Below are 72,089 nucleotides of genomic sequence, written 5' to 3'. Positions count from 1 at the left end.
ATTCCGATCTTGTATTCGTATTTTGAATCTCATTAAGTGATTATCAGTAGGGAGGACAGATGTTACGGAGCGATCTGTAAGATTTCATGGCTATTGCAATAATATAGCCATATTAGTCTCTTAAAGATAATGTAGTTATTAAGAGTAAGAATTTCTTGACTACACAACTGCCCTGTCTGTATCATATATGCTTCTTAGTTGTATAGATGTTTATGTTATTTTCTCTATAAAAAAGGTAACTTTGCGTAGCAAAACCGAAATTACATTTAATTTTCTACACATAGATATCATAATGGATACAAAAGATGAAGAAAGCACAGAAATACATACCGGAAAGAGAGAAAAAGGTCAAAGAGAACAATGGGATAGAAAGTTGGATTACATATTGACAATGCTCGGTTATTTGGTGGGATTCGGAAGTATGTGGAGGTTCCCATACGTATGCATGAAAAATGGCGGTGGTAAGTTTTTATATATATATATATCTACTTTGGAACTATAGAGAACAAAAGAGGTTTGAAAATAATAAATTTGTACTTAAGATATTTGAAATCCGATAGTTGTGACCATTGATTACATAAAAAGTTTTTAATATATTTAATATTGTACAATATGTTCGTTTTGGTTTGTTATTTTCAATAAACACTCACTTATGTTAACTTCTGCATAATCATTAGTTATCATTGGGATTAATTTTCGTTGAATCCAAGGGTAATCTAAATCCATGAATTTACAGGTCCATGAAAAGTTGTTATATGTAAAGAACCAGAGGATTTCGTGAGCAAGAAATTAAGTGCCAACAAAAAATATATATAGGGAATATCCTCTCAAAATTCAATACCCACAACAATATGTGATTTTACAGTAACATATTCGAAGAAGAAAATCACCCCCAAACAAACGGTATACGTTTTAATATATGAACCGATTGTACCTTTTATGTCCATTGGGTGTATGCTACAATGGCGTGTCTGACCCTTACATGTTAAAATCTCTATGTCGCCATTATAAAAGATCTGATTATGTTGAAAGTCAATTACCTAGTTTTCTGTTAATCTGGAGTTTTGCATATTGTAAAAACAAAACATATATGTTTATGCAACAAATGTCAAGTATTGTTTGTTGCTTTATTGCAAAAACATGTTATCATGTGATAGGTTGATCATCAAATGTTTATGTTTATCTTGCATTCGTCCCTAAAATTATAACAAGTAGTTGAGTGAAAATAATTAATAAATAGTAAATATAAACATTGTTCTGTTTATAATATATAACCGGACAGACTAGAATCAGGATTAAAAGTGAATATATTTCTTTTGTTTTCTTCTTCGTTCCTGCTTTTAAATATTAATGCTTCACCAGAATCTCAAGCTGACATTTAAAACATTCATTTGTATCATCATAGGGGCGTTCCTGATACCGTATGTTCTGACACTCTTCCTCCTGGTAATACCGGTATACTTTCTGGAAACGTCACTCGGACAATTCTCCGGGAAATCTTTTAAAGATGTTTGGAGCTATTGTCCACTTATCAAAGGTGATGTTATCATTCTTTCCCAATAAAGACTGGGTAGATCTATTTTGGTAGACATTTTCATATTTTTTAACCTTTAATAATCATTATTTCGTGTCGAGGAAATCAGTCTGCGTCAGACTCCATACTTTACCTTATATCAATAAAATAATTGGAAAAGTTAAGAATAATGTATAATTGGTGTCTCCTGCCTTCTACAGGGCTTGGTTTAAGTCTACAGCTTATGTTGGTACCTGGAGTGTGCTATTACATCATGTTGATGACATGGGTAATACACTACATATATTACACATTCCATGATCCATTACCTTGGAGTACGTGCGGAAACGCCTGGAACACGCCATACTGTTTCAGTTTCAAGGACAGCATCCCTCTTAAATCAATGACAACTATATCTACCTTATATGGTCAAAATGTCACAGACAAAGATCAGTACATGCACAATGTAAACACGAGTGTGGCGAATTCCATATTTCGTGAGATTAAAGGCCATAGCGCGGAGGAGGAATTCTGGCAGTGAGTATTGTCTGTAAAATACATAACGTAGATTTTTAAAGGTATTTAAAATATGAATATGTATTTAAGTTAAAAACACCACATTAATTATAATCTTATATTCATCTTAATAAAACATTTTCCGTCCTCTCTCTCTCTCTTTCTCTCTCTCTTTCTCTCTCTCTCTCATGCACGCACGCACGCACACAAACACACACACAAACACACACACAAAACACATGTAGATATATATAAGCAACCATGTCATCTTATCCATACAAAATTGTAAAAAAAATTTATTGGGAAAGGGCTAAATATAAGTTTGAAAACTGGTGCCGAACATGTATTACTGTTACAAATAAAATATGTTTAAATCAAATACACTAGTGAATGAGAACATTATATTTTGACCGATATAAACTAAAATACCGGTACGCGAGATTTATGGTATTATAATCAAGAACTAAGTATACGTAATGTAAATATATATTTAAGTTCCTAACTCTTCATTGTAAATTATGCTCGAAAATAAGAATCAATTTAGCGGTGAATCCGGCGTTACTATCTTATATCTAGTAAAGCTAATAAAGAATCACGGTAACGGCTCCCATTATAGTGTATTCAGATATCATATTTACAACAATCGTGCATTTCACGTCAGCATATTGATAAATTCATGGGGAAGTCGAAAACGCAAGTTATTGTGCGGAAACAAACTTTCTATTTACAGTTCAACAGTCTTCACATTTTATCTTTCATTTTAAAAGGAAATTCCAAGCAAGCCATATTAATAAGGAAGAATTATGTGAAGTTTATTCCGTTTAAAAGCACACGAGTAAACTGTTAAAACCGTATACTGTATAATGTGGGTGTTTGTTGGTATCCAAGCACTGACGTGAATGTATGTTAGTACCTGTACGTACGCGAATGTGGTTTTGAGGGAACATGAATGAATGAATGAATGAATGAATGAATGTACAATTGGAAGACTAAAATATTTAAGATATGTGTGATGTTTGAAAGTGCTCCTGCGCAAGGAAAATAATATCAATCTAAAGTAAGGAGTTTGATCCCAAGGTCACAACCCTGACAATCATCAAACCAGTAGAAAAAAAGCAGTGTGTGAAATCTGAAACATTATATTATGATCGAAAATATAAGATCGGATAAGATAATCCAGAACTATTTGTGAGAATTAAAAATTTAAAAAGATGACGAAAATTGTTTATTTACATATATATATGATATATCGCAGTATCGTGTGACACTGAAACATTTACAACACGTTTAATGTAGGTACAACATACTAGATATATCAACTGGACTAGAAGACTTTGGTTCGCTCAATGGAAATCTGGTTTTGTGTTTGTTCTTGGCCTGGGTCGCTATCTACCTGTGTGTCATCAAGGGAATTAGATCTACAGGCAAGGTAAAAAAATCAAGAGTACCGAGACGATTGTTGGTCTCCTTGTCAACTTCCACACTAGGAACGGAATGCTTATAAAACATTGTTTAAAAATGGAAATAGTGCTATTGATGTGCACATAATCTTAATATATTTGTAACGATTAAAACTTCTTCAACACACGAGACTAATTCTGTTTGTCCTAAAATAACAGACACTACATGACTCAAATGTCAATTATTTTTATTATGAATACATTTATTTTGCTATGATTTAACGCAAAGGACATCCAGGGATTCCGTGAAGTAACTAAAGCATCATTCCAGTAATTACAGGAAATCCCTAAAGATTTTAGTGATTTCGTGAAATTACAAATTGATTTAGGGATTACACGAATTCACTGAAAGTTTCAGTCATTTCACGAAATCCTTGATTTCACAATCTTTACTGTAACATATATACCAGGTTGTGTATGTGACATCCATACTTCTTTACCTATTCCTTGTATATATACCAGGTTGTGTATGTGACCGCCACACTTCTTTACCTATTCCTTATATATATACCAGGTTGTGTATGTGACCGCCACTCTTCTTTATCTATTCCTTGTATATATACCAGGTTGTGTATGTGACCGCCACTCTTCTTTATCTATTCCTTGTATATATACCAGGTTGTGTATGTGACCGCCACTCTTCCTTACCTATTCCTTGTATATATACCAGGTTGTGTATGTGACCGCCACTCTTCCTTACCTATTCCTTGTATATATACCAGGTTGTGTATGTGACCGCCACTCTTCCTTACCTATTCCTTGTATATATACCAGGTTGTGTATGTGACCGCCACACTTCTTTACCTATTCCTTATATATATACCAGGTTGTATATGTGACCGCCACTCTTCTTTATCTATTCCTTGTATATATACCAGGTTGTGTATGTGACCGCCACTCTTCTTTATCTATTCCTTGTATATATACCAGGTTGTGTATGTGACCGCCACTCTTCCTTACCTAATCCTTGTATATATACCAGGTTGTGTATGTGACCGCCACTCTTCCTTACCTATTCCTTGTATATATACCAGGTTGTGTATGTGACCGCCACACTTCCTTACCTATTCCTTGTATATATACCAGGTTGTGTATGTGACATCCATACTTCTTTACCTATTCCTTGTATATATACCAGGTTGTGTATGTGACCGCCACACTTCTTTACCTATTCCTTATATATATACCAGGTTGTGTATGTGACCGCCACTCTTCTTTATCTATTCCTTGTATATATACCAGGTTGTGTATGTGACCGCCACTCTTCCTTACCTATTCCTTGTATATATACCAGGTTGTGTATGTGACCGCCACTCTTCCTTACCTATTCCTTGTATATATACCAGGTTGTGTATGTGACCGCCACACTTCCTTACCTATTCCTTGTATATATACCAGGTTGTGTATGTGACATCCATACTTCTTTACCTATTCCTTGTATATATACCAGGTTGTGTATGTGACCGCCACACTTCTTTACCTATTCCTTGTATATATACCAGGTTGTGTATGTGACCGCCACTCTTCTTTATCTATTCCTTGTATATATACCAGGTTGTGTATGTGACCGCCACTCTTCCTTACCTAATCCTTGTATATATACCAGGTTGTGTATGTGACCGCCACTCTTCCTTACCTATTCCTTGTATATATACCAGGTTGTGTATGTGACCGCCACACTTCCTTACCTATTCCTTGTATATATACCAGGTTGTGTATGTGACATCCATACTTCTTTACCTATTCCTTGTATATATACCAGGTTGTGTATGTGACCGCCACACTTCTTTACCTATTCCTTATATATATACCAGGTTGTGTATGTGACCGCCACTCTTCTTTATCTATTCCTTGTATATATACCAGGTTGTGTATGTGACCGCCACTCTTCCTTACCTATTCCTTGTATATATACCAGGTTGTGTATGTGACCGCCACTCTTCCTTACCTATTCCTTGTATATATACCAGGTTGTGTATGTGACCGCCACACTTCCTTACCTATTCCTTGTATATATACCAGGTTGTGTATGTGACATCCATACTTCTTTACCTATTCCTTGTATATATACCAGGTTGTGTATGTGACCGCCACACTTCTTTACCTATTCCTTATATATATACCAGGTTGTGTATGTGACCGCCACTCTTCTTTATCTATTCCTTGTATATATACCAGGTTGTGTATGTGACCGCCACTCTTCCTTACCTATTCCTTGTATATATACCAGGTTGTGTATGTGACCGCCACACTTCTTTACCTATTCCTTGTATATATACCAGGTTGTGTATGTGACCGCCACACTTCTTTACCTATTCCTTGTATATATACCAGGTTGTGTATGTGACCGCCACACTTCTATACCTATTCCTTGTATATATACCAGGTTGTGTATGTGACCGCCACACTTCTTTACCTATTCCTTATATATATACCAGGTTGTGTATGTGACCGCCACACTTCTTTACCTATTCCTTGTATATATACCAGGTTGTGTATGTGACCGCCACACTTCTTTACCTATTCCTTGTATATATACCAGGTTGTGTATGTGACCGCCACACTTCTTTACCTATTCCTTGTATATATACCAGGTTGTGTATGTGACCGCCACACTTCTTTACCTATTCCTTGTATATATACCAGGTTGTGTATGTAACCGCCACACTTCTTTACCTATTCCTTGTATATACCAGGTTGTGTATGTGACCGCCACTCTTCCTTACCTAATCCTCGTCATTCTGCTCGTCCACAATCTTACGTTACCGGGCTCTATTGATGGAGTTGAGTTTTTCATTAAACCAGATTTCAATACTCTTACAAACATCAAGGTAAGCTATGGATATGTTTATGTATTTAAGAATAGAGATGTTGAACTTAATTATAAAAGTATTCCAAAATAATTCAAACTTTTTACATGATACATAATGTGACTAACCTTTATCTAAACTTTCTATCGAAAACCATTGACCTTAAGGAAGAAATACTTCTGGAAAAACTGTAGATGTTCTGTATCAAAACAGAATACATTCCTATATTGACACGTTTGAATACTGAGTAATAATTCTTTTGACTTTATGTTTGGCTAATCTGTGTACATTTTTAATATTAGGTTTGGCTAGAAGCTGCAATACAGGTGTTTTATTCAGTATCGATCGGATGGGGTCTTCATATCACAATGGCCAGTTACAATACATTTAATAACAACTGTCTAAGGTAATACTTCCACGCACATTACAAAATTTATATATTTATCAAATGTGGTACGAAAAAGTTTGTGCATCCTACGTCGGCAATTTGAATGATATCATTAACTAACAAAGCTTATTGTACAATGCAAACAACAAGTGCTATATGTATATTACCAAAGTTACAATAATAGTTTTCATCGTCAAATGGAAATATCTGAATTCTCTAAAGTCACTCTCAGTCTAAGACACATTAAATCAAAACGTTTTATGAAGATAACAGCTAACAGTAATATATAAGTGATGAAGGCAAATATTGACAGGTACTACGGTTCTCATGTAGCTGTCTGTTGCTTTAGAAAGCTATTTGGACAAGCGTCGGTCGGTTTACTGGGAAAATGATAACTGAAAGAATAGATTGCAAAAAGATGATGATGTTTATTTATAATGTAAAACATAGGTTATATATGTATATACAAGACTTGCTCTCAAATACACACTCACTCCTTAACCAAGAAATAAAAATATTCATGTAGCTTCACGGTTCAACAATCACGGCGATGGCGAGCCAAAGAATCATATGAAGAACCACAAAATAGAGTTAAAACGACAGCCACTAACACGCGACCCATTTCAACCCTGAATACAAATATCATGCACCTTAATTAATCAACTATAATGTAACTATCTTATACAATTACTAAAATATGGTTTGAATACGTAATAATTATGTGCTACGTTCGACACTATGGCAATAAAACAGGGCTTCCATACATGTATATATTTGTTACGCGCACGATACGGATAACATTTACGGTAGTATAATACCAACTAGAATAGAAAAGAGAAAGAGTGAAAGTTGATGTGTCCTGAAGTAAGATAAGATTACAATGTGTTGCCGTTGCTGTGTCTTTAGACAAGATTTTATCAATTGCTTTTAGTATCAGCATTTATGCGATGGGTCTCTCACATCTTGCTCAGTTAGGTAGTAACGAGCTACTATAAGTAGACCTCGATTCAAAAAAATTTGAATTGGCAGAATAATAATAATTGTGTTCACCTTATTAGTAACCGATACCAAATGTGTCTTGTATTGAATTTTTTATTGAGTTCGTGAAATCAACAAATGGTACGAGAGAGTTGCACGTTTTGTGTTGGGGGTGGTTACGTGTCGCGGGTAGGCTTTGTACACAATACCTACTCCGATCAGCAGGAGTTGGTTTAACATTATGTATAATTATCACCTCTAACAAGAAGAAATTATTCTAACCGCGCCGACACCGCTGAACAATGCTAGATGTCTTTTTAGTCTGGTTTGAAATAGAATATTGTGCACACGTATTTTTTTACTTTCTGAAACTTCATTATGCATTCATTAAGTTGTATAGAACGGAATCGGATCAGTTACTTCATGTTTTATGCATGACCTCATGGCGTGGAGAAGTTCCAGTCTGTATCTGTATGCGAGCTATATATAAATATTTTCATATTAATTACATTCAATCGCAGAGACACATTCGTTATGGCTATCGCTGGAGAGGCTACAAGTGTGTTCGGTGGCCTTGTAATCTTTTCTGCACTCGGATTCATGGCCCATCAGGCGAACGTCCCTCTGACAGATGTTGCTAAATCTGGTAAGTTCCTTATCTGAATTAAAAAGTCTATAGCCCGTCTTTTCGGAATAACATCAACATAACAAAAGATTTTCAGTAGAAGGAAAGCTTTATAATTGCATGATATCAGACCTTGTACGAAACGTTTAGATATAATATCTCTAACAATCTCTATCACTATAAAAATCTACAACAAAATATTATAATATTTCTCTGTTGTTATCAGGCCCTGGATTAGGTTTTGTGGCTTATCCTATGGCTTTGGCACAGATGCCCCTCCCCAACCTCTGGGCGGTTTTATTCTTCATTGCCATGATTACACTGGGATTGGATACTCAAGTATGTGTTCTTGTGTTCGGTGATCTAAGGGATGCCGAGGTGGTATAAACTTGATATAGACGATAGGATTTTATTAATATATATTTCAAAATATGTCAATTTCCCGATGAAATATCTACATTCCTTCCACAGCAATTATTTGTTTTGGAATCGAAAAGAAATATCAAGGTAGTCAATAATGTCCTTAGCTTCTGTTGTGATTAGGAGAAAGAGAAGGACTAAGCATAGGGTAGGTATACCACCTACAAGAAAAACAAATACGAAGCTGAAAAAAATAAAGCTATTATTTATGCAATATTGTTTACTTTCCTAGGAGTGTTTTTTTCTGTAGCAGGATTATTTTCTTTTATGAAGAAATAAAATCTACCATCCATTTTCAGTTTACTTTGACGGAAATAACATACATCTATTTTGAGGACTGCTTTCCATGCATGAAGAAACGGCAAACGGTCTGCAGAGCATGTTTATCAATCTTCGGATTTGTGATTACTTTACCATTTTGTGCACAGGTAATGATGGAACGTAACACAATAGACTATATGAACATTTTGGAAAACACGTATATTTTTCCAGAACTTCTATTTCATTTTACAGTCATTTTTTTTTTTATATAGTATTATTTACTTTACTTATTATAGTTATCAGTATTATATAGTCAGTTCATGAAAAAGGTAGTATTAAATAGTGTTTTAAGAGCTAATATCATGTCATACTATTAAAAATATAATTAACAGAAATCACATCCAAAGCACCTTCTTTTCACATTAAATCTGACCTTTTCACCCAACAAATGTTTTATCATTGCATGATAATGAAAACTCGTGTAATTACAGTTACGTATTGATTGTTTACCTTTCAGGCAGGAGTATACCTGTATCAGATATTTGATTGGTATATCGCAGCTTTTGCACCGCTATGTATTTCACTTGTAGAGTGTATATCAATTGCTTGGCTGTATGGTATGTGCAACATTACAGTTTTGAAATTTATCGCCGATGTGGAAAAGTTTTTTTTGCAAATAAGCATAGATATATTTTTTCATTATTGGGGGAAATATTACCATTTTATATGTATATTCTGTGTTTAAGAATACTTCGTATGATAATACAACATCTTAATATTAAGATATATTATAAATTGACATTTTGTTAACTGTGCATTGATAAAGCTGTTGTACATTTCATTATATATATACAAAATTCTGACGGGTTTGACGATTGATAAAGTGGTTGTTGTGCGTGATAGAGGATCGCGATATTTAGAGAATACATGATCAGTGCCTTAAATTCAAGCTGTATTTGACGAGGGTAAAGAAAGAAAAAAGTGGCAAGCCTCTTTTATCATTTTCACGCGTGCCAGTTTGCAGCTGATACTTTAAGGCACATCTTCGATACTACAGGGTTACGAGCACTTTCGCTCACTGCACCCCTGGAACATGTCATGGCAAAACTGAATTTTCGATGTGCGACACCTTGTGTACATGATGAAAAGAATAGTTTGATCATCTGTTACAAATCAAACTAATCTCGGGGTCACATAACGGTATATTGTAATGGCTTTGAAGTTGGGTGCTGATCGTTTGTAATATTCAAAAGGAGCATATCAACCTCTGATGTGTCAGGGTGCAGCGAAAGTGAACGTAACCCCGGGAATATCGAGGATGTATAAGGAACTGACAGTGATAACAAATAAAATTGTTGTTTTCCGTTACTGTCATTTAATCCGACAATACATTTTGAAATAGCTTTTTTTTCTGTCAATCATTGTATTATTTTCCAATTGTGTTCTATTTTCCTATTATTAGACACTAAAGATATCAGACAGCTTAGACTATTAATGTGCTACTTGATAAGTATATGATTTCTGCTTCCTGAGCTCTGGTAAAGATTTGCTTGTCATGTCATCTGATTCACAAAGGTGCCGAGAGATTCTCGAAGGACGTGGAGATGATGATCGGGAGGGAAGTACCTCGCTACATCAAGTTCTGTTGGTGTTTCCTCTCGCCGTTTCTATTATTTGTACGTAAATAATCACATGCATTTCTAACACATAATATTAAACAGCAACAGGAGTTCAATACAACATTACAGCGATGTATCACTTCCAGCTGTAAGACATCTAGATAAACCAGATAGATTTCGTTAAATCAAACCATTTAGGGCATCGATTCTGATTGTATTTTTAGAGCAAAATTCACACTGAATGTTAAATATTCTTACCATATTAATTGACTTTACTCTCAAAGAACCATGGAAATCCTAGTTTGATATTGTAATTGATCGTTTTATCATATTTCAAATCAAGGTTATCATTCTGTATTCAGAAATTCATAAACCTCGCCATAAGTTATACTCAGAGAGCAGTTTATGTTCACAGTGTATCTACAAGTATGACATCAGATCACTTTTGTTCCAACTATTTAACGTAATTTTATTCGAAAATTGATATCAGTGGTAGTCAGCTATTTGAAATCAGTCACAGGAGTTATTGCAAACGGTGAGTATCTTACTAAAGGGACCGGATGATATACAAATAATTTTTCGTTAAAATTCCGCACAGTGCAGATTTTAAAGTAATCACTTGAACAAATGGTTCCATTAACAGTCGCATAAAAGGTTTTCAAACGAAGAACTGTTTTCTGATTTTCAAGATCGAAATTGTATATTTTTGGATGGAGCGAATTTCACAATAGCCCAATCTCAGGAATTATATACTGTATTATTTACTGTTTATATTCGTTTAGCAAGACAACTATAGCACGATTCTTATGACTGTGATAACGTCATATCTGACTTCATATATATATAAGAAAAATACCTGAAATATCAAGTTCTATACGAGTGTCTAGAATAATTACCAACACATATAGTATATGTCATATGGTAGGTTTTTTATATATTGCTTTAAACCCTTAGAGATAGCATCATTACCATATATTTACATTTTACATAATGGCCTCCCATTAACTCAATGTTATTTATCGAAGTCATTTTGTCGCCATGTTGACCGACGTTACTTCAAAGCTTTGCACATCGCCTCTGCTAACACACTTTCTAGCTTTATGTCAATCATTCAAGCTTTATCAGTACATATACTTACAAGGAGGATACCATTCTAAATTAAAAAGAAAAAGACAAGTTAATGTTTTAAATGATATCTGAAATGTAAATAAAACCATTGAACGTCGGTCATACTGTTTTTATTATTAATATATTATTATATTTCTCTGTTACCCGAATTACATTCATTTTGACTATAAGTACACTCTGACAGTTTTACTGTAATAAATTCCTTATACAGGTGTTAATGGTAATGAGTATTGTGTCATATACACCGCCTGCTTATGGGGATTATGAATATCCAAGTTGGGCCGCTATCGCTGGCTGGATGATCTCCGTACTGCCAATCATACCCTTACTCCTGATAGGGTTGATCGTTGTGTACCGTTCGCCTGGGGAAACAATATACCAGGTATATGATTAAATATGTTTTATCTCTTTGATCGAGCAGATACAGTATATATATAGAACAATAATAGATGTTTCATTGTAATGACTTCTAGTAGTAATTCGTAGATTTCATTATTCGTACTCGAAATCTATTTTAATCATATTCAGTTACCATTCTGATGGTATTCAGTAAAACATTTGCCTATAATATCTGATTGCTTATTCAAATTTTTTTTTTTTTGCTTTATTATAGAAACTCAGTCATTCTGTGAGACCATATGAAGAATGGCAGCCAGCAGTTAACAGCGTAGATTATTTACCTCTCTCTTGGGAAACCCATGGTACCATTACAGAGAGAGTTCTGGTTAACCTCGGCTTAAGAAAGCTATCGGGAAAGGAGTCATGTTTATAATTACAGTTACACGCCTATTGTTGAACGTTTATGACATCAATTTTGTGACAGGATTTGATGTTTATGTATAACTACTTCACAACCTTTTTTCAAGCATGTTTGCTCGTATTTATGCATGATTAAACAGGGATCTTAACATTAAGTCAACAACAACAAATACCAATATTGTTGACTTGATAATCATATCCTATATTACCTAATAAATGTCTTGCAATTATGAAAATTACTATTCAGAGATTAAAACATATTTTCAATTAATAACAAGATAGGAAGTACCGTCAATAGAAGACAAAATCTTATTATCTCCGATTTCATTATGAGCGACTCTTCGCCACAAAGCTTGGTCATTAATATTGCTCTGCTGCTCATAAGTGCATAAGAACTAGCAGCATTATTTATGTGAAATCAGTCAAGCGCATGTAATTACAGCATTTGGCACTTTTATTTAACCCTACGATTTAGAAACACATATATCACAACGCACTAAAATCTTCATGCAAAACACATTGCACACATAATACAGGTATTATGACACATCGGTATACATTGTACACATTGTATACATTGTGCACACATCGTGTATACATTGTGCACACATTGTGTATACATCGTGTATACAGTCACACATCGTGTAATTTATAATTTGTTTAATAAGAATGTAAAACCAATCGAGTTATATTATTGTTATGGGCTTCATTTACCTTATATTAATACACAACGCACTAAAATCTTCATGCAAATCGTGCACACATTGTGTATACATCGTGCACACATTGTGTATACATCGTGTATACATCGTGTATACATTGTGTATACATTGTGCACACATCGTGTATACATTGTGCACACATCGTGTATACATTGTGCACACATCGTGTATACATTGTGTATACATTGTGTATACATTGTGCACACATCGTGTATACATCGTGTATACATTGTGCACACATCGTGTATACATTGTGCACACATTGTGTATACATCGTGTATACATTGTGTCTACATTGTGCACACATCGTGTATACATCGTGTATACATTGTGTCTACATTGTGCACACATCGTGTATACATTGTGCACACATCGTGTATACATTGTATATACATCGTGTATACATCGTGTATACATTGTGCACACATCGTGTATACATTGTGTATACATTGTGCACACATCGTGTATACATCGTGTATACATTGTGCACACATCGTGTATACATTGTGCACACATCGTGTATACATTGTGCACACATCGTGTATACATTGTGCACACATCGTGTATACATCGTGTATACATTGTGCACACATCGTGTATACATTGTGTACACATCGTGTATACATTGTGCACACATCGTGTATACATCGTGTATACATTGTGCACACATCGTGTATACATCGTGTATACATTGTGCACACATCGTGTATACATTGTGCACACATCGTGTATACATCGTGTATACATTGTGTACACATCGTGTCTATATCGTGTATACATCGTGTATACATTGTGCACACATCGTGTATACATCGTGCACACATCATGTATACATTGTGCACACATTGTGCACACATCGTGTATACATTGTGCACACATCGTGTATACATCGTGTATACATTGTGCACACATCGTGTATACATTGTGTATACATCGTGTCTACATTGTGTATACATCGTGTCTACATTGTGTATACATCGTGTCTACATTGTGTATACATCGTGTACACATCGTGTATACATTGTGCGCGTTATGGTATTATATTATATCTTGCTCACAACTGTGCGATAGGATCGATAGAATCCAAGTAGGTATAACAATGGAAAGTTTTACCTACGCGATCACTCGCAAGTTCACGCGCACACGACTACCGTTCACGCCTTCCACACATATTTCACTCGGACGGCAGTTATACAACAATTAAATCAATAACATAATAGTAAATATAGATGTACAATAAGAACGTCAACTACAAAGGGAGCAAATTCAACGTTATATCCAGAAATAAACCTGCATTTTACAATCCTGATAACTACGCATAAACGAACACGCACCGATAATAGATGGCTTGACCTATATTAGGGACATGGAAAATATGGCCATAAATAAGTATAAATGCAAGTATAAACAATTATAAGGTATTCTTAATCTTGTAAAAGTGACTCACATAGCTTTCAAGACCATTTTCCTCTTTTAAATTTATTTAGTGTAAAGCATACTCTTGGAAACGAATGGTCTGTTCTGATGCCAGGATCTATATGTGAGGAACCAATACTAGACCACTAATTTTCAGAAATAAGAAAATGATACAAAAATACCTGTTTAACAAGGTTTTGACTCCTTCAAGAATATGTCACAACATTTTCATATTTTTTCGACGAATACATCATCAACCAAATTATCAATAATAATAATAGCAATAATAATAATAATAATGAAAATGATATCTCCTTCTAGAGTATTTACTGTTCAAGTAATCTTACCTCTAAACGACCTGTTACATGTATTTCTATATTTTTAAGCACATATGTCGCTCTACAGTTGAGTTTTCTTTCCATCAAGGTATTCTCTAGTCAACATGGTGGAAATCAGGTCATCCGATCTATCTTCAACAATCCTTTTTTACTCTATCATGACTGCCAATTCCACTGGTACGTCTATCTTTATTTGTCCGGTATCCTCTAGACGCCATGGTTAAGTTGACATTTCTGATAACGTCACAAAACACGGTCTAATCGCACATACAGAGCCAGGTTCACTAGCTACATATATTCGCAACATCCAGAAAATGGCTAAAATTATGTACTACCGTTCTTAAACATGTTATTTCGCCAGATATAAAGGTTTGTGGGGGTTTTACAGGGTAGTATTACATAATCACTGGATAGATGTACTGCATACATACATAGCAGCAGTAGTTATATTAATTATATATATATATTCATATTCATGTACATAGACGTGATAGAATACCAGTGCTAATAATGTTTTGTCAGTATAAAATGTATAACCGTAATATTTTGTCAGTAAAAAATTGTAAAAATGCTAAAAGTTTGTCAGCAAAAGACAACAGCGAAACAGCAGCAAAGGACAGCACAACATCATCAAACAGCAACAAAAGTTGGTTGAGTGAGAGAGGAGTTTTATAAGATAAGATATTGCTAAAAAAGTTAATTTCTTTATTAACACGTGTACACGAACAAAACCAACGTCATTGGGCTTGTGACTGCAGTAAGTTTTCATTTTCGGTCAGATTCGAACCCCGGTCACTTTGATAAAAAAAGCATTGTCATATTCACTACATCAGCTGTCCATCGACGTATATCAATAGCACTAAAATATATCTTGCATGTCACTTTTTATACATGTATCATCATTATAATGTAATGTTAAGATAGAAACATAATTACCTCATGTTTCTGATACATCAATCTGTGTTGTGTTTAGTGTATAACAGATGTATGAGTGTGTTTATGTATGTGTTGTTTCTGATACATCAATCTGTGTTGTGTTTAGTGTATTACAGATGTATGAGTGTGTTTATGTATGTGTTGTTTCTGATACATCAATCTGTGTTGTGTTTAGTGTATTACAGATGTATGAGTGTGTTTATGTATGTGTTGTTTCTGATACATCAATCTGTGTTGTGTTTAGTGTATTACAGATGTATGAGTGTGTTTATGTATGTGTTGTTTCTGATACATCAATCTGTGTTGTGTTTAGTGTATTACAGATGTATGAGTGTGTTTATGTATGTGTTGTTTCTGATACATCAATCTGTGTTGTGTTTAGTGTATTACAGATGTATGAGTGTGTTTATGTATGTGTTGTTTCTGATACATCAATCTGTGTTGTGTTTAGTGTATTACAGATGTATGAGTGTGTTTATGTATGTGTTGTTTCTGATACATCAATCTGTGTTGTTTAGTGTATAACAGATGTATGAGTGTGTTTATGTATGTGTTGTTTCTGATACATCAATCTGTGTTGTGTTTAGTGTATTACAGATGTATGAGTGTGTTTATGTATGTGTTGTTTCTGATACATCAATCTGTGTTGTGTTTAGTGTATTACAGATGTATGAGTGTGTTTATGTATGTGTTGTTTCTGATACATCAATCTGTGTTGTGTTTAGTGTATTACAGATGTATGAGTGTGTTTATGTATGTGTTGTTTCTGATACATCAATCTGTGTTGTGTTTAGTGTATAACAGATGTATGAGTGTGTTTATGTATGTGTTGTTTCTGATACATCAATCTGTGTTGTGTTTAGTGTATTACAGATGTATGAGTGTGTTTATGTATGTGTTGTTTCTGATACATCAATCTGTGTTGTGTTTAGTGTATTACAGATGTATGAGTGTGTTTATGTATGTGTTGTTTCTGATACATCAATCTGTGTTGTGTTTAGTGTATTACAGATGTATGAGTGTGTTTATGTATGTGTTGTTTCTGATACATCAATCTGTGTTGTGTTTAGTGTATTACAGATGTATGAGTGTGTTTATGTATGTGTTGTTTCTGATACATCAATCTGTGTTGTGTTTAGTGTATTACAGATGTATGAGTGTGTTTATGTATGTGTTGTTTCTGATACATCAATCTGTGTTGTGTTTAGTGTATTACAGATGTATGAGTGTGTTTATGTATGTGTTGTTTCTGATACATCAATCTGTGTTGTGTTTAGTGTATTACAGATGTATGAGTGTGTTTATGTATGTGTTGTTTCTGATACATCAATCTGTGTTGTGTTTAGTGTATTACAGATGTATGAGTGTGTTTATGTATGTGTTGTTTCTGATACATCAATCTGTGTTGTGTTTAGTGTATTACAGATGTATGAGTGTGTTTATGTATGTGTTGTTTCTGATACATCAATCTGTGTTGTGTTTAGTGTATTACAGATGTATGAGTGTGTTTATGTATGTGTTGTTTCTGATACATCAATCTGTGTTGTGTTTAGTGTATTACAGATGTATGAGTGTGTTTATGTATGTGTTGTTTCTGATACATCAATCTGTGTTGTGTTTAGTGTATTACAGATGTATGAGTGTGTTTATGTATGTGTTGTTTCTGATACATCAATCTGTGTTGTGTTTAGTGTATTACAGATGTATGAGTGTGTTTATGTATGTGTTGTTTCTGATACATCAATCTGTGTTGTGTTTAGTGTATTACAGATGTATGAGTGTGTTTATGTATGTGTTGTTTCTGATACATCAATCTGTGTTGTGTTTAGTGTATTACAGATGTATGAGTGTGTTTATGTATGTGTTGTTTCTGATACATCAATCTGTGTTGTGTTTAGTGTATTACAGATGTATGAGTGTGTTTATGTATGTGTTGTTTCTGATACATCAATCTGTGTTGTGTTTAGTGTATTACAGATGTATGAGTGTGTTTATGTATGTGTTGTTTCTGATACATCAATCTGTGTTGTGTTTAGTGTATTACAGATGTATGAGTGTGTTTATGTATGTGTTGTTTCTGATACATCAATCTGTGTTGTGTTTAGTGTATTACAGATGTATGAGTGTGTTTATGTATGTGTTGTTTCTGATACATCAATCTGTGTTGTGTTTAGTATATAACAGATGTATGAGTGTGTTTATGTATGTGTTGTTTCTGATACATCAATCTGTGTGTGTGTTGTAGTGTATTACAGATGTATGAGTGTGTTTATGTATGTGTTGTTTCTGATACATCAATCTGTGTTGTGTTTAGTGTATGTACAGTGTTGTGTTTATGTATGAGTGTGTGTTATGTATGTGTTGTTTCTGATACATCAATCTGTGTTGTGTTTAGTGTATTACAGATGTATGAGTGTGTTTATGTATGTGTTGTTTCTGATACATCAATCTGTGTTGTGTTTAGTGTATTACAGATGTATGAGTGTGTTTATGTATGTGTTGTTTCTGATACATCAATCTGTGTTGTGTTTAGTGTATTACAGATGTATGAGTGTGTTTATGTATGTGTTGTTTCTGATACATCAATCTGTGTTGTGTTTAGTGTATTACAGATGTATGAGTGTGTTTATGTATGTGTTGTTTCTGATACATCAATCTGTGTTGTGTTTAGTGTATTACAGATGTATGAGTGTGTTTATGTATGTGTTGTTTCTGATACATCAATCTGTGTTGTGTTTGTATGAGTGTGTTTATGTATGTGTTGTTTCTGATACATCAATCTGTGTTGTGTTTAGTGTATTACAGATGTATGAGTGTGTTTATGTATGTGTTGTTTCTGATACATCAATCTGTGTTGTGTTTAGTGTATTACAGATGTATGAGTGTGTTTATGTATGTGTTGTTTCTGATACATCAATCTGTGTTGTGTTTAGTGTGTTACAGATGTATGAGTGTGTTTATGTATGTGTTGTTTCTGATACATCAATCTGTGTTGTGTTTAGTGTATTACAGATGTATGAGTGTGTTTATGTATGTGTTGTTTCTGATACATCAATCTGTGTTGTGTTTAGTGTATTACAGATGTATGAGTGTGTTTATGTATGTGTTGTTTCTGATACATCAATCTGTGTTGTGTTTAGTGTATTACAGATGTATGAGTGTGTTTATGTATGTGTTGTTTCTGATACATCAATCTGTGTTGTGTTTAGTGTGTTACAGATGTATGAGTGTGTTTATGTATGTGTTGTTTCTGATACATCAATGTGTTGTGTTTAGTGTATTACAGATGTATGAGTGTGTTTATGTATGTGTTGTTTCTGATACATCAATCTGTGTTGTGTTTAGTGTATATACAGATGTATGAGTGTGTTTATGTATGTGTTGTTTCTGATACATCAATCTGTGTTGTGTTTAGTGTATAACAGATGTATGAGTGTGTTTATGTATGTGTTGTTTCTGATACATCAATCTGTGTTGTGTTTAGTATATAACAGATGTATGAGTGTGTTTATGTATGTGTTATTTCTGATACATCAATCTGTGTTGTGTTTAGTGTATTACAGATGTATGAGTGTGTTTATGTATGTGTTGTTTCTGATACATCAATCTGTGTTGTGTTTAGTGTATTACAGATGTATGAGTGTGTTTATGTATGTGTTGTTTCTGATACATCAATCTGTGTTGTGTTTAGTGTATTACAGATGTATGAGTGTGTTTATGTATGTGTTGTTTCTGATACATCAATCTGTGTTGTGTTTAGTATATTACAGATGAATGGTTGTGTTTATGTAACTTCCAATAGACTATTGGCATACCTATGGGAACTAACTCCGCCCCTCATTTGGCTGACTTGGTCTTGTTTTCATTTGATGCTGATGACCTTGCAAAATCGTTTAATATCATTTTCATATATATTGATAACGTCTATGTTTAAAATAAGAAGAACTGTATTGACCACGTCCATTATACAATTGTATATACCCATTCACGACAGACTCTTTTACGTCAGCTGATTATCTGGATTTTTTCTTAACTAAATCAGGAAGGACAGTTTTCCATGTTTTGTATGATAAAGGTGACTTCAATTTCCCTATTATGAATTTTACATATCTGGATAGCAATAACCATGTAACCCCAACCTATGATGAACATACTTTCAACACAGGGTTTCAAAAGATGCAGGTTGATGAAAAATTATGGAAATTTTTTTTATGGTCCCCATAGTGATTTCATGAAGAAATACTTGAATTCTTTGTGCGATATGAAGCTGGACGTGGTGGATGCTCTTTAATTTGCCAGTTGGTTCCGTTGTTGAATATCTTGTCCTCATTTGAGAACGTGACCTTACTTACTCGGATTAACAAAGATGTATATGGCGGATGTCGTCGATGAAGCAGAAGGCGCTCACTCTTCCGGAACATTTGCTCTTATTATCCTAATACCTTTTCAGGAATCTGCGTGTAAATCTTTCTTTGTTCAAATTTAGTCCTAGTTTTATGGAATTTGAGTTTGGAATATGATTCTGTTGTTATGTTGGTATTTTTCTTGTGTTTTTATTCTGATGAACAACAGTTGTCCTGAACCATCTACTGATAATGACTGTGGTGGTAATATTGTACTTATGATGAATAGGTCTGTTGACAAGAGGCACATTATGCCTGCATTGTTCACCTGGTATTAATGTTCATCAAAAATTGAGTAGTTGTTAAGATCACAAATATACGTACACTATTGACATTCAAAGGGGGCACACTCAAATTTTGACAGCAAACAGCTTCTAATACTCAACTATAAACAGCGACAGTTATGACTTGGATTATAGGTAAATGTGATTTCTTTTTGCTATATATTTGTTGGGTTTTGACCTGGAAACACATCTCTATCAAATATCCTGCTTTTCGGATTTTTGGTTTATCAGAGGAAATCTTTCACAGGTTTCAACAAATTCAATCTATGTAACCTTCAATATGGTCAAGGTCATTTCTTTTCGCAGATATTGTCGGGCGTCACCCTATAAACCCATCAGCCAGATATCATAATTCTGCGCCTTTTGGTTAGTCAGAAGTTATTTAGATAAGGGTCAATGCCATATAATTCCACAAACTTTGTTGGGCTTCATCTTAAGAATCTATAAGCCGCATACAATGCTACCTTGTCTGTTGTATGTCAGAAGTCGTTTTAAAACTTAAACAAATTCAACCCATGTGACCTTGCGGATGGATTAATGTAATTTCTTTTTGCAAACTTTGTTGGGCTTCACCCCAGCAACCGACCCGCCAAGCACCATGTTTCTGCGTCTAAGGTTAGTCAGAGGTTGTTTAAAGGTTTTAACAAATTTGCCGGGTAATTTCTAACAGCAAGGCTTCATCCAAAGAACGTATCACCAAAATATTATGCTTCTGTGTCTTTTGGTTAGTCGGCAGAAGTAGTTTAAAAGTTAAAACAAGTTTGACCCTTGTGATCTTGAATATGGGTTAAGGTCACTTCTTTTCTCAAAATTTGTTGGGCATCATACCAGAGACCCATCAGCCGAATGACATTTGGTCTGCCAGTAACTGAAAAAACGTCCTCTAAATGGAAAAGTTGATACAGGACAGACGTCATGCCACAGAACAAGCTTACTCTGCCCTTCAGGTCAAGTTAGCCAATAATGACTGCAGTGGCAATATTGAACTTGTAATGAACAAGAGTTGTTCTGAACCATCTGCTGACGATTCAAAATCATTCAAATAGTATTTAAGATACCACTTCAAAATAGATTCTAATGATGGTTGATACAAAGTTCACCGTCACTTAATTCTAACTTGAAAATTGATTGGTAACCTGATAACAGACGGAGCCCAATATCATATGCTCACACGAGCCTTCTACTGAAAAGGGCTTTAAAAAACAACATGAATCAAGGATTTAAATGTATAGTTTGGAATATTTTATTAAATTGATTCAAGACCCAATATCGGGTGGCATTATTTACAATGCAAAAGATTTAATCATGATGTCAAGATGCTGAACACGATCGTTTACACATATGTACAGTTTGGGCATCTCACCGATCGGGAAGAAATAAAACCTCCTGCTATACAGCAGATGACTGGGACAGTAACATGAATGGATATATACAAGAAATGAATAAATGTAAACTAGTTTTTGAATTACTGAACTGTTAATCAGTATGCAAATTACACGTATCCTGACCGGTACAATCACTAATGAAAATGTGTAAAATGGGAAACTTATATCCAACTATACTGATATGCTTTCACATTTCAACATTGAAAAAAAATAAATTTAGTGAATGATTACAAATGAATATAGTTTTGACATTAAGTCTGATGCATCAGAATATATTCAATGTGACTTAGAATTTTGTATAGTTCCTCTTCCTCCGAAAAAAATTTTTTTTCACAATATTATTGTTTCAAGATTTTTTATCATTGATAATAGAAAAACAGGAGCACTGTTGCACCAATGAAAAGTAAAGTTAAGCAATGCAAGCCTTGTGTTCATAACATGTATAAACATGTATAAATCTTCAAAAATGAAAAATCCCTGATCCATCTATTTCAAATGCAGCCAAGTCACTTTTTAAGATGCACACAAATATACACAATGCTAAATAAACTCTCAAAAAATTAAACCTTGGAAAACAGCACACCCATACACAGTCTTGCCGGTACTCATAAACCACAATCGGGATTATAAAAAGTTTAAAGAACACAAGAAGATACATGTTTATGTCAAGTTCAGTGTTCAATCAGAACATAATATAAATACATTTACATGTCATGTTCATTGATCAATGAAGCATGACAACAATGTTTAATAATCCAGCCCCCATGTGTGGGCAACATTTCAGGAAATTCACAAAGTCTGTGAAAAGATTATATATCTATACCTGTATAATGATAGCCTGGTTGTTTTGTAATGACAACCATTATCTAACATAATTGTCTTAAATGGGTATGTCCAGAAAAAGACTGAAGTTTGAAACTAAATAGAAAAAAAAAATTTAATTTCTAAATCCCAATGTCATCAGATTCACACCTAATCCTTAAAAGTACCGGTGTCAGTTTGTGGTGACCACTTACATCACAAAAGTTAACAAAGAATTAACACATAACTAGTCAGAGGTAACCAGGTCAGTTTAAACACTGACATTATAGCCATCTCTCGACTGATGTTCGGCTCCTTTCAAAAAGCCATGCACCATAGAAATAAGCAACACACGTTTGTATTAAAAATGAATTCCAGAGTTAAACAACAAGAAATATTTCTGTCTGGGTTGTGTGGTGTTTAACACTGTACTGCCCTAAGCCAGTCCTACGTCCAATATTTTTATATTTCCCATGGAGTTTAGAGATTTTATCACAATATCTGACGATGGAAATATGAAGCACTCCATTTCCATTATCACACATGTCAATCAAGAATCCATCACAATGTCAGACATCCAAACAGAGTAGAAGTGCAATACTGACCATTTCTAACTTCAAACTTTATCTTAAAGTTCTTTTCAACATATCATTTCCTATTAACAACACTGGAAAATAGTACATGTATAAGGTATTGGCCAAATCTGGTCATTGATTCACTCTCACTGATAGGATGCAACAAATCTATCCTTAGGTGTACAGATTGCTTAAAAAGAGTTATTCATATCTGTTTCATATTTCATCACGAAATAGTGAGTGAACTATCTTAATATCAGACTTTCTATCATATTTAACCACAGAAACCTCTGGCAGTAACAAATGTCCACATATATCCGGTATAAATTACCCTATAAAAATGGAGAAAGAGCATGCCCCTAAAATGGACATAAGTTTGTACTTCTTGTCCCTTCAACTTAAATTAAAAAAAAAAAACATCTCCCCTCATGGCATTTATTGTTCAAATGAACAAACATCTTTTCAACAATAAAAATGAACTTTAATGAATAGCGTCCGACGATGTTGTCGCTTATACATGCTCAAGAAAAAAACCCATGATGATACACAGTGCAATGTGCAATGTCCACGTTAACAGTAACTGTGGTGAGGACGGTCGGACAAACAAAATGCTGAACTCCTTTTAGGCAAAAAATCAAGAACAATGATTCTCATTCCCATGTATAAATTAAGCCATTTGAAAAAGGGCAGATATTGCAATTAATTGATATATGTGAGACAAATAGAAATCTTCACAAATGAGCTTAGAATTACAGAGCCACATGGCAGTCATGTGACTGTCACATGACCATGTCTTCTTTGTATCTAGAAGTCATCTTCGTCTTCAAGGAGACTGGAAAACTTGTTTTTGTCACTCCAATCCTGCAGATAAATATATATACATTAAGGTATTTTAAAGGTTTTACAGTGACATATAGAATACTTTATCAATTTGCCCTTCAGGCCAGGTGAGCTAAAAATGAATCACTATTAACATACTCAGAAACACAACAAGAGGCCCATGGGCCTAAATAGTCATCTGACTATAAAGACCTATATATGAAAGAGACATAATAGGCCTAAAATAAATTGCTCAATTACTCTACAGCTACATAGAAGATACTGTGGGTTCATGAAGACATTTTTCTGCAAACTTGAAATCATATTCTTTATACATGCACTACACAAATGCCATTACTCCATTACATATTGCTTGTTGAAAAAGCATGCTACAGGCCCAATATCAAGACTCTTGGCCTTTCAGTTATTGAGCAGAAGTTGCTTAACCATTTCAACTCATCTGACCCCTGTGACCTTGAAAGTTGGTTCAATATTAGCACCCTGAGCCTTTTGGTTACTGAGAAGAAGTCATTTAAAGATTTTAACATATTTGATCCCTATGACCTTTCAACCGGATCAAGGTCAGTCCTATTAACTAGGAGTCAAATCAACTTTCTGAATTTAAGAAATAATTCTCCACTCTCGATGATCTTTCACACCAAATTTGGTTGAAATCAATCCAGCTATGAAAGATGAGCATGATGACCTAAAAATCCATCTGCAATTTACATAGCACCTATATGTTTACTATATTTAACACAAAAACATATCAACATTTACATGAGAGGAATCATTCAGAATATCTGTAACTAGTAATCCTTGTTGAACAGAGTCACAGAACAAGTCAAATTGTTACAAATCTATGAAATTTAACCAAATCATTACCGAAATTACAGGAAATGTTCTTAACTGAAATTGTTCCTTCATTTGTATAATTCCCCTTTATTCATGAATTCTTCAGATCAAATTTGGGCAATATCCATTCATACCTACAGGAGGAGTGGGATTTTAAAAAACTTCAGATGATCAGGAATCCCAACAAATTCCCCCTCATTTTTTGGGCAATATCAATGATTCCTAACAGAAAAGCAGAATTTTAAAGAAATTTATTGATTTCCCAAATTGGGCCACACTTCTTCCATCCAGAAGAATGTAATCCACTAAACTGTACTGATTCCCTTTCACCCAAGAATGCTTTAGAACACATTTGACACTACCCATTCATTCCTTCAGAAGATGTAAGATTTGAAAGAGCATGCTCTACTTCCCCTTTTGGAAGAATGTGGTTGAAAAAAATTTCAGCAAAATCCATTCATTCATACTAGAGGAGTAGAATTTTTTAATAATTTGATAAATTTCCCCTTTTGAGCCCTGCCTCTCAGGCAAAGAACCGATATTTATACAAACTTAGTTGCTCTTCCCCCAAGCATGCTTCTGTCCAAATTTGGTCAAAATCTGTTCAGTTGTTCATGACTAGTAGCCTTTTCTAGAAAAAAAGTTTATGGACATCAGACAATGGACAGATGATGGACGCCATGCCACGTAACCTCATAGTGAGCTAAAGATAAGTTATATTTTCAAAACAAAAATTGCCAATTTACCTGTTTGGACTTGTTTTCAAGTTTAGGCATATCTTCTATTGATTTGGGGAGCACTTTTTCTCTCGGACTTAAAAAAGAAAAAGAAAGAAAAAAACATTAATCATTTTAATTGGCACAAGTGATTTCTATCAAATTAAACTTTAGATTATGATATGATTCTAATCCTACTTTTCACTAATCCCATAACAATTATATGTGGTATTTTACAAAGATATCATATACAGAGTCGTTGGACTTATTTCACCCAATTGACTTTCAGATAAGGAAAGAACTGACTACAACACTGTTTCTTTACAGTAACACAAAAGCCATGATGGTGGACAGACTGGCACTATGCAATGATTACAACGCTAAGAAAGTTTGTATGTGCTTAGCAATAGATCAACAGTTGTTCCCACAAAATTATTGTCTATCGAATTTTCAACTTTAAAATATTGACTTTGATGCAACATCTATAAAGTGCCAAAAAGTTAAAAATTTCTTTCATTCATACTTATCAGCTGATACCACTGGAGTATTTGATATTGTATTCACAGGTATGACTCTTAATGAAAATAAATTTTACTTTTTGCCTCCTAATGACCTAATAAAACTTACTTTTTATTTGATAAATTAGGGGAAAGGCGGTATGCTTGTTTTATGTATACACTTGAGACTAGATAAGGAATTTTGGTTTTAACAGGAGGTAAAGTCAAGTGTTAAACAAAGAAATTCATGGTCTAATCTTCAGTATATGTATAAAAAACATTCTATCCCAATTCTGCCTAAAGGTGATTAAGGTCATTATTGCAATATCAACAAAATTAAAAAACAAGAAAGAAAAACACTGAAACTGGTTGACATATGTTAGCATTTTGTTATAATTAATTTCTCCGATGTCAATGTTGATCCTCTGCCTCAACCAGAAAGATGGCAGCCATCTTTGAGATAGCATCCCAATTCATGAGTATATCTGGGATCATATGATGAAAATTATCCAATAAGAAGTTGTGTTACATAACCATTATTTTAGAATGACCAATATATGCCTTGGGTAGAAAGAACTTACTGTGACTTGCCCCCTCGTCCCCATGCATTCCCCCCTCGTCCTGCTGGCCGATGGTGTTCTGTAATAGCAAAATATTGGATAGTTATTACATTCAAAACTCTTTCTAAGACCAAGTCTACTGTCTTTATTTAAAGCTCCTTCTCCAAAAACAAGCAGATGGATAAGCAATTTCAATTTTGTTTATTTAAAGAATACATAGTAAAGGTTATATCTGATCTGATACTGAATTGTCATTTTCATGTGATCCATTGTAATTTTGAATTTTTTCTCTACAAAATGTATTGGATTATCAACATATGAAAACTGAATGCAAGTGACTTCGTTTTATACGACAGATACCATTTGGTTTGTCATGTGATCTCTTTGCCCATGCATTACTACTTGGAGCATCTTCTGCATGTCCGTCCATGCGGCGACCTCTCCCCCAAGCTGAAGGAGCTGGTTGTGATGCCTGAAAGACGACCAGGATATATATCAAAGGACCAGTAATTCTAAAAACAGTCACAGATCACAGGATCACAGCAAAGGGGTCAAACTTTAAAGTTTTGGTGACACAAAAACAGTAATTTGCCCTTAAGGTTGATCTTGTAACTATGCCATTCTCTGTCTGTGAGGGTGGTGCTGACCTAGATATGTCTACCTACCTCTGTCTGTGAGGGTGGTGCTGTCATAGATATATCTACCTACCTCTGTCTGTGAGGGTGGGGATGTCATAGATATATCTACCTACCTCTGTCTGTGAGGGTGGGGATGTCATAGATATATCTACCTACCTCTGTCTGTGAGGGTGGGGATGTCATAGATATATCTACCTACCTCTGTCTGTGAGGGTGGGGATGTCATAGATATATCTACCTACCTCTGTCTGTGAGGGTGGGGATGTCATAGATATATCTACCTACCTCTGTCTGTGAGGGTGGGGATGTCATAGATATATCTACCTACCTCTGCCTCTGAGGGTGGGGATGTCATAGATATATCTACCTACCTCTGTCTGTGAGGGTGGGGATGTCATAGATATATCTACCTACCTCTGTCAGTTGTGGTGGTGCTGCCATAGATATATCTACCTACCTCTGTCTGTGAGGGTGGTGTTGTCATAGATATATCTACCTACCTCTGTGAGGGTGGTGTTGTCATAGATATATCTACCTACCTCTGTCTGTGAGAGTGGTGCTGACCTAGGTATATCTACCTACTTCTGTATGTGAGGGTGGTGCTGACCTAGATATATCTACCTACCTGCGCCTGTTGTGGTGGTGCTGACTTAGATTGATCTATCTACCTCTGTCTGTTGTGGTGGTGCTGACTTAGATTGATCTATCTACCTCGGTCTGTTGTGGTGGTGCTGTCATAGATATATCTACCTACCTCTGTCTGTTGTGGTGGTGCTGACTTAGATTGATCTATCTACCTCGGTCTGTTGTGGTGGTGCTGTCATAGATATATCTACCTACCTCTGTCTGTTGTGGTGGTGCTGACTTAGATTCACTCTTCGGAGGTGATGTGGTTGTATGTGGACCATCTGTTTTCCGTTTCTCCCAGATGTTTACAGAGGGTGGTGGGGCAGGCACCAATTTCACATCCTCACGCTGTGTGGTGGACACAGGACTTTTTGGAGTGTCCTTACTATCCTCGCCCCCAGAAAACACTTCGGCTGAGTTATTTGAGATCTCGCTGTCCCGTCGTGACCTTGATGGAGATGTGATAGGGTGGGGACCTACAAAATTTTCATTTTACAGACTTAAAACTTCTGGCAAATATCTTGCATTTAAATTAACTTAAATAACAAAAAACATTGATCACAAGTAGTGTTTCTTTGTTTACCACTAGAAACATATTTATCAGAAGAGTTTATGAAGACTGTGTACGGCTATATCTCAGTAAATAAGCTTGTCCAGCAACATTTAATGACTAAAATTAGAGTTTGTTATTAAACAATAACAGTTTGAGTCTTGCAGTAACTAAACAATGTACAGTAATGATGATTCAGGTGATGAATGGCTTCATGCCTTGGCCGACACTAACATTAAAGTAGGCATACAGTATTTTGATGAAATAGGCATACAGATGAATGGCAAGGTGAATATAAGTTATTTTAACTTCATTCGTTCAACGCAAATCTATATTTACATATGTAACAACTTCTGTGTATCATTTTATATTATTTTGTTCATTTTACGAATTTCGTCTTGTATTCACTTCAGTGATAAGAACCATCTTTTCACTTTTTTGTTTCAAAAATGAAGATCTGTTTAATCTCAATAAAAAGTGTTTGTTAAATGCAATATTCATCACATTTTTCATTGCTGTTACGTTTCCAATTCCCATGGGGTACCTAAGTACATACTATTCATTGCCCTGACAGGGCACTAATTTGTTAATTGGACTGTGAATTCACTTGGATAAGACAGCAAAACTGCCAGTTTTACATGTATTACATAGAGAAATGAACTCTCAGCTCACATTTTAATAACTTATACAACAAAAAGCACAAAGGGTCTGCAGCGCTCACCTGGTATATATATATACCAATCAAATATCATGCCTCTAGGCCTTTTAGTTCAAGAGAAAAAGTTGTTTAAAGGTGATTACAAATTTGATCCCTGACCTTGAATATAGATCAGTCATTTCTTTTCACATGTAGAAATATATATCAGTCAAATATCATGCCTCTAGGCCTCTTAGCTCATGAAAACAAATTTTGTTCTGATGTTTTACAATTTTTTACCAGAGACTTTGAATTTTGGGCAAGGTCTAATCTTTTCGCAAACTTTGTCAGGCTTCACCTTTGAAACATACCAACCAAATACCAAAACATTTGGTCCTTTGGTCATTGAGAAGAAGTTGTTTAAAAAGAAAATTAGCTCTGTTTCTTTCTTTTTCTTTTTTTCTTCTCCAAAACATCACCATATTGCCAGTTTTATTTTTACATCTAACTGTGATATTTGGTACTATTTTACTTTATGTTTCACTTTAAAATACATAGTGTATAGCCTTGACATGAAAGGGATGTCAGCACCAGCTGAAATGGATGTCTTCAAATTAACATGTTGGGTAGATATAGAAATTAACATGTTGGGTAGATATAGAAATTAACATGTTGGGTAGATATAGAAATTAACATGTTGGGTAGATATAGAAATTAACATGTTGGGTAGTTGTTGAAGAGTTCACCCGATTGATTTGTTACTTATTGTTCATTGTTAGGTTTCACATTTTTTCCATATCGTTTTGTATTTAAGAAGTTTGCACAAACAGCTATGAGTGTACAATCACTGCTGAAATAAGACAAATTTTAAAACTACCATATCACATGAGACTAACACTGTTTACACCAGTCACTACCATCTTGCAGAATTGACTTCACAGATTTTGGGTGCCGAAGATTTCCGAAAGCTACCAGAGAAAGCTGAAGCGCGGACAGGTTACGAAATTTACCTGTAGCCGAACACACTTGGCTACAACTGTATTGAGAGGTGAAAACTGATTTAGGGTACTATCCAGGTGATATCTATGTCTAAATATAAAAACCTGCAAAACATTGTTTGCCGAAGACCTTTAATCATGCAACAATGGAGAAAGGTTCATGTTCCTTGAATTTAAGAAAAGCAGAAATCAATGGTAGCAAAAAACGTCAAACAAAATAATGTGTGACAATATTTGGTGTCCGGCCTAAAGATACTACTGACAATAGGAGCAGTGTCAATACTCACCAGGCCGGCCTTTACCACTACTTCCACTACTCAGTCGCCGTTGTCGCCCCTCCATTTTCTCTGTAGAATCATGTCGTGTCCTCGCCGGCCCACTGTGACTAACAGACTGGGAGTTGTTGTGACTGTGAAAATCATTGACACAAAATAAATTCTATTTCTTTCTATGAATTATAGTAGTTTCCACTTCATGCTGCTGAATTAACACTTAACTTTAACAACTAAATCTAATGGTTTGATTCTATCTTATTAAATACCACAAACATAGCAGAAGAAATTTACAATCTAAAAAGTAGTTTTCATTGTGACCCCACAGAACATGTTTTACAAAAAAAAAGAAAAAAAATTGCAGCTTTGAGTTAAATCAACTTCAAGCACATGAAATATATATTTATAAAGTTGACAGATTTACTCACTAGTTCCTGTTTTCCTTCTCATCATCATACCCTCTACGGTATTCTTCTTCTTTCTTCTTTAGACGTTCTTCAATTTCTCGTTCCTTAGCTGCTGTGTCTACAGGTTTGGCACTCCCAAATATAGAAGCTGACCTTATAAAGATAATACAATGTACCGGTCAATATTGGGATTCCACCTTCCTCTCTTTCTCACACACATTTTGAACGCTATAAATACCATCGTTCCCATGCCTACTGTAACATTTGACCCTTTAACCTTGACCAATGACCACTTTATCTGTGGAATTTGAGGGTAACATACTATCGGGCCAAATGAACCAAATCTGTTAAGAGGATTTCAAGATATGATATTGCTTTGGCCCAGGATGGAACTTCACAAGACACAACACAATAGGATGAACAGACATGGGTGTAATAGTATATTCCTCACCTCAAAAAAACAAAAACAAAAAAAAATATGGGTTTGTGATTTTCAAAAACTATTCCTAAACAAAACAATCGAATCTGATGAGTAGTATCATGGCACCCACCATTGTTTAATCTTTATCTCTTCTTTAAAAGTTTCTTTTTGTCTTCTCTCCTCTGTTTTCACTCTTAATGATAAAAATTTTTTAACATTCCTTAACAGAAAAAGTGATAATAATCTTTAACCAGTAAATCCAAGATGGTTGCCTGGAAGCCATTTTGATTTTTCTGAGCAGTCCAAAAAGACAGTACTTCTCAAGAAATAATGATAATAAAAATTGTATACAGATGGACAGACTACAGACATCCTCATTATGGAATGCTACCTTACCTGCTTTCTGCAGGTACGGCCTTCACTTGGGGCTTGGCCACCTCTTCCACCGGTTTTGTACGTGGCTGTAAATTCAGCCTTGGCCTCTCTTTAGGAGCATCTGAAAAAGCAGAATTATATCAGAATATGTTGCAAGAAATTGAGACAACAATGAATCAGCCATTTCTAAAAACCAAGCTTTATGAAACTGACTCTATATAAAGTTATTTATAAGTGCAATCAACAATTATAATGCTAAGTACCAGCTGCTGTAGAGAAATGGCCAACTACACTCTACTTACTGGACAACTAACCTTTTCCTTCATGGTTTTAAGTTACTTTCTTACTTCAGATACTAAACTCACCTAATATGACCAAAAGTGATAGATAACTCATAAGTATAACAAATAGTTTTGTATCCCTAGTAACACTGCTTCAAAACTCCATTGATCTTACCTTGACTAGGCTCTTGGCTACTTCGGTCATATCTGCTGAAAAGTAAAATATGTTGATCACTTTCATGTTATAGCATTATAAACAATTCATGTCTATTGCATTGTTTATTTCATAATTTAACCAAAAAAAATCTTTTTTTTTTACAGGAAAAAGAGGATGACTAAGAGAACAAGTAAAACTACCGTACATTAACAAAGAGAAATGAGTTAGGACAATGACTTTCATCAAGTTAATATGATAAAAAACAGCAGAATTGGTGAAAATTAAAAAAAAAAAAAACAAGTAAAACACTACAGTATATGTAGCAATATTGTAATACATGATGACTTTGGATTTTAGAAGCAGACCATAATTCATCTGGATTCTAACTTATGTTAAAGTGCTTATGAAAATGACACCAACCTGGCCCCATACCTGTTATCATAACCACCTCGGTCATCATTACGGTAACCCGATCCATAGCCACGTCGGCCTCCATCTGTAAAATGTGTAGAATTTATTTACTTTAAGATGTTTGATTGTTCCATAGTATTAAAAAGGAGCATTTCTGAATCTACATATCATAAAATCATATCTCGGAGTACAAAAAATCTAATTTGTGAATTTCTTAGATTCAGACCAGGTTGTCCAATAAAAACCAATCTAAGCATTTCTCGGATTCAGACTTAGTATTCATGATAAATGATATCAATAGGCATAAATAGAATATTTACAGATAATCAGTTCAAAAGACATCATCAGGAAATCAGTATGAGGAATGGTATACAAGGACCCTAAATCATGATTAAGCTGCAATATATATTATTTGAAAATGCTAGTAAATCTTTTGAAGACTTCAAAAGTTGCTGGAACATAAATCTTGAAGGTATGATAAAAAAAAATCTTTCTGGTTCTGAAGTAAGAAATGATGAACACTGCAAGGAAGCTGATGAATGAAAGCCAGGAATGTTCAATGAATCACATCTCTTCAAACTCCAGTTGGCTAAATCTGACCAGAATTACAGGCTCTAAGATTCAGACAAGTTAGCTGTTTATTGACAGATAGCCACTGTTAGCTGTTTATTGACAGATAGCCACTGTTAGCTGTTTATTGACAGATAGCCACTGTTAGCTGTTTATTGACAGATAGCCACTGTTAGCTGTCTATTGACAGATAGCCACTGTTAGCTGTCTATTGACAGATAGCCACTGTTAGCTGTTTATTGACAGATAGCCACTGTTAGCTGTTTATTGACAGATAGCCACTGTTAGCTGTTTATTGACAGATAGCCACTGTTCTTTTAAACAAAGGGAGTTGTCATCCAAATCTGGTAGTCACATGTTGCCAGCTTTACAGGTGAAAATGAGTTGTATTTCATACTCTCTCTTCCAGCATCAATTGTTATCTCATTATTGTATGGATGTTGTATCATTTGTTCAGCTGGTGACATAATGTTGTGATCATTTTCTTTGCTTCATGAAATGTCTCCACCAATTTGAATTGCATCTGATAATTTTGTCTACTTGACATTTTTTTCAGTCTATTTTCCACCCACTTTTGATTTGGTTTTATACCTTCAACTTTTTACAGAGTTAAAAATAGCACAAAGCTTTAAATTTGCATTTCTCAGTCGTTTCTATTATGATGTTGAAATTCTGGAGGAAAAAAAATATGACAAAACCTGGATTAAGCCTAATGGCTTAAACTGCTTTTCTGTACATTGAAATACATAGTAAATATCAAGATAACATCAGTAAACTACACGATTAAAAGATTTTGTCATCATCTGTTTTACCTTTCTTTGTATCCTACATTGAATAAACAATTCTGATTGGCAGAGTTTGAAGAAGTAACGGAAAGCACCAAGCTGAGAATCGGAGGATAACAGCTCACCTCTGTCGTAGCCTCGATCTCCATGACCTCTGCCATCATCATATCTCCCATAACCTCTGCCTCTATTACCTCCATAACCACCATCCCGACCACCACGGTCTTCGTAGCGATCATATCCTCTGGAGGGTCCTCTATCATCTCTGTTATAACTGCCACCCCTTTGAGGCCCCCGATCATCATAACCCCTTGAAGGGCCTCGATCATCATATCTGTCTCTACTTGGTGCCTCCTCATATCTGCTGAAACCACTTCCTCTTGATGGGCCTCTGTCATATCCTCCTCGATCATTATCGTAACCCCCTCTTGAAGGTGGTCCCCTGTCATCTCGATTACTTCCCCACCTGTTCGGTCCACCACTCCGCTCAGAATCTTTAATATTGAAAATGCATTTATTATTCATCTACTGTACACTACTCCTTCTTAATGCCTTAGTAGATTAATAAATTTGGTCTGAAACATTATTGCAGGTGGGTTATCATTTCTTAAATCCCTAGGTAGCTGTGGGCTGGGCTTCAAATGGAAAAGTTAAAAAATTTTTTTTGCCTTAACTTAATTGTATTTTTCCCAATGTATTCTCCTGAAATAAAATGTGTTGATACATGCGAATAAGCTTACTAAATACTGTTTTTATTCTATCTGCTATTGACCCAGAAGAAAGAGAAAATGAGTCTCCTATTTTTCAAACATTTCATCATTTCAACTATACAATTTTTCATAAAATATCTTTATTTCATTAAAATACCCACTTGATTAGAAACTAAAGTGCCATCATCTTTAACAATTTTGGGTATGTCTTTTGACGTAAAATTTCAATTTTCCAAAAGTAAATATCGGTTTTCCCCATTCTTCTATCCATTAAGATTTTGACCTGATTGTGCTCCATTTCAATTTGTGAAATAAGATATTTTCAAATTAAATAAAAAAACTTCATCAAAATTAAGACCATATCATATAATCTCTGTATCATCAATTTTTTAACTCCCTTTTTCAATCGGTACAAAAAAAGGAAAAGAAACAAGCGGAAAACTTTGATTTGTAGTTTGAATTATTTTGTCTGCAAGAGCAGATATATACAATGAACTTAGTAAAGATTGTTTTACCAGCAGTGTTAGGTGCATGGTCTTGGTGAGGGTCTCGCCGTCTCCAGTCACTGTCTGTCCGGTCTGGGCCATCATTCTCTCGTTTGTCAAACCCACCTCTGTCACCACCACCTCTATCTGTGAAAATGACAAATGTATACTGTCAGTATTACAACAAGCTCCCTGAATGCTTCTGTTGAAGGGTTTCCATGATTAATCAAACATTTCAAATCAATTCAAAGATTCAGAAACAATGGCATTACCAAATTTGAAAAGGATAACACATCACAATTGCACAGAAAACAGATTTTTTAAAGTTCTTGTGAGCAGTGAATGAAAAGAAACTTGATCTTTAGGATTAATCTTTCTTAGCTTTAATATGTTATTTTAATAATCAGTATTCGGGATGACAAAGATAAATGTATTGGTTTCTGTTGAGTACTTTACGTCATTGTTTATGAAAAAAGACTTATGTTACAAATCATTCAAAACATAATACAACAGGATACACATGTTTTTAAAGTTAATATTAACCGAAGGGAGGTAACTCCAACGAAGTGACTTTCTGCTTGAAGTCTTTCAAGACAGTATCAATATATATATTTGTGCAGGTCAGTCTCAATTAATGTTTTTAATGTCATGTTTTTCTGCATTAACAAAAGTGGCCTGCATCTTAAAGGCAATTTCTGCAGAACAACATATTCAAGTATTTTTGTTTAAATGTTGAAATACTAGATTGAATCTGTACCGAGTCATATTTTACAGTTTACAAACCATTTTGTTGATTTTGTCCTGCTAAATCTACACGTATTTGGCGTCCACCCATGGTCTGAAAGAAATGTAAAAAAGCTTTTACCAAATCTGATTAAAACAAATAAATAAAAGAAGGAAAGAAAAAAACCAAAAGAGTTTCCTAAAAGGGGAGATGATTCAACTTTATAGAGATTACACATATTGGCGATGTATAAGGATTATTCCCAACAAGTTTTGTTGAAATCCACTCAGTAGTATAGGAGGAGTAGCCAGTACATCATTGCATTTTCAATGGGCCATAACTTTCTGAAATGGGGAGGTAACTCAATCTGTTACAGATTACACACATTTGCAAAGTATAAAGATTATAGCCAGCAAGTATTGATGAAGTCCATTCAGTACTTTAGAAGGAGTAGCCGGTACATAGTTGCATCAGATGGACAACCTGATTACAGTATACCCCCTATCAGGTTTATATCAAATATTGGCCATGTAATTACCTCCTCATTCATAGCCAATGCATCAATAAGGGACTGTCTGTCAGCAAATTCTACGTATCCAAATCCCCGCAGGCGTCCTCCATCATTGGGAAGCCGTACATTTACGACCTGTGTAAAATAAACCCATTTCATCATACAACAACTAGAATCATCAATCATCATTAACCATGCCGTATAAACAATGTCACAGGGAACGGATTAGCATTTATTTACACAAGAACGTTCTGGCTGTCTGGTTGTAATTATACACTGAAGGTGACTAGACCATTAAGATTCTTTTAAATTCACCACACAAAAACACTAATCTACCAACAGTGACCAGTGAGTCTTTTTTTTGCAATCTTAATGGATTCATCAACCTATGAAAACAATATCTCTTGATGGTTTGATAACAAACATGAAACTTCACACCTACAATATGCATCCAGCAATAACCAATAGACACCAATAAAAGCCTAACCTTTGACCTAAAACACACTTTTTACAGGGCAATCACATAGCATTTTCATCATTTCTATTGAAACATTTATACATAGGGGTGAACTTATCGCCAGGCAGCTGCTGGATATGAATTTATTCATCCTCTGTGATATTGCATGTCATGTGAATAACTGTGCCAATATTGAACAGACTGATAATTTTAATGACAAGACAGACATGATGAGTTTAAATCATAACAACTTTACCACTGTGGAACGATGTCAGAGAATGCATACATTGAAAGCTATGAAAGAATAACATGTGGCCCATTGGAACAAGGTGAGATTATCTCCCTAATAGTGGGGATTTTAACAACAAATTTTAGACCTCTTAACTAAAAGTAAGGAATGACTTACATTTAATTTTTGAAAAAAATCTTCTATACTCATTTCCGATGCCTCGTATGGCAGGTTTCCTATGAAGGCAGTAAATGGAGGATTTGTGGGGACTTTGGACATGTCTACATCTGGTCCTCGTGAAGCTTTTGGGGCTGTCGGTAGCTTGGATCGGTCAATCATTGGCTTAACATACTCCATGTCACCCATGTCTGAAATAAAACCAGCACTAAATGTGACATGGTGCCATCATATGTCAAACAAAGAGAACTCCAACTGCAAAAAATAAAACTCAGACCTCAAATATTTACCAGATGCGCTGTCTTGTTTCCATTTTGAACCTAGCATATTTTTCCTTATTTCATTTTTTCAATTTTTTTCTATACTTTAATTTGTTGTATCATACTACATATACTTAGCCAACATGCCTCTGCACACAAACTCACCATCCATAGACAAGGAGTCCATCTCTGCAGCCCAATCCACCTTTCCACCGTAACCTCTTGAATCCCGGCCTCCGTAACTTCCACTTCCATAACTGTTGGAGCCTCCACCTGAGTCCTGATTGCCGATCTTGTCATCCGACAAGAAATCGGTCAGGGCCATCTTAGTGCCCTTCATCTTCTGCTTCTTCTTCCCTATCATCAAAAAAAATAATTATGTTTTTATGATACATAATAAGCATATCAGAAAAAAAACCATTTTTATGAAACTTGTGAAGTTAGTATTAGAGAATGTAAGTGAATAATGCATGAACCTATATTCCACTAGCTAGAATAATTTCAGCTGAACCAAGACAGACAATAAATAATAATGATAATTATAAGCTGCAAACATTAAAATCCTACTGCAAGCATTTATCTCAATTGGTTGAAATATCAATGGCAGCAAACCTGACTTTGAGATTTCACTAAGTATTGGTAACTCAGTTCTTTTTAACTGGAGGACCAATAAATAAACAAACTGTGTGTATTTTACATGTAGATCTCTCCATCAGATTTCTTTCTATAGACTGTATATTGGAGCCTATAGTGAGAAATTACCCAATATTACTCCAAAACCAATGATACATATGATTTGTTGATCTCATACTTTACATTGATCTCATACTTTTCAATCGCAAACTGTAACACAGCTAAAAGCCATTATACTTCAACTGCCTCTGCTAAGGATCAAAACACTCTAGGACTTCTGGTTTACTACAACTAGTTGTCCTACACTCTACCAATCCAGCTTAACAGAAGCTCTCCCAAGCTAAGCAGTGTAATTCAGTTAGCAGTAACCAAGGTTACATACTCCCCCTTCAGGAAAGCACTTTTCAATAAGCTTTGTAAGGGTAACAGCAATATTTGTGCGACGTTAAGTGAAGCAAATCATCCATACCTTTGGAGTCCATTACTATATGAGCATCAATGTAACACAGATTAAATGCTCCAGTAATAATTGGTACAAGGCCTGTATAACTTTACCCTTAACCAACTAAACTAAGAGGTTTTTTCTAGCTTTGCAGTATACCAGCTAGACAGCTAGTCATTTATAAGAGTTATGAAATCAAGTTTTGTCAAAAAGCAATGAATATTCTTGCTTTTTTTATCTCATGAAGATCTCATTTTCCTGTGTCTTTTTGTCATTGAACAGAAAGTAAATATTCAAGCTCTGGTATTGGAAAATGTTTGGATTCTATCGTGTATATTGCCTATGACATGTGACATGCAAATCCTGCTGTAAACTTCCTATGACATGTGACAAGGATATCCTGTTGCCTCCTCCCTATTATATATGACAAGGATATCCCACTGTTCCATCCATATGAGATGTAACAAGGTAATCATATGTTAGCTCCCAGTGACTTCTGACAAACAAATCCTCTTGTCCCCTCCCTATGACATGTGACATGGAAATCTTGTTCCCTCCTTTTGACATGTAACAAGACTCAATACAATCTTATACTTCCCGACATAACCCATGGGTAAGAAGGAACCTAACTGAAAATTTTGGAAGTTAAGTTGTGATGATCAGTAGAATCACGCTCCTTCGACTTCCGTACCAATGACAAATGTCAACAAGACCCTGTGGTTGACCCAGACCGTACTGACAGCAGAAAAAATATTTTCAATCCTCATAAACTGAGCGAAATCAAGTTGGGAAGAAATGTACCCAACTACATTTCAGTTATTTATGCATTGACAAACAAAAAGGAAATGTCTGGTAATCGCCTGATCTCCGTGATCTTTGTCCGTTACTGAAATATGGAACACGAAGTGACCGAAATATGGAACTGCCACGGTGCTCCCACATGGCGCATGTGTTTTCTTTCCAGATAGAAAGATAATTTTGTATACATGATCACTTTAACAGAAAATCAAGATTAAATTTTACTTGTGGTGTTAGAATTAGTACTGAGTGGAAAATTCAGACAGAAATACGATCCTATAGATTCAATGCCATGCGTTCGCCTACCCTGTGCCGCCATTTTGTCGAGCAAGTGTCTCACACTGAAATGAAAAATGTGATTGATTATTAATAAAAATGTAAAAATTACAATATTGTACCATATCATATAAAATAATCATTACACAATGTGCTTAAATGAGTTTCTAAATTACAATAGTATTTAATATGTATGGTTTATTTACCGCGGGTCTGTGAAGCCTCGGTTTGAAACAAGAGTCGCATCCGTCCACAAACACTAAATTCTTCACTGAATCATATTCCGTCCGTTGAATAAACATTCACTGGAAAATGGTAAGATGTGTAATGATTTAAGAACAGAAGTCATGATAAAAAAATTTCGTCAAGTTTGATAATCCTGCATAGTAATGTTACAACCACGTGTGTTTATGTGATCAGATATATATGTTTCTGCTTGTGTCAGCTGTCATATAACAGTGAGCAAACCTGTTACTAAATGCAAATCGGATACTGAACGAGACTGAATTATTCCACCGATTGATGAAGGATCTTGCTTTGCATCTGCTTATTGTTTGAAACATAAATATAAATAGATTGTCCTGATTATCATCATTTCAATTGGAAGAAGAATAGACATTTTACATACTGCCCTTTTCATTTTAAACGAGCGCTGCAATTGTTAGAATAATCAGCAGTGCACACAACAGTCTAATAACTACAAGAGACGTACACACACAAATATGTATATATACATATATCTTCATTTCTGACCAGAAGTCAGGCGTTTACCTGCCACAGGTGTTCTCCTTATTTCCTATCAATACATGTAAACCCAGAATACATGGTACCAGTAGATATACAGGATTTTGTTCATGGGTTGGTCGAGGATATTTGTTTATAACAGAGGAATGATCTTACTGACCTTGATTTGGTATCTGACAAGTGCCATCAAAGCCTTTCAAAGTCTATATTGATAATGGTAGGCCTGTCCAGATTTGAACCTGCATATTGTTACATTTAAAATGTTGACAAAAGGATTTTCCCACTTTTTAAAACTTAATATTTACCAAACAGAGTTAACCTACAAATGTACTATTTATGATTTCAAATTTGCTCCTTGTCATAACTTTCCCAAATTAAACATTTCTCTTTACTTCATCTGTGGATACATGCATTTGATAAAAAACAAGAATATTCATAAATCTAAAAAAAATCATAACGCAAACTCAAAATAACTGAAACAAAGGTCAAGTATGAACTAGAAAAGTTTTATATGGAGACTCACAGGAGAATAAGGTGAGGTGTTCCACAAGAATCAACATCTTCAGCTTCATCCACCCCACTCACATTGTATTATCTTTTGTCATTGTGACATTCTCAAATGTAAACAGTATGAAATCTAAATTGAACTCTACTACAAATCCCTTATATTGTGCTTGTTTTTACATGAGTCAGGTTCTAGCTAACACCCATTTTATCAGTACTAGCCTTTGTTTTATCATGTAGTTGTAGCCTTCATTTCCTTTTTGTTTGCATATTTTTACAAGTATATTTTGCTTACAGACTGCAAAACTTGGAGTAAATGAGCACCATCAGGCTCAAGTCATCAACTATATGAGATTTGCTCGTTACCAGCGCGGTCAAAGACTGAGAGCTGTTGATATGTGTTTTGAAGACTTGAAAAGTAGCAGGTATTTTCTGATTTAAAATTGATTCCAATTAATTATATTTACTTCCTTAACATTAAATTTGTTACAATTAAAGATTTATATAAAATATCATTATAGTTTTAATGTGACTGATATTTCGTGTATGAACAAAGCTTTTTATCTTGGTGGATAAAGTGTCAACATATTTGATGAAATTTAATTTCAGTGTTTGCATAATATATTTTTTATCAAAAAGTTTTGTTTGTCCCAAAGAGATGAATTTTGTTTTCATAAAGTGGGTTTAGGAAAAGAAAGAAATTCAGAATCCAACATTTTTTCCAGACTTGATGAGACAACATACACCATAGATGAAGTTACGGATATGTTGGATGGACTTCTGACGGTAGTGCGGGGAGAAGTAGATGATGAACTCATCAATACATCGCACACGAATATCTTACTTTGTCGACAGATGTTCATGCAAGCAGAAAAATGGCATCTTAAACTAGCAGCTGATATCTCAGAATTGGAAAATCGGTAAGCATGGCAAACAGTGAAACTTTAAGCAGAAGTTTATATGTGTCATGATGTTAATTTATATGTATGGAACAGTAAAACTTGAGCTCTAGTGTGTTGTTTTATCGTTCTTTTTTCTTTTTTTTTTCTTTATTTTCCTTCACAAATTGGAAAAATTAAATGTAAATGGCAGCCTGCTGGTGTTCTTATTGTGTTAGGTTCAGTCCTTGCATGTTTTGAATAAAATCCACTGCATATTTCCAAGTTATTATTGTTTAGATGACCTGGGTTTTCATTTAAATGCACCCAAAGGACAAATATCATGTGCATTTGTTGAAAAAAATTGTTTTTGTCTTTATTCTTTGGTTTCAATGTTCAGTTAATAAAATCACATAATAGAGCTTTTTAAGTTTGACATTGTGTTGTACAATATATATATATATTTGCTGGTAATTCAGGAAATGGCTGTTGAACCTGAATTTTTTTTTCTTTTTTCTTTTAGAGATCTATTAGAACAAATAGCAGACTTTGAAGAAAAGGAATTTGCTAATACAAAAATGGATTCAGATTTGCAAGGAGTGCTTAAAAATGTGAAGCTAACACCAATAAATCAGAAGGGCGGCACAGAACTTCTACACAGGGTAGGTAGCTTTGTAATTACTACACAAGGTAGGTAACTCTTTTGTAATTATTAAACAGGATAGGTAACCTAAGATGTTTGATGTTCCTAGGTGTGGTCTGAAGATAGCTAAGATGTTTGATGTTCCTAGGTGTGGTCTGAAGATAGCTAAGATGTTTGATGTTCCTAGGTGTGGTCTGAAGATAGCTAAGATGTTTGATGTTCCTAGGTGTGGTCTGAAGATAGCTAAGATGTTTGATGTTCCTGATGTGGTCCTAAGATGTTTGATGTGGTGTGAAGATAGCTAAGATGTTTGATGTTCCTAGGTGTGGTCTGAAGATAGCTAAGATGTTTGATGTTCCTAGGTGTGGTCTGAAGATAGCTAAGATGTTTGATGTTCCTAGGTGTGGTCTGAAGATAGCTAAGATGTTTGATGTTCCTAGGTGTGGTCTGAAGATAGCTAAGATGTTTGATGTTCCTAGGTGTGGTCTGAAGATAGCTAAGATGTTTGATGTTCCTAGGTGTGGTCTGGCGATATAGCTAAGATGTTTGATGTTCCTAGGTGTGGTCTGAAGATAGCTAAGATGTTTGATGTTCCTAGGTGTGGTCTGAAGATAGCTAAGATGTTTGATGTTCCTAGGTGTGGTCTGAAGATAGCTAAGATGTTTGATGTTCCTAGGTGTGGTCTGAAGATAGCTAAGATGTTTGATGTTCCTAGGTGTGGTCTGATAGATATGTTCCTAGCTAAGATGTGATGTTCCTAGGTGTGGTGCTGAAGATAGCTGAAGATAGCTAAGATGTTTGATGTTCCTAGGTGTGGTCTGAAGATAGCTAAGATGTTTGATGTTCCTAGGTGTGGTCTGAAGATAGCTAAGATGTTTGATGTTCCTAGGTGTGGTCTGAAGATAGCTAAGATGTTTGATGTTCCTAGGTGTGGTCTGAAGATAGCTAAGATGTTTGATGTTCCTAGGTGTGGTCTGAAGATAGCTAAGATGTTTGATGTTCCTAGGTGTGGTCTGAAGATAGCTAAGATGTTTGATGTTCCTAGATGTGGTCTGAAGATAGCTAAGATGTTTGATGTTCCTAGGTGTGGTCTGAAGATAGCTAAGATGTTTGATGTTCCTAGGTGTGGTCTGAAGATAGCTAAGATGTTTGATGTTCCTAGGTGTGGTCTGAAGATAGCTAAGATGTTTGATGTTCCTAGGTGTGGTCTGAAGATAGCTAAGATGTTTGATGTTCCTAGGTGTGGTCTGAATAGAAGATATGTTCCTAGGTGTGGTCTGAAGATAGCTAAGATGTTTGATGTTCCTAGGTGTGGTCTGAAGATAGCTAAGATGTTTGATGTTCCTAGGTGTGGTCTGAAGATAGCTAAGATGTTTGATGTTCCTAGGTGTGGTCTGAAGATAGCTAAGATGTTTGATGTTCCTAGGTGTGGTCTGTGTAGCTAAGATGTTTGATGTTTTGATGTTCCTAGGTGTGGTCTGAAGATATGTTCCTAGGTGTGGTCTGAGATGTAAGATGTTTGATGTTCCTAGGTGTGGTATGAAGATAGCTTAGATGTTTGATGTTCCTAGGTGTGGTCTTGAGATAGCTAAGATGTTTGTTGTTCCTAGATGTGGTCTGTTGATAGATAAGATGTTTGTTGTTTCTAGGTGTGGTCTGGGGATATAGCTAAGATGTTTGATGTTCCTAGGTGTGGTCTGAAGATAGCTAAGATGTTTGATGTTCCTAGGTGTGGTCTGAAGATAGCTAAGATAGCTAAGATGTTTGATGTTCCTAGGTGTGGTCTGAAGATAGCTAAGATGTTTGATGTTCCTAGGTGTGGTCTGAAGATAGCTAAGATGTTTGATGTTCCTAGGTGTGGTCTGAAGATAGCTAAGATGTTTGATGTTCCTAGGTGTGGTCCTAGATGTGTGGTGGTCTGGATATAGCTAAGATGTTGTTTGATGTTCCTAGGTGTGGTCTGAAGATAGCTAAGATGTTTGATGTTCCTAGGTGTGGTCTGGAGATAGCTAAGATGTTTGATGTTCCTAGGTGTGGTCTGGAGATAGCTAAGATGTTTGATGTTCCTAGGTGTGGTCTGAAGATAGCTAAGATGTTTGATGTTCCTAGGTGTGGTCTGAAGATAGCTAAGATGTTTGATGTTCCTAGGTGTGGTCTGGAGATAGCTAAGATGTTTGATGTTCCTAGGTGTGGTCTGGCGATATAGCTAAGATGTTTGATGTTCCTAGGTGTGGTCTGGCGATATAGCTAAGATGTTTGATGTTCCTAGGTGTGGTCTGAAGATAGCTAAGATGTTTGATGTTCCTAGGTGTGGTCTGGAGATAGCTAAGATGTTTGATGTTCCTAGGTGTGGTCTGGAGATAGCTAAGATGTTTGATGTTCCTAGGTGTGGTCTGGAGATAGCTAAGATGTTTGATGTTCCTAGTTGTGGTCTGGAGATAGCTAAGATGTTTGATGTTCCTAGGTGTGGTCTGAAGATAGCTAAGATGTTTGATGTTCCTAGGTGTGGTCTGGAGATAGCTAAGATGTTTGATGTTCCTAGGTGTGGTCTGGAGATAGCTAAGATGTTTGATGTTCCTAGATGTGGTCTGGAGATAGCTAAGATGTTTGATGTTCCTAGGTGTGGTCTGGAGATAGCTAAGATGTTTGATGTTCCTAGATGTGGTCTGAAGATAGCTAAGATGTTTGATGTTCCTAGGTGTGGTCTGAAGATAGCTAAGATGTTTGATGTTCCTAGGTGTGGTCTGAAGATAGCTAAGATGTTTGATGTTCCTAGGTTATCTATGAAATAATAAAACATACAAACCCAGTAGGCCTAATGTTTAACAGAAATAACAATTTAAACTATAAAAGAGAAACTATAGTGCAGAGTGAAAAGAAGTTGTTCAAGCTTTGTTTAAGATGCTCATAGAGTTGATATAAATTTTCTCAGAGTACAATTACTTCTTATCTACATGGGATGAGTTGTCGTTTCAAGGGATGTAATAGCTAAATATTTATACCTAAAGAATAACAGCACTGAGACTATGCTAAAATGGAATGGTATCATCAGAGACATATATAACACATATATAACTTCTGTGATATATACGTCTCTGGTATCATAGAAGATTCTTCAAGAGATAATGTGTTTTCATGTTTAATGTTTTTTCCATTACATTTTACATGTTTTTCCACATGTAGGTTGTAGACTTTTGAAGTTGAAATCTTTGTTTTCCATATTTTAATGAAGAAATGACATCTCTTAATATCTTACACTTAAAACCTTTTCTTTCCAGAAAATTGAAGAACTAGATAAAGAAATGAAGAAGTTAATGGCTGAAAACAAAAAAGCAAAGGAGAAACTTCTCAGCATGGGAGGAGCTGTGAGTATCAATAATAAGCCAATGCTTTTAACATAGTTTTTAGGGTTATCAAGCAGTATTTAGGTCATTTGACACACAGGATTAGGATGACCTATAGCCGTTGTGTTTTGTCTGTCGTCATGGTCTGTCCACCATGCATTAACTTTCCATTTAAACAATTTTTCTCAATAACCAAAAGGTCCATGGTGCTGATATTGGACCTTTATAATGCTGGGATTAAGGGCTGTCTATTTCGTTCATATCATTAACCCTGACCCACTTTCAAGGTCACAGGTGTCAAATATGTCAAAATCTTTACAAAAAACTTCTTTTCAATAACCGAAAGGCCCAGGGTGCAGAAATTGGGCTTTTACTATGGTAGGCTACCTATTTTGTAAATAATGATAACCTTGACCCATTGTGAAGGTCACAGGTATCATATGTGTTAAAATGTTTAAACCACATTTTCTTGATTACCAAAAGCTCGAGGATGAAGATAGTGGGTCTGTAGCATGATGAGGTGAAGATCTACCAAGTTTGCTAAAACGAATGACACTGACCCACTTTCAAGGTCACAGGGTACAAATGTGTAAAAATCTTTAAATGATTTCTTCGTAATGACCAAAAGGCCCAGAGTGCTGATAATCGGCTGTAGCATGCTGGGATGAAGGGCTACCAAGTTTGTTCATATTATTGACCGTGACCACTTTCAAGGTCTTATATATCGAAATCTTTAAATGACTTCTTCACAATAACCAGAAGGCTTAGGATGCTGATATTTGGTTGCTAATTTTGTCAAAATAATTTATGTTTTTTGTTTTTAAAGGTCACAGGGGTCAATTGTGTTGAAATCTTTAAATGACTTCTGCTCAATAACAAAAAGTCCAGGCTGTTGATATTGGTTCTTTAATATGATTGGATGAAGGGCTACCAATTTGTTCAAGTAATTGACCTTGACCTAAAGATATCTTGGGTTAAGTGAGTTGAGATCTTAAAATTTCTTTTTCAATAAGCAATAGGTTCGCATTACTAACATTTGTGTAGTAGGGTGTATAAAAAATGTGATTTCAAGATTGCAGAAAATGTTTTTATGACTACTACTCAGATGACCGTTAAGGCCCTTGGGCCTCTTGTTTAGAAATGTAATATTACTTAATTTTATTATACCCTCATGATGCGTCATCAAAGATTTATAGGAATACCTCTCATATGCATGTAAAAAAACCCATCTCTACTCTACAGATTGCATTTCCCATATAAATCTGGTGTGGTCAAAAACTAGGTCACTGTTACTATAAATAGAAATCAACAGATATTTTCATGTCACAGCTCAACAGGCTGCATTTCTGAACTGATTGGTACAAAATTTCACAAACATTATCACAAAATATCACTTCTTGTACAAGTTTAACTTCCATCCTTGTGCAGTCAAAAACTAGGTCACTGTTACTAAAAATAGGAATCAACAAATAATTTTTTGTCACTACTCTGCAGGCTTCATTTCTAAACTGATAAGTACAAAACTCTACACACATGATCACAACTATCACTTCTTGTAGGAGTTTGACTTCCATCCTTGTGTGGTCCAAAACAAGATCACTGTTATGATAAATAGAAATCAACTTTCATATGACTGCTCTACAGGCTGCATTTCTGATGGATATGATGCATAAACATCACTTCTTATACCAATCACAAACTTCACTTCTTGAACCAGTTTGACTTTCAACGTTTTGAAAACAAATACTTCGTCACTGTTATTATAAATAGAAACGAGCAATATTTCCAAATCTTTTCTCTCTGAAGACTCCATTGCTTCCCCGATTCTTACCAAACTCCACACATGTTCAGAAGGATGGCCTTTTGTACAAGCTCAAGTTTTGACTTTCCATGGTTAAAAAACTAGGTCAACTTTACTACATATAAAAATTTGTTGAAATTTGGATGTCACTGCTCCAAAGGTTGCAATTTGACTACCAGGAGACTTCATTTATGACATTGATAAAACACCAAATACATTGTCATCCATAAAGGAAACACTTACCTTTAGCATATCAAGTCACCTACCCATCGTTTTGATAGTTTATTAGACCATATCTACACCAGAAACATTCACATCAACATATTGAGCAACATCTTCCATTATTACACAGACCACAATGCCATACATGCAGCATTTGAATACATTATACACAATTTTACTTATTTATGGTAGTGGTAACCTACATTTGCAGTGCAGGAGGTATAAATGGGAATTCTTACAGGAGGTGATGTTTGTGAACAGGTGTAGGTTTCCATTTATTCTTACTATGTCATACATATTTGTATCGTGTACAATACCTTTCTATATCTTTAGACAATATATTCATAATCATTTGTCTGTAATTTATTATTCAGTCACATCTATTAAATCATTTTCATGAAGAGTTTTCCTTGGTATCAAACTCTCTGAAAAGATTTGTATGTCACTGGAGAGGAATTTGAATCCTAAATAATTCATTTTGAGTTGCTTTGTAAAAAAATACTAGAATTTTTTAATGGAAACATTAAATATGTTTAATTTTTTTTACTCTTTTCAGTCAGCTTTAGCTGGTTTATCATCAGTCAGTGAAGATGACAGTCGATCAGGAATGGTGAGTTTCAACTCCTTAGTAAAGACACAGATTTATTTATAAAAGGATTCGTCAAAACACGAAAGAAAGCTTTATACTTTCTTTTTAAAAGTGTTTTCCATGATTTATATTTGTCCCCAGGTTTTCCCGATAGGTACTCCTCTCTCCACCTATGGTAACACCCCTCGAGTAATGCAATGCAGGCCAAAAAGAGTAATTGATATGAGCTTTTAAAAGACATATTTTTCATTTGTTTGGAAAAAAGAATTCCAAATTTTCGTCAAACCTGTCAGATATGAAAATAACAAAACAAAACCAGTGTAGTACCATTTGATTAATGTAAATGTGATGTATGTGTATAAAGTGTGTAAAAGTGTATCTTTTATATCAGCATGAATTAGAAGTGGAAGCTATGAGGAAACAGCTACAAGGCATGACAGCAGAGCTAGCAGAGGTAAGTACGTGAAGCTGCTATCTCTATTTCTCATTTTTTAAACAAAGTTATACATTATCTGTTCCTCTTGCACTATTGTATATATGTCGTTATGTATATTGAATTACTGATACAAATACATAGGAAAATTCAACTGAATTCAAATTATTTTTCTTAAAAAAATGATGGTGATTTACATGTATCCAATTCAAGTCTCTAATATATCTATATTCTTTGTACTTATAATATATGATAAGGCGCTGGTGTCTTGTAAATAGTTTCTACACAGTATTTGTAAGTCTTGGTTCACATTTCTTCACGTTTCACATATGGTTCTCAACAAATGAATCAGATGATAGCATATATGTCATGTTTAAATGTTCTTTTTTCTGAATTGGTTCTAAAGTTTGGTTGTAATTAATTATATTTTCTATACATTTCCTTTTTTTTAATGTATATTAACTGATTTCTGTGTTTACATTTATTCTCCAAAGATGTGTATACTTTAAATTTTATTGTCATTTATAAGACAAATGTCAACAGGACACTCAAGGGAGACAATTATTACCGTTTATAAAAAAAACTTGGTAATCTTTGGTAGGGTATATTTTCCTCACTAATTCATATCTATGTATAACTTAACCATGTAATATGAACATCCTGTTTCTTTCACAAAACGATAGATTGCCATATCTTCTGCATGGACTAATGTTGTTCATGTCATTCAGAAATTCACATTGAACTTTGATACCAATCAACATATAATTACACAAATTCTATTTATTATAAACCTTTCAGAGTCGTGAGGTAATGTCCTAATCATATGATCAGTATCACTAACTACGTGTTGCCCTGCTGTGTACAAGTTTGATTTGTAAATTCAGACATAGTGGAAATAAGACAGTTCTATAGCTGTAGATAAAATATCAAGTTGTGTCTTAGTTATAATATTTCGATCAGGAAGTACAAAAGTAAATACAATGTATATATGTATAGACGAAGTATGACATCATTATTATACCTTCTGGTCAAACATATGAGGAACTCCAGTTTTACCATCTATATACTGTAAATATCTTTCTATGAATGAAACACTTTCCAAAGTATCAGTGGCATTGCTTCAAACTACACATTTCAGATATATTGTGAGTGTGGATACACATGTTGTCATGCCATTACCCTCAATTAATTTTTCTCATGTACCCAAGTTTAATTTATACTGTATAACAGGAACTGCCTTTCTTTCACAATTTAAACCCAAGATGTTATTTCAAGAAGTTATCACATAGATGAAAACTGAATTCTTTCTTCTGAAGCCTTGTTTGTCTTGGTTTATTCACATAAATTGTCTGTAACCATAGAAACAACAAGAATTTGGATAATGATTATGTTGACATATTGGTATTTTATTGTTTGTTTTTTTTTTTTTTTTTTTTTTAATAAAAATCAAACATCCCATTTTATACTAATATTCACTAAGTACATGATAAAGTGCCATCCTTTTACATCTGCCACTGACAAACACTGTAAAAAAAATCTCTGCACTTTCCTCCTTGTCCCACCCTATTTCATATACCAGCACATCAATTGGTGTTTTTTTCATACATGGTGATGGGTAGGGAATAGTAATGCTTTTTTTCCTAACAGTGATTATCGTAACTAGTTGGTGTTAAAAATAAGGATGATTTGTCTGTTATTTCTCTAAAAAAGGTAGTGTGTGGTGTGTTCCTACTTGAGATATGTGTTGTAAAACTCTCCTTCTATACTGGTTAGTTTGTGGATACTGCCAGTATACTAACTTTTCATATAATTGATACAAAAATAAACAACAATAGCAAACCTTGTCTTTTTTAATTTTGTGATTTTATTTTTGAAAAAAAGTCCTTTATACTGGTATGTACTTTATTCTTTTCTTTTTTTTTCTGAAGTTTACAATTGTTTCTTGACTGTTTACATTTCAGTCTTTCTGAATTCGCAAATGCAATTGAAACAAGAACCAGATTACTTGACAGTTACAAGATAGTTTTATTAACAAATTTTTTTTTTTTTTTTTTAAATGTCATTTCACATGCGTCTGTTTTGTCTGCACTCTATAAGAATTGAATCACTATAGCTAACCCTTAAATGTTAAAATGTCACCGGTCAGACTTCAGGCTCTTGGTATCTCATAGTTATTTATTTATATCCATGTACTGGAATCTCAGCTCAGATAGAGTTTTCAATCTAAAAATTTGTCAACAGGAATAAGATTTGGTATAATGTTTTCAGGAACTTGATTGAATACAAAACCATTTTTTTCCTTTCTTTTTCTTGTTTGTTTGCTTTTTATTTTGTTTTATTGTTTTTGTTTTTCTTCGTTTCATCTTCCAAACAATTTTTAATGCTCAGATTTAAATCCAAAACCTTCTGTCAGAATTTTGAATTAGAAATCTTTATTACAAGCAAAATAAAGAGACCTGTGGATTTCACAATACAGAAAATCCATTAACTTGTGTCATTTCCACTTGCAGACAAAAAAGAGTGGTGCCATGTCTTTGGGCAACATGGAGACTGACCTGGCGAGCACGAAACATGAGCTCCTTAGGATTCAAGAAATGCTGGAAATGGCAGAAAAAGTAAGAAATATTACCAAGATTAAAAAATAAAGTCCCAAGAAGAAAAAAACTTCCATTTATATTAAGTGATCCATCTTTCACTGAAACAATAGAGAGCTTAGACCTTACTTACAGACTAGACCTTACTTACAGACTAGTAGATGTTGACATTAGGAGAATTCATACAATGTTTCTTTGTTAAAGATTACAGTTGAAAGCATTTAAATCAAATTTGAACCTTTGAAAAGCAACAACAACAACTATCAGTACAATAATGTTCTCCTGCATGTACTGCTCAGATATTTCCTTCATATTAATTTGGAATCAATTGTTTTATTTTGTAGGAACTTGAGAAGAAAGTTCATCAAACAACACCATTTAAAAATCTTAAACAAATGTTGACAAAGAAAAACGATCAGATAAAGGATCTCAGGCGACGGTTATCAAAGTAGGTATCAGTACAGCATACTGTTTTAAGGGAAATTTATTGTGGATGTGTTGAACGGGCTATTCCAGTTAAACATCTCTCCCACCCTAGTACTCTTTAGGTTTTGTTAAGGGCTATTCCAGTTAAACATCTCTCACACCCTAGGACTAGATTTTGTTTAGGGCTATTCCAGTTAAACATCTCTCACACCCTATGACTCTAGGTTTTGTTTAGGGCTATTCCAGTTAAACATCTCTCACACCCTAGGACTCTAGGTTTTGTTTAGGGCTATTCCAGTTAAACATCTCTGACACCCTAGTACTCTAGGTTTTGTTTAGGGCCATTCCAGTTAAACATCTCTCACACCCTAGGACTAGATTTTGTTAAGGGCTATTCCAGTTAAACATCTCTCACACCCTATGACTCTAGGTTTTGTTTAGGGCTATTCCAGTTAAACATCTCTCGCACCCTAGGACTCTAGGTTTTGTTTAGGGCTATTCCAGTTAAACATCTCTCGCACCCTAGAACTAGATTTTGTTAAGGGCTATTCCAGTTAAACATCTCTCACACCCTAGGACTCTAGGTTTTGTTTAGGGCTATTCTAGATTTTGTTTAAGGGCTATTCCAGTTAAACATCTCTCACACCCTAGGACTCTAGGTTTTGGTAAGGGCTATATCTGTAAACATCTCTCCCATTCTAGGACTCTAGGTTGTGTTAAGGGCTATATCTTTAAAACTTCTCTCTCACTCTAGGACTCTAAGTTGTGTTTAGGGCTATATCTGTAAAACATCTCTCCCACCCTAGGACTCTAGGTTGTGTTTAGGGCTATATCTGTAAAACATCTCTCCCACCCTAGGACTCTAGGTTGTGTTTAGGGCTATATCTGTAAAACATCTCTCTCACTCTAGGACTCTAGGTTGTGTTTAGGGCTATATCTGTAAAACATCTCTCCCACCCTAGGACTCTAGGTTGTGTTTAGGGCTATATCTGTAAAACATCTCTCCCACCCTAGGACTCTAGGTTGTGTTTAGGGCTATATCTGTAAAACATCTCTCCCACTCTAGGTTGTGTTCAGGGCTATTTCTGTAAAACATCTCTCCCACCCTAGGACTAGTATTTTTAGTGGTTTATTTCTTGGGTTTATTGCCCCTTAACCTGCCACGGTCATTTTGAGGCTGAGGTTCCAAGTACAGTAAAACCTAGATACACTGCCACTTACCAGCCTCTGAGATTTTGGCATTACATTCATTTTAGTGATACAAGAATTGTTTGATTCTTAGGAAATGTGATGGGATCAATATTTGTTTACTGCATGTGGTACTTGTGATAACCAACGACTGTGTATTTGACATTTTACATTTATTACACACATTTCTATACATTTATAAGCAAATGGACATCACATGATATACAATCCTATCTCCTGTAGTTTACGTTCTAACTTCTGAAAGGATATCAGATTGTCCAGACATATGGATTTTACCATTGAGCAAGTGAAGTTAATAATGTTATATGCATGTTGTATAAATGAAAACTTTTGATAAGATAATACTGGGTGTTGAGCATCAAAATTCAGACTTTCTTTCTGAAACATCTTTCTGTGAGTTCCTCACCTTTCGTTTCCACCTGCACATGTACACAATTGTTATAAAATTAGATAAAATCTGAGAACGCTATCACATGAATAAGAAAATCAGAGGTAGTTAGAAATAATGTAGAATAGTGTTAATCAGTGATCAGATCAAATGAAATTTAAAATAAATGTTCCCCCTGTATAAATCAATTAAACACATATAAATGTGTACAACTGATCTATGGACTCTTTTTTACTGTAGTAGATAAATAATGAAGGAGAGACCAGTTGTATACCATCTAGACCAATAAGGGTAAAGTGCTGTGAAGGACACAACCATTACAGCACAAACCTGTCAGAGTCTCAGCTCCCTGAGAAAATGTGGAAGGTTTGAAGTTCTGGGATCAAGTAGATATTTCACTAGCATAGCTTTGACTTGCAGCAAGTAAATTCTGCTTCAATAATCATGCAGAAATATAAATTTTCTGTTTTGTTTTTTCTTTTAGGTATGAATCCCTTGACGACTGATGCTGTAGGACTTATAAAGACTTTGACTTATACGCACGCCACTCTTCTGTAACTAGCTTGGATCCGAGTCTTAAGAGCTCTTTGTCTGTACTGCTGTAAGAATCACAAGGGCTGATTCTAGTGAATCTGTGTCAAATTGTCAGAGAGTGTAGGGCTGCCTTTAGAAGTACGAAAAAACATTAATACCTTTTCTTTGTTCTTGAAAAGAAACATTAATTTAGAGAGCACCTGTCATGCAAGGATGTTATTTTACACAATTTCTTTCACTTACTACCTGTACTATATGAATTGTGAGTTTGTTTTAAGTAGTGTTTATAACTCACCTGGCCTGAAGGGCCAAGTGAGCTGATGCCATGGTATAGCGTCCATGTCTGGTGTCCAGCATCTGGTGTCAACTTTTCAGTTTAGTTAGCTTCATCTCAATAACCAACAAACTAAATGTAATATTTATTCATGGTCACAGGGGCCAAATTTGTTAAAGCTTGCAAAGAACTTCTTCTGACTAACCAAAAGCATGGGATTTGGCTGATAGGTTCCTTAGATGAAGCCGGACAACTTGGCTGAAAGGTTCAAAGTGTGAAACTGGACAAACATTTGTGAAAAGGGTCAAATTTGTCAAAACATTAAAATGACTTCTGATTAACCAAAAGGTGAAGAAGCATGGTATTTTGGCTGTTAGGTCTTTGAAATGATGCCGGCAATGTTTGCAAAATGAAAAATAAACCAAATGTTTGAGAAGCAAGATATTTGGTGTAAAAGTGTCAAAGCCTGTCAAATTTTGAGAAAAAAAGAAATGATATTTACCAAAAAATTGTCACTATTGTAGAGTTTAGTATTAGAAGCAGTTTGTTGTTAAAATTGGTCAAAATTGATTGGATGCTTTGAATGGCAATGGTGTACATGTCAATATATTTGTGATATTATCATTGATTCAATTTTTGAGGAAATTGAATACCAGGTGAGCTATACAGGCCAATTGGACTTCTTGTATCATTGAAATAATTAAGGAATTTATCATAATTTCTTGCAGGTTGTCATTCTGCTAAAGCCTGTTATATCATTATAGATCTGCTATTTTAGGTGTAAATTGTCATCTTGAGTTTTTCCCTTTTTTTTCATGATACAATATGTTAAGTGAACTCTTAATCTTTTTCATTTCTTGTTTTTTTTCCATTATTGTATTATCAAGTAAAGAGCACATGCACAATACACAACAGATTCCCTGGCAACATGTACCTCGGTATGTACTATGTATCATAACTTTTAGCATAACACCTGCCACAAAGTTCCATCTTCTCTTTTGCTAGGTGGGGACGTGTATTAGGGAACCTTTTCATGTGCTTGTGGTCTTTAGTTGCATATATATACTCATCAGTACAGGTGTTCTGTAACAGTATACCGTACTCATCGTTACAGGTGTTCTGTAACAGTATACTCATCAGTACAGGTGTTCTGTAACAGTATACTCATCATTACAGGTGTTCTGTAACAGTATACTCATCAGTACAGGTGTTCTGTAACAGTATACACATCAGTACAGCTGTTCTGTAACAGTGTACACATCAGTACAGGTGTTCTGTAACAGTATACTCATCAGTACAGGTGTTCTGTAACAGTATACTCATCAGTACAGGTGTTCTGTAACAGTATACTCATCATTACAGGTGTTCTGTAACAGTATACTCATCGTTACAGGTGTTCTGTAACAGTATACTCATCAGTACAGGTGTTCTGTAACAGTATACTCATCGTTACAGGTGTTCTGTAACAGTATACTCATCAGTACAGCTGTTCTGTAACAGTGTACACATCAGTACAGGTGTTCTGTAACAGTATACTCATCAGTACAGGTGTTCTGTAACAGTATACACATCAGTACAGGTGTTCTGTAACAGTATACACATCAGTACAGGTGTTCTGTAACAGTATACTCATCAGTACAGGTGTTCTGTAACAGTGTACACATCTGTACAGGTGTTCTGTAACAGTATACTCATCAGTACAGGTGTTCTGTAACAGTATACTCATCAGTACAGGTGTTCTGTAACAGTATACACATCAGTACAGGTGTTCTGTAACAGTATACACATCAGTACAGGTGTTCTGTAACAGTATACTGTACTCATCGTTACAGGTGTTCTGTAACAGTATACTCATCAGTACAGGTGTTCTGTAACAGTATACACATCAGTACAGGTGTTCTGTAACAGTATACACATCAGTACAGGTGTTCTGTAACAGTATACACATCAGTACAGGTGTTCTGTAACAGTATACACATCAGTACAGGTGTTCTGTAACAGTATACACATCAGTACAGGTGTTCTGTAACAGTATACACATCAGTACAGGTGTTCTGTAACAGTATACACATCAGTACAGGTGTTCTGTAACAGTATACACATCAGTACAGGTGTTCTGTAACAGTATACTGTACTCATCGTTACAGGTGTTCTGTAACAGTATACTCATCAGTACAGGTGTTCTGTAACAGTATACACATCAGTACAGGTGTTCTGTAACAGTATACACATCAGTACAGGTGTTCTGTAACAGTATACTGTACTCATCGTTACAGGTGTTCTGTAACAGTATACTCATCGTTACAGGTGTTCTGTAACAGTATACTCATCAGTACAGGTGTTCTGTAACAGTATACACATCAGTACAGGTGTTCTGTAACAGTATACACATCAGTACAGGTGTTCTGTAACAGTATACTGTACTCATCGTTACAGGTGTTCTGTAACAGTATACTCATCAGTACAGGTGTTCTGTAACAGTATACACATCAGTACAGGTGTTCTGTAACAGTATACTCATCAGTACAGGTGTTCTGTAACAGTATACACATCAGTACAGGTGTTCTGTAACAGTATACACATCAGTACAGGTGTTCTGTAACAGTATACACATCAGTACAGGTGTTCTGTAACAGTATACACATCAGTACAGGTGTTCTGTAACAGTATACACATCAGTACAGGTGTTCTGTAACAGTATACACATCAGTACAGGTGTTCTGTAACAGTATACACATCAGTACAGGTGTTCTGTAACAGTATACTGTACTCATCGTTACAGGTGTTCTGTAACAGTATACTCATCAGTACAGGTGTTCTGTAACAGTATACACATCAGTACAGGTGTTCTGTAACAGTATACACATCAGTACAGGTGTTCTGTAACAGTATACTGTACTCATCGTTACAGGTGTTCTGTAACAGTATACTCATCAGTACAGGTGTTCTGTAACAGTATACTCATCAGTACAGGTGTTCTGTAACAGTATACTCATCAGTACAGGTGTTCTGTAACAGTATACACATCAGTACAGGTGTTCTGTAACAGTATACACATCGTTACAGAATCCATGATGTTGATGTTCTTTGTGTCCTACCTACATTCTGATTTTATTGTATGAATAATACACTGCAGCTTGTTCTGCTGATGACAGGTATTTGTTTGACACTACAAGGTATAGTGGACAAACTGCAGGGAATTATGGTCAAACACCCCTTTTTGAAATAGACCTTACTATTTAAATGTTGAATGAGAATTTTCCATATCTTTTAAGGTTATTTAGTGAATTTGATTTAAATAGAATTATTAGTTTGTTCTTGTTAAAACTGCATACTGGTTTAGTGGAATAGTCTCATCATTTCCCATTACTGTGTTAGCAACGCTGCGATAATCAAGTTGATACAGCAAATAGACCATGTCTAGTAATAAGCCCATCTATATTATCAATCACTGTTCGGTACAATAAGCTAAAAACGCTCATTCGTTGTTCTCAATAAGCCCACCTCTAGTTTTTGAAAGAGAATTTCCATGTAGGATACCTGGGCTGTATACAGGATATTGACTCAGCTTGACAATTACTTGTTTACTTAGTACGTGTAAAAATTGCAAAAATGAAATCTCCCTTTTTCAAGATTTGATACTTTTGTGAATCAAAATCATTTTTCTTAGACATTGCGTATTCTTGTTACCAAGACCTCTTCTACATGTCATTGAAGATGTTATGTATAGTGATAAAGTATACGAGGCTGTGAAAAGATGTTTCAAGTAGAGAGAGAGAGTCATCACCACAGTGTTATTTGTGGCTGCAGTATACATGTGACAAACTCCAAAATTTAAACACAGGACCTCAAGATTCTTTTTGGTGAATGTCTAGCCCTGGTGATTTCTACCACAGCCCTAGTGCAACTGTCATGCAATTAAATTTTCACAGTGTTATGAATTTCAAGTGAGAAATGTAATGTTTGTGTTTGTGTGTCATTGCAATGGATAAGTGAAGTTCTTATATCTGTGACTTCATAAACAACTATAATAACTTATTTTCATTTTAAGATATTATGAACATGTAATTTTAAAATTACCATACACCAGGGAACATGGGCATTCTTTATCAAAAAGTTAAACCATGTTGTAAAGTTCTTGGTTTCTACATATGAAGGTAAAATGTGTTTTTTGAGTGAATGTGTTATGTAGAATCCTAAGCATATTAGGTGTAATATCACTTCTTAACAAGGTTAAGTATATGGTGATGGCTGTAACTGTTTTATATTTATTTCATATTAGAAAGGTTTTAAGATGATGTTAAATCGTATGTACATTGTAGTATTTTTCATTGGTAATTCTTTGCTTAGTCATCAAAACTTTGAAATTAGAGATTAAAAGAAAAGGCAGAAAATTTGTCTGAAAATAATTATTTTCCTTGATTATTGAGTTTTAGTGATCAGAAAAAACATTACTAGAGAAAATAGATTTAGTGATTCTCACAACTGCTGGTGGAATGAAAATTATCTTTGTTTTTTTTAGTGATCTTCTATCTTATGTTTTTCCCCGAGAACTATTGTGACTAGCAACTCTGTCTTTACAACTTTCCTTGCAAGACTTTGATTTTTCTTGACCACAAGTAGTTGTGAGTCTTTGTGTTGTCCAGAATGTATTCGAAGATAAGGAGAAATATATCTGTTTTTAAAACCTCATCTGCATAATAGTGAGTTAGATTATGTTGTATGATTTGGAAAGATGTCCAAGAGATATGTCCAAAGCAGTCACACTTTACCACAGAGGATCCACATCACCATATTTCTCATGGTATGATGCACTATACCCTGTTTCGCCCAGCAGTATATAGTTCCCACAAGAGTAGGAGTTTTGAGTTACTGACACACTATCTTGGTGTTGTTACATTTAGTGTATGATTTTTTGAGTAATTTAAGAAGACATAAAATTCAGTGTATTGTGTTCCTACAGTATACATGGCTACTGCCATTTTAATACAGAAGTTGTGAACAACCTCTCATTAACTGTGATATTTACTCTTCTGTTCATTTCTTCTGTATATTTTAAATAAATTGGCAATCTGAAATTTGAGTGTGTTATATTGTAGGAGTTTCAAATCTCTGTATTGGCCTAATTATATGAAATTGAATGTAAGGATTCAAAATATGTATTGTATGTGTATGTTTATGTTGAAAACACTTAAAAAAAGATGAAATGTTGTGAGTTATGTATATTTCTCTTATTTTTGTCTATTGTAGATACTGTGTTATTATTCATTGATAAGACATGAAGAGTACTTCTTAAATTCTTTGAAGTAAGATTTTTGTTTCAAGTTTTGAAAATGTATTTTGCCACCTGTTGTGCCCGCATTGATTATGTTTTACATATTGTAGTATGTATAAACATCAGGATTAGATGTGTTCAGTCAAAATGCCTAACAGAATAAAAGTAGCAGTTGTAATGTAATGGATTATTTACTGTGATCGTATTGACAGATGTTTGGTTGTTGCATGCAGGACATCCTCTATATCCATGTTTATCTTATTTGTTATAAAGAGCTTGAAATGACACCCATTTGACAATAAAATATTCGTAATATTACGTTTTGACAAGCAACACGTACCACCAATAAGAAATGAATTCCATTATACTTATATTGATATATGAATGATCTGTGAAATATTGGAAGCAAGTGTAAAGCAAATTTTAACCCCGGTTAATATATTCGGTAACGAAAATGCAAAATATTGGTCCCAAAAATTTAAAGCACTATACAGTATCCTAGATACAAAATTGTATATTTTTGTATAAAACCCTTTTAGAATAAACATAGTATGTTACTGTAGTCATTATAATTCTATAAACATAGTATGTTACTGTAGTCATTATAATTCTATAAACATTTTAGTTATGTATCTCCTTTTTTGGTAACTGTTTACACCGATCATAATATTTATTTATCTTGAGAGTATGTTGTAACTGAAGTGGTGAAATGGATGTGTGATTGACAGCAATTCCAACAGAAATTGAACATTATGTGGATTAGAAAGAAAAATGCAATATTACTTAGCTTCCTTTTAAACCTGTGTTTAAAGTCAAAATATTAAATGTGTACTGTCATGAGCGATCTTGTGTCTTATTTATGTACTTTTCTAGATCTGCATGTAAAACAGCGATATTGATGAATATCAAGTTCTGTAGCTACAATTTTTATCATCACTTGCGAAACATGTTTGCGGGTGATATTAATTAGGGCTCAGTCCCTCCATAAATCCGAGGGCTTTTCCGGGCTATAACTTCAAAACCATTCCACTCAACTCCTGAAAACTTTCTGTATATATTAGATTAGTGCCCTAGTTGTGCCTTTTAGTATTGACGACTTTTCATTTATTATCTTTTTTCTGTTACCTTGGAAAGAAGGTCAAAAAACACAAAATTAGTGTTAACTTTCATTTCCTGGCTATAACTTCAAAACAATTCCACTCAACTTCACAAAACTTTCTGTATAGATAAAGATAGTGCCCTAGTTGTGCCTTTTTATTGCCAACATTTTGTCATTTATCTTTTTTCTGTTATTATCAAATTTTTCAATTTCTTGTGACTTCTTGTATTACTCCAGAGCTAATACAGTATTGCATAAATTTGTTCATAGACCATACCAAGCTCTAGTTAAATATCAACAGTCAAGCACACAGGATCTACATTAAGGTATAAACTCTTACTATAAGGTTGATATATTATAATGTTAAACTTGAGGAGATGCAAGGAAATAATTGAATTGATAACTGAGAAAAGAAGATGTTACATTTTGCGCTTTCACTGTATTAGATCTATGTATATCATATTTGGGTTTTACACCAACAGCTGGATGCAGGGGATAATGCCATGCTTTGCAAATACTCTCGTAGATAATATTTTGGATGTGCTATCAAGTTTGTTGAAAAAAATCTTTAGTACTCTCCAGATGATGGGCACTTTTCCTCAATAACCACAATATCTTGGATCAAGCTATGTGCTCGGCATCATTGCAGGAAGACGAGTATTCAATTTTGTCCAAATGATTGCGTTTTACCCAATTTCAAGTTCACAGGGGTCAAGCATATACAAATCTCAAGGTCATTCCCCCCAGTAGGCCCAGTTAACTACAGTGTTAAATTTTATCAATGCCACTGTGAAGCTCAAGTCTAAACCACACCCCGAAATGGACATTTCCTGTCAGTTAGCCAGCTGGTGTGATATTGTTTCGATTTTCAGAGATTTTATTGCCTTTTGAGAAATTATTTATGTCGTTTGCAAACAGTGTCGTCTGTAAAAAAAAAGTCTGCTTAAATTTTTTGAAGTGCCAAAATTTGAACAAAAAAACCACACATGTAATGATATAATACAACAGTTTAAACGGTGGTATATAACAACAGGTAAAAACAGGGGAGGTAATGCCTGGTAGCTTTGATATTTGAAAAATATGCACTGAGGCACCACGACAGTGTCAGAGACTGGAAATTGATGAGATGAAAATTACAACTTTATCATTACTACAGATATAATATATATCAATTCACATAGATAGAATGCATTATTCTGTTATTTTTTATTTATTATTTCCCATTACTTTATTTGTACACACATTTATCTGTAAACATTTACCATATACGTCTTGTTCAACTTTATAATGAACAAGGATTGAACAACTAGATTAAAGTATCAATATTTAGTTGTGTACAGACAGAATAACCTGATTGTCATCTTTATGATGATAATAATAATAATGATATACAACATTTATATAGTGCCCTCTTTAATTTCACAAATTACTCTAAGGCACTTTACAGTGCATGTAAAATTTCAGTCATGGTGTCAATAATACATTATACATCTACATATGTATGATATGCTGATCATTGTGTCCGCATGATCACCAGAAAAACACCACATGTTTGTACATGTAGCAAAAGTTACTAGTCTAAGTAAAAGCACGCCTGAACAGATGGGTCTTGACACCCTTTTTGAAAGTGGCAAGTGTTGTTGCTTTCCTGGTTTGTGGTGGTAGGTTATTCCACAGTGTGGCGGCAACCATCCCAAAACATCGGTCACCATAAGTCACAGTACGCGACTTAGACACACATAGCAGGGACTCAGCCTCTGGCCGTAATGAACGTGAAGGCTGGTAGGGAGTGACAAGCTCTGTTAGATAACAAGAAGCTGTTCCATCGAGTGCTTTGTAGGTGTGCATCAGAATCTTGTACTGTGACCTATAATGCACAGGTAACCAATGTAAATAATGTAGCACGGGTGTTATGTGCTCACGTTTTCTAGTACTGGAAACCAGCAGTGTTCTGGACTTTCTTCAGGCGCCCAGTTGCCGAGTCAAAGATTCCATATAAAAGGGCGTTCCCATAGTCCAGGCGGGAAGTCATAAGTGAATGTTGGTAGTAACAGCTTTTTGCAATAGCATTCACCTGCTTTTCCATGGTCATTGAACTGTCGAAGTGTACGCCGAGGTTTTTAACAACTGAAGATGCCTTAATGGTTTTGTACCAACTTTAAGCTGGATATTGTGTGTGTCTGTTGATGCTTTGGTGCGGTCCAAGCACTGATGTCTACCAGGCAGGCCTCCATGTTATGCGCGATGGTATCCCAGTTATGTTGGGGTCTGATAACCCTATAGATCTGTGTGTCGTCTACATAACAATGGTAAAACAGGTTATGGCGACGACAGATCTCACCAATTGGTTTCGAGTACAGATAGTACTTGCGAGGTCCAAGCACCCACCGTTGTGGAACACCAAATCCAAGGATTTTATCATCGAATGTGGCTGATCCTATGGCCACACACTGTCGTCTGTCACTCCGATAGGAATGGACTCAGGGTAAAGCGTCCCCAGTGACTCCATAAGAGTAATCCAGATGTTTAAAAAGTAAAGCCACGATCAATGTCGTCAAATGCTGCGGATAGGTCCAGCATGACAAGAACTGCTCTGCACTTGTTGTCTAAGGCTGCAACAATATCGTTGTGTACGCGAAGGAGTGCTGTTTCAGTGAATTGTCCTGTGCGATAGGCTGACTGCAGGTTGTCGTGCAGACTGTTCGTCTACAGATGCAACTCTTAACGCTTGGAAACAATCTTCTCTAGTATCTTGGATAAGAATAGAAGATTTGATACGGGACGGTAGTCTTTTTAATTCCTTCTTGTTCAGCCAAGACCGCTTAATTAATGGTTTGACATTAACCTTCTTGAACCACAACGGTGCCTTTGATTCGGCCAATAATTTGTTCATGATCGAGGTAATCAAAGGAAGCAATGCTTCAAGACATTGCTTCAATAGACTTGTGGGAAGCGGATCCAGCTGACAGGACTTAGATGGCGAGTTGGTAATAATATTGCGCACCTCGTCCTCAGTTGTTGGTGTGAGCTGTATCAATGCTTCGCCATCGAATGGTGTGTCAGCTGTCATTACAAGGTTGTCACTGTTGGCTAGACTGTTCACAGTACCAATGTTCATTCTGATAGTCGTGATTTTGTTCAAGAAATAATTACTGAACTTGTTAGACAAGATCTTTTCAGATCAACAGCTTGGTATGATTGTATTACCATTCTGGCCCATAAGGTTATTGGTGAGCCTGAAAAGTTGCTTATGGTCGGTACCGCATTCTGCTATCTTATCTGGATGGTAATTCTTCTTTGCTTGAACAAGCAGCAACCCGACTAGCCGACATTGATCCTTGTAGATCAGTTGGTGGATTGACAGTTTTGTCTCTCTGCTTTTCTTCGCTTCTGCTTTGCCTCGCACAATTCCTCTGCATACCAGGGAGCATTTGGTCTTTCAGTAACCACCTTGGTCTACAGCGGTGCTAGTTTGTCTGTCAGGTCATTTATACCAAAATTGAATGCTTCGACAAGATCGTCTACCCCACCCACAGTTGACTGTAGTGTATGCGAGGATTCAATGTCTCTAATGAAATCTGGTACAGAAATTTCACGATATCTTCGGAAACTGACCTCCTTTCTAATGCGACCTGGTTTACCACAACTGAATGTAGTATGCACCTCAAGGTGATCACCAGATAAGTTCCCCTTGACATCACTAAGGCACTGGTCTACGACAGATGGTACTCCATAAATGATCGAGCTATTTTCTCTTGTGATGACCGCATAGAGTGTATGGCCATGGACATGTGTAGCTATAGTCACATGTTGTACCAAACCACGAGCGTCTAGTAGCTCAGAAAACTGACGAGAATCAACGTTCATTGGGTCGTTTAGATGGAAATTGAGATCACCTGTTATAATGATCTCCTTTGGAATTATAACATGATGGTAAAGGTAGCTAGACCACTCATCGAAAAACAGCGTTTCGGAAACCGTTTCGTTTAGACGGAGGGAGCCAGCATATTATACACAATCTGATTTGTACATGGCCAGCAAAAATCGAGCAACTGAGGTGCTCAAAGTGGGTGAAGACATCATCTTGACTAGAAACAAGTTGTCTAACATTTAGATTTTTCTAACACAGCACCCCTACTCCACCCTGTGCCTGATTCTTTACCGAGCGACAGTTCAGGGACATAAGATTCAGTGGAACAACCGATTTTGAATGGGTGACCGTCATTGGCCTAATAATGCCATGCAGGTTCGCGTGCAATACAGGTTTTGTATTGCGCACTGATGTATCGTTTCTAGACTGCACCAGTGTTTCAATGGCTGATACATAAGCTGGTGCAGCGTGTCCAAGCGAAGGTGTCTGTGAGACAGACAGGCCATTTGTGGTGATCAGCTGGATGAGATTATCGGCATTCACACCATTGTGGTCCTTGGTTTCGTCATACGTATCCGTCTGACAGCCCCTCTGCCTGCCTTAGTCCCTTGCCTTGTGCGGCGTATTTTGGGCCAATTAATCCTCTGAAGAGCCTTCAGACGATCTTGACCAATAGCAGGACTCACTGGTCGAATTACCAGGAGATCAGATCTGCTATATCTAAACATGTTGCACTGTGGTGTCCAATTGCATAGATCTTAAACTCGTTCACGTATTTACACCCACCACTAACTTTCTCATTTCTAATAGAATTATCAAAACAAACTAAAAAAAACAACAAAAAACAAAACAAAAACAATAAAATATAATCTTGTAATACCCGGTAATTATAATGAGCAAGGTTTACATATCCAAAATATGCAATCTTAGTATTGTACAATTCGCACAGTCCAAAAATTTAGAAGATACTGAAAAATTTCCAAAATATTTTTTTATGTTATTTATATTTATCCGCCGAAATGTTGAAAGGCCGTAATAGCGGATTACACCTGTTAACCAAACGAATAGATAAAGTCAACTTTATATTTTGAAATGTTGTAATTACTGATTTACAAAATGGATGTTTGTTTATTTCTAATATTTTTTATTTCATAGAAGATGTATAAATAAAACTTTCGGCAACATATCTAACCATTGAATTAGTTTTGGAATTGATCACATTTACAAAATAAATGTACAATAGTTTCTTTGCAGTGTGACAGAGGTTGCAGAGAGCTATCTTCTCGCTTTGCTTTAAAAGAAAGGAGTTTGTACATAAAATATGTTGGAAGACTATATGTTTTTTTTTAATTTGTAAAGGCACTGCTTATATGGTTATATGGTCATCATCAAAATCAGAAAGTTGTCAACACCGTTTTCTTTACTCTTAGCTTTTCAAGGTTTTCTTTCTGTTTAAAAAAGTAGTACAGAGCAAGTTCAAGCTCATCGATATCAGGATTTTGTAAGCACTGCAGAGACTATTCTATTAAACATTGTCATTAAAAAAATCAGTATAAAGTAAATGTTGTATTATCAATAATTTTGACACGAGAAATTCTTAATAAAGTTAATAATAGCGTAAAACTCCTTTATCTGATGTCAGTACATGCAAATATTGCAGTTTTATTGCAGTTAGGAGACAGGACAGGTTTTCACTCCGAATCGGAACCTTTCGGCAGCTCATTTACGGAAAGAGACGAAAGTTCCCGAACTTTAAACTGGAAATCAGGTACACCGGAGAATAAACGGGCTGTTGTTGTGAAAGGTCAAAATTGTATTTTTTTCAACGAGATTTTGGTTACATGCGTTTCAAACCATAACGTATATGTTTGTTTAATTTCTTTGAATTATTTAAGTCTTGATATGATTTCAGTTCCACATGAAAGCTTAAAAAACGTCTTATCGGTCAAAATAATTTGAATCCATTCAACGGGTCGACAGTTCTCACTGCGTGCTGCGGTAAGTGTATTGTGGGTAACGAAGTTCCAGCCAGACTTCCGTTTAAGTTTGATCGTATGGGCATCTAGGCTTGTTGGTTTTTGAATTATCACGCACAATATCATACAGCGCTTGCTGTGCTCGCTGATATGAATAATGGTAAGGCCATTTGGGGCGATTGTAATATTAAAGCAAGTGTTTTATGATATTGTGTGTTATTGGTGTACCGCAATGCATACTGGGAGAGATTGATGTTCACTATGTTGCTTTGTGGTTGACGCAAGACATTACAGGAAATTTCATTTCCGTGTCTCAACTTCAATTGATAATATGTTTGGAAATTTCACTTCTTCGCGCGTGTTATCTTCAGGACTTAGCAACCCCGCAGGGGCCGCTCGTGCTACACTAGCTATACATATAAAGAAATAGATGCGGACAGTATATTTTATTTGATATGTTGCACAGGATTTAGTATAAAAATTGGATAATTTTAAATAAGTTGACAAAAACTCCTTCTATTTTAGCTTAGCCTGTGCTAAATGAAGATGCTCTCGGGACTAGATAGGCATTTTGATGACGGGAAAAAGGAGGTATACAGAAAAAATTCATTTAATGTCATTTCAGTTATATGGACCAAAGGGCTTCATAGCTGGGCTTTTTCATAAGAGTAACATCCTGCCAATTTCAAACATGGCGATAATCGGGCTTTGTATCATTATAATATCACTTATGTAAAAGGGATCGATGACCCAACTTAATTTCCAATTTGGCTATACTATATTATTTGCCAGTATTACAAGAATACATTGTTTGCATTTGCCCGAAATTCGTGTTCGAAACATGATGGGATGTTCTTAACCGTATTCATCCAAATTGGAAAATACAAAAATAAAAACACTAACAACCGACCTGAGCGCGGCTTTCCACTTAACATGTTTTTCCAGGTTTATATATTGATGAAAAATATTGATGAAATTGATTATAACTTGATATTGATAATAAATAACGTACGAGTTTGTTTTAAATGGTGGTAAACATTCTTTATTCACTTCATCATTATCAGTATCATTTTATCAAACACTGCATTCATATGTGTTTATTCATTTTTTAATTCCTCCAAAAGAGATGCACAAAAAAATCAAAATACTAGATACAAGAAAAACATTCGATCGGTTTTTGAAGGAAAAAAAAAAGAAAACAATATGAAAAAGTTTACTTCATTATCAGTTCATTGTGTCTCGTGCGTGTTTGTTCATGATGTCATGTCTTGTCCTCTGCCGAGAGGTAATCACGTGATGCGGTCTTCTGAATCGGGTAGTCATCATTTGGAAGGTTCGGGTTCTTCGAAGTTCTCATTCTTTCGTCCAAATAAAACTTTAACAAAGTCTTCGTTGGAAACATTGTCAACGGCCAAGAAAAGGTGACGTCACGCTGTGTGACGTAATGACGAATTAGGTCGGTTAGATATTTCCCATATTTTTTACATGTTTAACCCTCCGTTTGTGTTTTTATGTCAATAGTTTTGGGACAAATCGCACACATGCTAAGTACGACGTAGATTTTACATTAGCCCATAGTCCATGTGGATGTATATGATGGTGGACACATTTGAATCTCCATAGTTTACTCTGCTGGGTTTTAACGGTGTGGTTTAGAGTCAATTTCCATGATAACCTGGATGGGAATTCCGTTCGTGTAGTGACACAATGCAAGAACAGATCCATTAGGTTGTATTTCTTTAAAAGATCACAAATAAGAATACTTTCTTTGCGAGAAGTTCACTGGCTATTTTTGAAGACGTCAGGGAAAAAACTGCAGTTTGCTTCTATCGATTTCTGCACTTATACGGAATAGACCGAGCATGCTTTCTGTAACATCAGAACGAGTGCAGGTAGAGAAATCTTGACTGTTCTTCGCCGCGATATGTTGGATTCGGGAGAGTCACTATCACGTGGTCGCATATTGTTCCATGTTTCACGCCCGTGTAGTATAGACGGTAGCACAACCTTTCTGTACAGGCTAAGATGTGTGAGGGGTTTATTTTACAGTTATTTCTCCCAATACCAAGAATATAGAAAAGAGATGCTCGTCCATTTTAACAACTCTTTCCCATCTTTATCGAACATGACATATTGTTTGATATTGGTATCCCAAGATGTTAATGCGTGTTATCTTTTTACAAAGTTCTTCAATATATACCATGACTTCAAGGTAAGCTAAATCAGGTAAGCTTTCAATTTCAGCATCAACAAGTAATTGGTACGCGATCAGATTTTCAACAATTGTCTTTTTTCCATTTTGGATTCGTAAGATTTTGTTTCATTCTCCTTTCATGTTCACTTAATCATTGGCGATATCTGATTTTACCTTTGCAGAAGCCTGTAGTGATTCTATACTGAAGGGATAAAGAAACGCAAGGTAAACTTTGAAGATGATTCTAGGCAAGACGTCGATTGTAATGTTAAATGTTTTAAAGTAAGAATGAAGATTAATCCATACAGAATAAACTGCAAAATCAACGATTTGTATCTGGTAAGTGATTTAGGAGTCATGGCAGGGAATTGAAAGAATTAATCTGAGACTGATTGTGGGAGCTGGTTAGTCAATACCAGGTATGTCCCCCATTCGCTCTCTCCACAGCCCTTATTGACCTAGGCATGGAGTTCATGAGTGAGTTTATCCGCCTCATTGGGATGTTGGCACATTCTTCCAAGAAGACTGCTCTCAGCTGGGCCAGAGAAACAGGGGGAGGCTGGCGTCGTGGAACCTGTCGATCCTGCTGATCACATAAGTGACCAATAGGGGATAGGTCGGGGCTGTGTTGCGGCCAGTCCAAAGGGTGGATATCGTTGTTAGTGAGACAGTCGCGACAAATCCTCGCTGCATGGGGCCATATGTTATCCTGCTGGAATGTGAGGCTATTCTGCTGCAATAATGACACAACATGGGGCCGGATAATATAATCTCTATACATAGCGGCAGTTAAATTACCCGCTACCACAACCAGTGGTGATTTAAGTCCATGTGTGATTCCTCCCCACCACCATAACCGATCCACCCCCAAACCTATCTGTCTCTACTACGCAGACGTCGGTAAAACGTTCTCCACGACGTCGGTATACACGACATCGACCGTCTGCTCGAAACATGTAAACCGGGACTCGTCAGTAAACAAGACTCTCCACTGCCTCAATGGAAATATTCTGGGAACATGTGCCGCCACCCAAGCCATACGAAGCTGACGACGAACAGCTGTAAGTGGCAGACATACAAACGATTATGTGCCCGTAGAGCAACTTCCTGCAATCGTTTCCTTACCGTTTTTGCATGGATATGACGGCTTTGAGTACCTATTGCATGATTTAGTGACAGTAAGATGTCGATGGAGCAAATGCGAGAGACGAATAAACCTGACCTGCCATTGTGACGTCACGCATGGACGCCCAGACCTAGGTCCGTCAGCAACCCCCGTAGTTTCCATTAGACGTCTTACAAGACATTCTTTAGTGCAAATATGGACACCGAAATGTCTGGCAACTTGTATTTGCCTTTGACCTTGCATAATCATCGCAATGGCCTGACCCCTCTGAACTTCCGTCAGCCATGCCATTGTTTAATGCTATCAGAAATTAGTAAAATTATCGGAAAACGATATGTCTCTATGAAGACTACCTAATGGTATGACGAGCAGTGTAACTCAATGTCACAATGCTGCTGTGCACGAGATTTTCCTATTTCGTGCTTTCCCTGAAGAAATCATCACGCAATACAATAATGCAACATTCGATACAGAACCACGTGCACTGTAACCCAGAGAAGTGCTTTACCGATTTTCATTGTTTTTTAACAACGTGGTCACAAGATATTGCAAATAATGTCACCCTGCGTTTCTTTATCTATTGCGCATATATTCCCCGTGTCCTCCGGAATGTCAATTTTCGCCGATTTCTCACTACATCGACTCCAAAACATAGTTATACGTGTAGTTGTTTTGCCTTTGTGATATAAATATTTTCTAGGACTGTTTTAGTCGAATTGAAGTCAATATTGCTTACGTAGTAACGGGCATTACGTACGCGTTTAGTTGCAGCAGAAAAGAACAGATCATCCGTCTCGTGATCGGTATTCGGTTAGAATACTAGCTGTGCTTGGATCATGTTTCGATCGATACAGTATTTTGTACTCTGAGACCTTTTGCTTAGAACTACTTGTACTTTTAAAATTTGAGTTTAGGTCATGATGTGTTCCCTTATTGTTTACTGCGTCAGCGAATGAAGCCTTATGAGTGTGTGCATGGTTTGTTTATCATTTTCAGAATTCCACGTGTTTGTCGGCTTGTTTATATTTGAATCGCTCGTGCTACGTATACTGTGTTCTCGATCAGGTGTATCTACCTGTCGAACAATTTTTGTTCTCATTCATCCGACCTTGACGAACAATTCAGTGGTGAGAAACTACATGCACGTGTTGTCGTTTCCTCGGGTGTGGGGCTACGTGCTAGGGGATGGAAGGTTCTTAAGTTCTGTTTTGATGTCAAACTACACATTGGGTCATTTAGTTGTTGTAGAGTTTTCTGGTACACACTATAGTTGAATTCAACGGTAGTTTGTATGTCATTGGAAACTTGTTTGTTGAAAGAATCGTACTCAGTATGTCTAGAATCAAGGACGGACTGTAAACGATACACGTGTAATGTCATGTTTTTATTTGCTTGTTCTAATTGCATGACAATTCGCGCGATTTCTGTTGTTACCAGCAGTTTTTTCCATAGAAGTCAGTCATTCAGTCAATGTGTGTGCAGTCGTTCAGAATTTAATCAAAGCTGTCACTTGTAACTGAGCGAGATCGGGGTGTCTCGTTCGAGGACTAAGATCCTGTAACATAATCCTAACCGAGGACATTACAGGATCTTAGTCCTCGACTGAGATACCCCGATCTCGCTCAGTTATAGGTAATAGGCGACTGTCTTTGTATTTGACAGTTAAAGATTATCATCGCCATTTCTTTTCAACTTTCATATGATTAAAAACAAATTCAGAAAAGAAAGGTTAAATTTTTAAAGAACAAGTTAAGATCAAACAATGGTGAGCGTCAAGATCCCTCCTGGATCCCGCTTTAAACGCAGAATTTAGAGAAAAAGATTACAAATGTCTTCGTCACTAACGGTAAGCGTGGCTCAGGTAAGATATTGTTTCCTGTTGTCACCACCACTCCCCCTCTCATTATTCATGCTGTTTCGCTTTTTCTGCTGCTTCTTCTGCTCCTCGTCGTTTAACTCCTCATTCCTGTTGTGCTGCCTCCCTTGCTTGTCTTCTCTAACAACTGTTCACGATGAGAGCTGCATTCTATTGTAAAATCCCTCTGCCATCGTGCGTGTGGAATTCAGTGAGCTGATTAATACGGATGACTTCCTGCTGCAGACCATCACATGAATATTTGTAGAAACCTCCCGTATAAATTATTGGAAACTTTAACAGCTATTATCCGCTCAAACACACACAGCAGCAGCAAAATGTCGCACAGCATCGATCATTGACTGAACCTGAAGATGATTAAAATCAAGGAATGGAGAATTTCTCCCGGGACTTCAGGAGCAGGTAAGGGATTGAACATGCCGCATATGTAAGTCTATCGCTGATTGGTTATGGATGGATATCAATCTGCACGTG

General features: G+C 35.5%; 3 protein-coding genes across 11 annotated transcripts; 2 read left to right on the top strand and 1 right to left on the bottom strand.

Moving 5' to 3' along the window:
• Positions 1-292: 292 nt before the first annotated feature.
• Positions 293-12,490, top strand: LOC132556903 (sodium- and chloride-dependent glycine transporter 2-like). Its single transcript, XM_060221357.1, has 13 exons — positions 293-461; positions 1,406-1,537; positions 1,735-2,050; positions 3,326-3,458; positions 6,186-6,320; positions 6,602-6,705; positions 8,187-8,311; positions 8,517-8,629; positions 9,010-9,138; positions 9,489-9,588; positions 10,547-10,647; positions 11,930-12,100; positions 12,332-12,490. Exons 1-13 carry the CDS (start codon positions 293-295, stop codon positions 12,488-12,490), a joined length of 1,887 nt encoding a protein of 628 aa, XP_060077340.1.
• Positions 12,491-21,795: 9,305 nt separating this feature from the next.
• LOC132556870 (eukaryotic translation initiation factor 4B-like) lies at positions 21,796-39,663 on the bottom strand. 9 transcript variants are annotated; one of them, XM_060221310.1, is made up of 17 exons: positions 39,646-39,663; positions 37,632-37,823; positions 37,207-37,397; positions 36,371-36,478; positions 35,892-35,946; positions 35,139-35,255; positions 34,039-34,407; positions 32,568-32,643; positions 32,166-32,200; positions 31,731-31,830; positions 30,935-31,066; positions 30,522-30,643; positions 28,263-28,525; positions 27,145-27,256; positions 26,806-26,863; positions 25,758-25,824; positions 21,796-24,198 (listed from the first exon to the last, which is right to left on the bottom strand). In XM_060221310.1, the coding sequence occupies exons 1-17, from the start codon at positions 39,656-39,658 to the stop codon at positions 24,142-24,144; spliced, it is 2,067 nt and encodes a 688-aa protein (XP_060077293.1). In that variant the 5' UTR covers positions 39,659-39,663; the 3' UTR covers positions 21,796-24,141. The 9 variants fall into 9 exon arrangements, with proteins under 9 accessions (XP_060077293.1, XP_060077294.1, XP_060077296.1 ...); XM_060221311.1 differs by having other exon boundaries at positions 32,166-32,197; XM_060221313.1 differs by having other exon boundaries at positions 32,580-32,643.
• Positions 39,664-39,909: 246 nt separating this feature from the next.
• LOC132556878 (leucine zipper transcription factor-like protein 1) lies at positions 39,910-54,494 on the top strand. The gene is made up of 10 exons (XM_060221330.1): positions 39,910-39,930; positions 41,161-41,288; positions 41,589-41,783; positions 42,265-42,403; positions 45,663-45,749; positions 48,308-48,361; positions 48,732-48,794; positions 51,284-51,388; positions 51,712-51,815; positions 53,875-54,494. The coding sequence occupies exons 1-10, from the start codon at positions 39,928-39,930 to the stop codon at positions 53,894-53,896; spliced, it is 900 nt and encodes a 299-aa protein (XP_060077313.1). The 5' UTR covers positions 39,910-39,927; the 3' UTR covers positions 53,897-54,494.
• Positions 54,495-72,089: the final 17,595 nt, after the last annotated feature.

Source organism: Ylistrum balloti, unplaced genomic scaffold (assembly GCF_031769215.1).
Source record: "Ylistrum balloti isolate Yb309-2 unplaced genomic scaffold, AGI_CSIRO_Ybal_v1 Utg370598, whole genome shotgun sequence".
Lineage (NCBI taxonomy): Eukaryota > Metazoa > Mollusca > Bivalvia > Pectinida > Pectinidae > Ylistrum > Ylistrum balloti.
Note: the sequence above shows the minus strand (reverse complement) of the source record. Positions and strands in the feature narration are given on the sequence as shown.

Excerpts from the sequence above, each read along its gene's own strand:
- LOC132556870 (XM_060221310.1), bottom strand. Across the intron at positions 35,947-36,370 it reads CATTGGCTATGAATGAGGAG|ACCATGGGTGGACGCCAAAT; the intron begins GTAATTACATGG and ends CATTTCTTTCAG. Across the intron at positions 28,526-30,521 it reads TAGTGGTAAAGGCCGGCCTG|GTCCCCACCCTATCACATCT; the intron begins GTGAGTATTGAC and ends AAAATTTTGTAG.
- LOC132556878 (XM_060221330.1), top strand. Across the intron at positions 41,784-42,264 it reads ATCTCAGAATTGGAAAATCG|AGATCTATTAGAACAAATAG; the intron begins GTAAGCATGGCA and ends TTTTTCTTTTAG. Across the intron at positions 48,362-48,731 it reads ATGACAGTCGATCAGGAATG|CATGAATTAGAAGTGGAAGC; the intron begins GTGAGTTTCAAC and ends CTTTTATATCAG.
- LOC132556903 (XM_060221357.1), top strand. The coding sequence starts at position 293 with ATGGATACAAAAGATGAAGAAAGCACAGAAATACATACCGGAAAGAGA. Across the intron at positions 9,589-10,546 it reads ATCAATTGCTTGGCTGTATG|GTGCCGAGAGATTCTCGAAG; the intron begins GTATGTGCAACA and ends TGATTCACAAAG. Across the intron at positions 12,101-12,331 it reads CTGGGGAAACAATATACCAG|AAACTCAGTCATTCTGTGAG; the intron begins GTATATGATTAA and ends GCTTTATTATAG.